The sequence below is a fragment of the Pseudopodoces humilis genome, chromosome 7 (genome assembly GCF_049639895.1).
Source record: "Pseudopodoces humilis isolate 2021_Gansu_Grassland_sample_001 chromosome 7, ASM4963989v1, whole genome shotgun sequence".
Lineage (NCBI taxonomy): Eukaryota > Metazoa > Chordata > Aves > Passeriformes > Paridae > Pseudopodoces > Pseudopodoces humilis.
The window spans coordinates 24,800,700-24,870,642 of NC_142206.1; the positions used below are offsets into that span (position 1 = coordinate 24,800,700).

At 50.5% G+C, this 69,943-nt stretch overlaps 3 protein-coding genes across 4 annotated transcripts; all 3 read right to left on the reverse strand.

The window, feature by feature from the left end:
- Nucleotides 1-267: 267 nt before the first annotated feature.
- On the reverse strand, nt 268-25,414 carry MAPK8IP1 (mitogen-activated protein kinase 8 interacting protein 1). 2 transcript variants are annotated; one of them, XM_014252180.2, is made up of 12 exons: nt 25,301-25,414; nt 18,146-18,251; nt 10,492-10,725; nt 6,651-6,732; nt 5,238-6,110; nt 4,543-4,618; nt 3,941-4,113; nt 3,544-3,653; nt 3,297-3,416; nt 2,178-2,248; nt 1,742-1,840; nt 268-1,303 (listed from the first exon to the last, which is right to left on the reverse strand). In XM_014252180.2, the coding sequence occupies exons 1-12, from the start codon at nt 25,384-25,386 to the stop codon at nt 1,231-1,233; spliced, it is 2,103 nt and encodes a 700-aa protein (XP_014107655.2). In that variant the 5' UTR covers nt 25,387-25,414; the 3' UTR covers nt 268-1,230. The 2 variants fall into 2 exon arrangements, with proteins under 2 accessions (XP_014107655.2, XP_087914357.1); XM_088058231.1 differs by lacking the exon at nt 25,301-25,414 and adding an exon at nt 20,248-20,333.
- A 3,609-nt stretch (nt 25,415-29,023) lies between these two features.
- Nucleotides 29,024-52,082, reverse strand: CRY2 (cryptochrome circadian regulator 2). The gene is made up of 12 exons (XM_005522470.3): nt 51,892-52,082; nt 48,972-49,080; nt 45,349-45,491; nt 38,006-38,190; nt 36,606-36,694; nt 35,405-35,545; nt 34,589-34,900; nt 33,362-33,513; nt 33,039-33,241; nt 32,476-32,565; nt 31,835-31,976; nt 29,024-31,308 (listed from the first exon to the last, which is right to left on the reverse strand). Exons 1-11 carry the CDS (start codon nt 52,080-52,082, stop codon nt 31,837-31,839), a joined length of 1,755 nt encoding a protein of 584 aa, XP_005522527.2. The 3' UTR covers nt 29,024-31,308; nt 31,835-31,836.
- A 535-nt stretch (nt 52,083-52,617) lies between these two features.
- On the reverse strand, nt 52,618-57,109 carry SLC35C1 (solute carrier family 35 member C1). Its single transcript, XM_005522471.3, has 2 exons — nt 56,566-57,109; nt 52,618-54,427 (listed from the first exon to the last, which is right to left on the reverse strand). Exons 1-2 carry the CDS (start codon nt 57,107-57,109, stop codon nt 53,868-53,870), a joined length of 1,104 nt encoding a protein of 367 aa, XP_005522528.2. The 3' UTR covers nt 52,618-53,867.
- Nucleotides 57,110-69,943: the final 12,834 nt, after the last annotated feature.

Consider the following 69,943-nt stretch of genomic DNA (forward strand, 5'->3'; position numbering starts at 1 on the left):
CGCGATGGGCTGGACTTGCTGGAGTACTACGAGGATGGGCGCCTGTGAGGCAGCGTGCCCCTGTGCCTGCCACAGCCCAGCAGGTGAGGGCCGGAGCAACAGCTGCCAGAAGTCCCTTCAGATCATCATATGATCTCTGGCCTCCCAAGACCGCAGCCAGGGGCCCTTGGACCAATAGTGAGAAACTCCAGCTCCTCTTGGGGTCCCAAAGGAAAGAGAGAGCCAGGGCCCAAACCCCTTGTAGTGGGAAACAAGCAGCACAGTAGCTCTGCTCCATGAACCATCATATTTAATAGTTGTTGCCATCACAGCAGATCCAGCTGAAGCACAGAGACCACTGGCTGCAGGGACAGGGCCTGGGAGAGCTCTTCTGTCTCCCTGGTGCTTTGCACAGCTCCCTGCAGCCTTTAGCCCCTCCCTGCCCCATTTCGGGCAGATACCCAGCTTTGTGCAGGGGCTGAGCCCCACTGAGCTGGGGTGGCCCTGCCCTGCCTCTGCCACCTGCAGCTTGGGGGAGAGGGGAAAGGGGCAGAGAAAGGTATCCCTCCTGAAGGTATAGTTACTGCAGGGAGGTATGAGGGGAATTTTTCTCTCTCCCCAGGGCCTGGATACAAGATGGAAGGGGGTGGGGATGGGGACAGAGGCAGGAGAAATCTGTCTCATCTCATTCTGGCTCTGGCAGAGGAGAGACTGGGGCTTCCTCTGCCACCTCTGCCCAGCAGCAATCTCCCCAGTGCCTGGCAGGGAGGTGATCCCATCTCCCAGGCAGGAGCCAGTATGTGGGTCTTGTTTTCTGTAGCTGCTATGTCATCATACTGCAAGAGACTGACTCTGCCACCGCAATTAAAAGTCACCCCAGATGGATGTGACGGGAAGCTGTGCCATGGTCACACGGAGGAGATGCTGTCACCCCAGCCTGCAGCTGGAAAGGGCATGAGCACGCTACTGCCCTCCCAGAACTGCTCACAAGCAGGGCACCCAGCGGGTGCTTCTCCAATAGAATAAACTAAGAGTATTTTGTACAATAAACACAATTTGTCCAGCCCTCCCCCCTCCCGTCCCCCCAGCCCGAGGAAGGGGAGTCACGAAAAGAGGCAGCACTCCGTGCCCCGGGGAGCCCTGCCCCGGGCCCACTCCTCCTCCAGGCTCAAAGCAGCTCTTGTCCATGCACGACACGGGGAAGGAGCGAGACTGCAGCCCTGGCTGTGCAGGAGGTGCCTGTGCCAGCCCCTATTCCAGGTAGATGTCCTCTGTGGGGCACGTGTACTCCACATACTCCTTGTAGAATTGCTGGAAAGCCCTCCTGCAACACAGCACCAGGCAAAGCTTAGCAGCAGCCTCCCCACAAGGCCAATGTAGATCCTTGTTTCCATCCTGACCCTCACCCCCTACCCTGTGGCCTCTTTGACCCCCCAGCCCCTGACCTCTTCTGCATTAGCCCCAGAGCTGCCATCAGAGCCACAGGGTCTCCATCCTTGCTCTGATTCCCTGCACAGTGCATGACTTTCAGCCATCTGCCTGCAAAGCCTTGCACTGGGACTTGTTCCAGTACTGTCAGGAATATGGTGCCCATAGCCCTGTCAGCCCTGGCTCTCATGCCAAGCACCTCACGTAAGGAAGAGGTGCCAGCCTGGGGCCAGATCCAAGCCCCCCATGTAGGGGGAGATGGCAGGGTTCAGCCTGGCTGTCTTGTTCCTCCTGCCTTTTATGAGCCAGCCTTCCCTGCCCATCGAGGACTCACCCTACAGACTCCGCCAGTGGCTTCGTGGACTCCTCCGAGACAAAGACATGACAGGCAAATCTGTGGTCAGCAGGGTGCTTGGTGATGAACCCAAAATATCTGAGGGCAAAGAAAGTGGATGTGACTGGGCCAGCAGATCAGCAGGCGCAGGTACCCCAGCATCTCTGAGGTGTACCCACCCTAAAGCACAGGGATTTGGGACCTGAAACCCCTCTGATAAATCCTGGTGGCCACCCCAGGGTCTTGCCACAGCCCATGGCCAGAGCTGCAGCACTGGGCTCCCAGGGGAAGGGGAGCCCTCCAAGCCAGGGCTCTGGGAAACCTCCTCTTTCCTTCCTAGCCCCAGTCGTGCTACCCACAGGGAGCAGGAAGGCAGCAAAGGCTCGCTGCTGAGCTACTGGGGTCGAGAGCTGCACTACGCGTCCTTGCTACTCACTTGTTGTTCTTTGGATGGTACCCACAAAAGGAAATGTTCTTCAGCTGGAAAAAATGGCTACACTTGTTTACCTGGGGGAGAGAGAGAGAGAGAGAGGGGAGAACTGTCAGAGCTTTTCTCCCCACCCTGTGCAGTGCAGCTGGTCTCTGGCCACTGGAAATATACACTTGGAGACTCAAGACTGAAATTAATTGGAGCCTAATCCTGGACTGCTATCAGCAGCAGTTTCAGGATTGCTCCAAGCACCTGAACAAAAGGAGCTTTTCCAGGCAGCTCTGCTGGCTCTCACCCCAGCTGCCTTTACCGCCAGTAGCTCCTGCAGGATTTCCCTGGGGGCCCTGAGTCAGACTGTACTCGGGCTAGAGTCAGTGCTGCTGATCAGCAGCACACACAGACCTCCTTCACTAAAAAGGCTCTCATAAACACCAGTACATAGAAGATGAATGAAGATAATGAAAGAAGATAACTTAGAACTAAACAAGTCAATTCAAGCCTGGGTGTCAAAGGGTCCCAACCAGAAATGAAAACTTACACAAGTCTAAACAGCAACTAAGTTGATGGCATCCTCTAGATACAGGCAAGATTTGTAGAAACCTCAACCCAGCTCTGTCACAGCACTCAGAGCCATGAGCTACTCCTATCCCCCAGCTAGGGGAGGTTTCCCAACAGCTTACTGCAAAGCCCTCACTTTCCTCTCCTCAGCATCCCAATGTGCTTTACTAGGCTACTTATGTAGAATGCTAATCAGCAGCTTGCCCTTGCCAGATAAAGAGATTACAGGGCAGATCTGGAGGACACCACTCAAAATAGTAGCAGAAAGGTTTAGAAGCAGCTGACAGATTACCGGGTATGGCTCAGCTCGCAGCATCCCAGCACAGTGACATGCCTGGCAGCTGTGAGAGCATCAGCTGGCAGTACTGCCCAGAGCTGGGGCCTGCTGAGGCACAGGGGGCCTCCATGGTGGGCCTAAAACGCTGATGATGGTGTTTCTCACACCCTCAGACGTGGGTGGAGACCCTTAATTTTCATATGCAATCATGGCCTGCAGCACAGAGGGCACGAGGCAGTTCAGAGCAGCAATCAGGGAAGGGATGAGACGAGCAGGGAGCGGGGCACTACCTTGCTGTGCTCCTTGGAGTCGTCAGCTTTCACAGCAATCTTGACCCCGCGCACACTGATCTCCAGGACGCAGCTGGAGGGTGGGTTAAAGTGCACAGTGAGGCGGCGCGTGGTGGCAATCTGCAGGAGAGAGAGACAGAGCCATGGGACTCATGAGCAGTGATGATGATTCCCCACCGAGGCTCTGCCCTGCTGGCAGAAGGAGCAGGCATTCCTGCTCCCTGGGATGGAGTGGGACACTCCATACCTTCTGCATGGCCGCACAGAGCACATCATTGCCCTTGTGGTAGGGAACCTGCACAGAGCCAAGGAACTTCACCCGGAACTGGTCCACCCAGTCACTACTCTTGGCCAGAGCTGGAAGAGAGAGCACATGGCAGGGATCATCTCCAGTGACCAGGTATGTGGGCTGAGCTTCACCTTCCCTCTCTGTCTTCCAAACCCTGTGCTTTTCCCTGCCCAGGAAAAGCTTCCCTCAACACCAGGTACCAACTCCCAGCATCACAACAGAACCTGCTCATCGCTCCCTGCTGAATGCCCGGTTTGGTCCTCCCCCCAGCCCCCTGCTCAGCACCAGACTGCTCAGCAGGGAGGATGTGGTACAAGGTGGGGACATCAGCAGGCTGCACACAGAGGCTTGGTACCTGTTACATGGTCTGAGTCCTTGGTGACTTCAATAGCATAGTAGGCAGGAAAGATGCCCCGATCTCCTGTGCGCATGTTGTAGGCCTCATACCAATAATCTTCTGCCTGCACCTCCACCAGCAAAGGGTCATCCACCTCCAGCTCCAGCTCATCCGCATGGCGAGGCACAAACCTGGGCAGAGAGGCACTAGCAGCTGGCTGGCTAGCAGTGCTGGTGGCCTTCTCACTGGCACACTGCTGGGGCACCCACCACCAACCCAGGCAGTGCCCTGGTAGCCCTGGGGACCTGACATGCTAAATAAAGTACTGGGGGAGGTTTGGGCTCAACAGGCAGCAGCATCCTGGCACCTAATGCAAGGGTATCTCCTATTGCACCACCCAAGCTGCTCCTCAGAGGCCCTGACTGCCCTTGGAGGTCTTGCCCATGCAGCAGCCTGGGCAAATGGTGCTCCTGGGCAGGGCAGCTACAGGCACTGGTTTGTTCACCAGGGCTTCCCACACCAGAAGCACTTGGGCTTGTGCGAGCCCCACCTTGGTGGGAGTGCAGCACCAGCTCTCCCCTGGTAGAGGCTGGGTACTCTGCCTGTGCCTGCAAGCTCACCTAAAGACAGCACGGTGAGTCTGCTCCTGCTCCTCCCCGTTGATCATGCAGGAGAACAACCCAAAGGACTCGGCACCTGGGGACGAAGGCAGAGGAGGACATGTCAGCATTGAAGGATCAGTATCACCACCAGGAGAAGGACATGGGCCAGGCCATCTGCTGAGGCTCCTGCAGGATGGCTCATCTGAGACAAAGCCGTGCGACGCCACAGGAGGGAGGGGCACGGCTGAAGCTGCTGCGATGGTGCCCATCAGCCCCCACTGGGAACAAGACCTCCCCACACAGACCACCCCAAACAGCTGTGACACCTGCATGGGACCAGCCACACCGTGGGAAACCCTGCCTGCTGGAACATTCCACCAGTGCTCTTCTGTGCTTGGAGAGGAGTGTGGCATGCCAGGAATACGATGGCCCACTGTGAGTTTGCTTAGCCTCCCCCTCAGCATGGCTATACCTTGGGCAAGCCTCAGTGCAGCCTCAAACACCTACTGCCACACCCACTTGACACTCACAAAGTTCTTCCAAGCCCCACCATGCCTCCTGGACCACCAAGGACAAAGCCACAGGCTGCAGCAAGCAGAACTGGGGCTGATGTCTTCTGGTGGCTTCCCATCTCCTGAGCATGTACCAGAGACAGGCAGGGCTGCCCAGGTAGGCAGCCACCAGCCCACCTCCCTGCAGTGCCCAGCACTCACTGGAGGAGCGTGCCCGACCACTCATGAAGACATTGAGGAACTTCTTGGAGAAGTGGATGTCTGCCTCAGGGGTGGAGTCCTCGGAGAGGCAGACTGAGTCACGCTTCAGCGCATCCTCCTCGTACTCCTCGCCAATGGCCGACTCATAGGGTGAAGAGATGCAATTGTCGTAGACTGTGGCCGAGTCGCTCTCATCACTGTAGCCCGAGTAGCACTGCTTGAGGCTGACCAGCTCCAGCTGCACGTTCTCATCCACCACCAGCGTGTATTTGACAGAGTCATAGGAGAGGGCACTGGTGTCTGAACTCACGGAGGCTCTCTGAAGGTTGTGCCCTGGCCGGGAGCCACCATTCCCACCACCACAGGAGGCCCTGGGCAGGTTCGTCTTGTCGGGGGAGGACATGTAGTCCAGCACCTCGTCCTCCTCGCTGATGGAGGGGTTGGTTTTCCCTGCCAGGGCTGAATAGCCGGAGGTGTCAATGTCAGAGCTGATGGACATGCGGTTCTCACTGGACTGAGACAGGAACGGCTTGTCAGTCTCCAGGGGGTCCGAGTTCTTCTGCACGGGCGTCAGGTAGATCTCCTCTGTGGCCTCCAGCCTCACATCCGTCTGGTAGCGGATGCGGTCTCGGTGGGCCTCGGGGCCCCTCGTTACCACCACAACGCTGGCACCATGTGGTGGGGCCCGGCTGGTGGCCTGGTGCTTCTCGGGCGGCCGGGACGAGGCAACGCAGGCTGGGGCCATCTGTGTGGCTGCTGTGCGCCGGCATGGGCTCTCCGTGGATGTGCCCCGGTCTTTGGTGGAGGTTGTGCTGTTTTGGTGATTGACCTCATCACTCAGGCAAACGTGGTCATGGGGAGGGGTCTGCTCACCTGTAGGGAGAGGAGAGCAGCGTAGACAGTCACACAGAGGGGGATGCTGCCTGACAGGGCAGGTGTCCAGGGATGCCACCCAGACTCACAGAATCATTTAAGTCGGAAGAGACCTCTAAGTTTCTCAAGTCCCACCACTAATACTGTCAAGTCTACCACTAAACCATGTCTCTAAGCACCACATCTATACAATTTTGGATTTGAACACCTCCAGGGATGGTGATTCCAGCACTTCCCTGCTCCAATGCTTGATCAACCTTTCAATGAAGAAATGCTTTCTAATATCCAATCTAGACTTTCCCTGGTGCAACTTAAGGCTATTTCCTCTCATCCTACTGCTTGCTCCTTGGGAGAAGAGAGCAACTCCCAGCTCACTAACAATCTCCTTTCTGGTAATTGTAGAGAGCAAGATGGACATGCACCCTGCATCCACATGGTATGTCTTCCCCAACCTCCTGCTCCAGCACCACCTGCCTCAGGCTCCTGAGCACCTTGAAAGGGTGCGAGGAGCTGACCCTGGCCAAAAGCCTGAGAACTCACCCGTTTTCAGAGGGGACGACGACCGGGACACCCGCTCCTGCCAACTGTGCTTTTTCCCCAGAGAGTTGTTATTCAGAGTGTCCTGAGGAGAAGAACAAAGCCGCCTTATAGCCCGATCAGTAAACAGCATGTGGCACAGCAGCACCCATTCCTCCCTGACCCCGCTCAGCTGGGCATGCTGGGGGCACATGATGCTCGGGGAGACCCCCCACCAGCCCCACATTTCATCTTGCTGCCGCTGCTGCAAGGGCTGGCAAGATGGCTGAAGCAGGGTGTGCAAGCAGCCAGCTGGGCTGCATTCACTCACCAGGGGAAACTTGGCTGCAGAAGCGCATAGCTGGACAGTCCTAAGACAAAAAGCTCAAGACCTGAGCCTGCCTGCATGCTTTGCTCCCATCCTGCCAGCCCTGTCTACCTTCAAACCACTCAGCTTAATGAAGTGGGGGAAATCCCAAAGACCAGGTGCTGTGGTGCTGCTCAGCTGGAAGCCAGCTACTGGACAGACTGATGTCTGTCCCTGGAGAGATCCTTATTGGGTGCTCACAGGGGCATACACAGATAGTGTGTCTGTAATCAAACCTGTACATGCACACACACACACACACACACACACACACACATACAGTTCACCAGCAGATTTCAATCCTCAGTAGCTGGAGAGGAGAGGCAGGATCAGGCCATCCATGCTCCCCATGTTTGGGCAAGTTTCTGTGGGTGCTGTGCCCTGCTTGCCCAGCCCTGGGGGGCTGGCCATGCATGTGCACAAGGAAACACATGCTTGGCCTTACTGCAAGAGCCAGGGGGACCAAAGTGCACCGAGTCCCCTCTAATGAGGGCCCCCCTGCAGATGGGGGACAAGTCCTCCCTGCCCACCTCCTCAGGGTGTGACATCCTGCCTGGTGCAGGGCCAGCCCTCATCCACTCCTCCATCCCCAAGTTCTTCCTGTCTGCACTCCCCCAGCCCCTCCTATGGGGCACTGAGTGTTTCTGCCCCAGCTGCAGCAGTGGCATTTTCCACTGCTAGTTTTTGCTTAAGTACCAAAGCCCCACTGGGACTCCCTGGATTTTCTCACGGTCTTATCACCAACCCACAGCTGTTCCCAGCAGCACAGGAGCTGCCCTGTCCTTACTTTGCTTCCCCACCGACGTGAAGGAAGCCTTTGCCCCAAAATTCCGTCATGTCACACACCGCTGAACCATGCCTGCTAGATCCCTGCCTCCATGTGGGGAGGGAGAGACCCCCTTCACAGAGCTTTGCCAGCCTCCCACCATGGTCTCCATGAGTCCCTCCTGTGCCAAGGCAAATAACAGCACGTCCCTGCTAGTCTTTCCCAGGGACACGATGGGCCGGGATGTGGGCCAGGCAAGCTGTCACAGCGACGGCCTCTGCGTGCAGAGTGCCACGGGGCCAGCACACACAACCCAGCCTGGCTGACTGCACTGGGACAGGAGGCAGCAGTGCGGCAGGCACAGCCCGCTGAGCCCACCCATCCCCACAGGGACAGGGCACTCAGCGGTCTGTAATGCCCCACCAGGGTGGAGAGGCATTCACAAAGTCTTAGATGATGAACCTAGCCAGTCACAACAGCTGCTTCTTGCCCTCTGGGAAGCTGGGGATGTTCCTCTCACCGTTTCCAGGCTATATTCCTGGGATAATGATCATAGAGTGCCCAGAACCAACTGAGAAACCACCAGGCTGGATCCTGGCCTCACAAGAGCAGAGGCTGGGATGATGCCTTGCTTTGTGAATACCCTGTCTGGCAGAGTGCCTGGTGCCCCAGCTGGGCATTCAAGAGAGGATGTATGGCCACGGTCCCTCTTCTGACTGCTTATAGGAGAAGGGAGCTGGGCAGGTCAAGGGGATGCAGTGTCGCACACAAGTGGAGACAGATTTCAGGCTGGTCCCCAAGGGATGCCCTGTGCCCTGTCCTCTCCTCAGGGCACCACATGTAGACAGGGAGAAGGTGCCTCTGGCTAGGGGTAGGCATCCAGAACAGGAACTCCAAGCACTTTACAGACAGCTTCTCACTAGATCTTACCAACAGCACTATCCTACCTGGCCAGCCATGCTGCACTCCTGTGCCACCATCCCCGCTGGCTCCAGGCTCCCATTTCCAGCTGCAGCAAAGCCCCTTCTCCCATTCCCCATGTCCTCAGCTCAGCTGTGCCCACACCTCCCAGTGAGCTCCACAGCCTCCACCATCTCCTTGGCAAGGGGACCATCAGCTTCTCCAGCTTACCATTTCTGCAACTCCTCCCACCCCCATTCCTCTCCAGACGCTTGCTCCCACCCCCGGACACTGGCTGGGACTGAGTGCCTGGGAGAGGGCCCTGCTGTTCCCCACCTCCCCCAGCTGGATGTGGCTGCCACATAATACCACTTGCTCCTTGGGGTCCCTGCACAGGGTGGGACAAGGCTGCTGCTGTCCCCTTGTCCATTATGCTCAGTGGAGCTCCCCCCGCCTCCCCAGCCCTGCTGCCTTTGTCCCTGGTGCCAGCTGCCTGCGGGCGCCTATCCTTGGCTCTGTGCCTTCCTCCTCCTCCTCCCACCCGTGGCCTCAGGCAGAGAGCTGGCATCAGCTGCCGGTGCTGGGCTGGTGACACCCAGCTCTGACTACTCCCCATCTGTCACCCACGGGGACACCTGCCTCACTTCATGCTCCCCGGCTGAACGTCACCGCCACGAAAATCCTCCTACTTGGCAGAAGGCAGAGCTGAATGGAGGAGGGTAGCAAAAATAACCCTGCTCGTCGTGCACTTTGCATGGGTGTGTGAAGTTTGCAGAAGCGACAGAGCAAAGGGACTCCAGCCGCTGCCTGGGGGGTCAGCATGCAGGGCACCAAAACATCATCCACCCCAGAGTAACACCATGGCTGTGTGGGGCAGGCAGTCTTTGCTAAAGCCATCCAAAATTTTTACAAAATCTGAGTGAGCATGACAACAGCACCCCCTTGTCCTCCTGGCCACCATTTTGGGCGTTGCTTTTCCATCTCTCAGATTTTGTACATTAATTCTGACATTAATGCTTCTCTTGCCAGGCACCACCACTCAGGAGCTGAGGCCACCAGGTTCCCTCTGCCAGGCATGGGGCACCTGGTGTCACCAACGTGCCCTAGAGCTGCTGCTGCCCCAACCAGGGGCTGCTGGAGCCCAGCCAGCTGCTTGGTGCCGGCCCTGGGCTCGCCAGCCCGTGGCGTGGTGCCCCGTCCGACGATGGCTCATTCACGCGTTCCGTGGCCATGCCTCGTTTGCTCCCCATCCCAGGGGAGCCCTTCGCAGCTCCCACCCTGTCCCTGGGGCACGGCTCTGTGCCAGGCCACCCGGACCCTGCTGGGGCACATCTCCGTCCCGACACCATTCCTGGCGCGCTCCCTCTGCACAGACGAAAGAACGACCCACCCGGCGCCTGAGCCCCCTCAAAGAACCCCCGAGCGCAGTGCTGGGATGCTCGGGGCAGGGCGTGCTCAGCTCCCCGGCACCCGGGGAGCTCCGGGCCCGCAGATCGCTCCCTCCGGCTCGGCCTGCGCCGCGCCCGGCCCGGGGACGCGAGCGGCGGCGAGAAGGGACCTCGGGATGGCGGGGGCGGCTGCCCTGCCGAGCATCGCGGGCAGCGGAGCCGAACCCCACCATCCCCTCCAGCCGAACCCCACCATCCCCTCCAGCCGAACCCCACCATCCCCTCCAGCCGAGCCCCACCATCCCCTCCAGCCGAGCCCCACCGTCCCCTCCTATTCCCTCCCCCTCCCTCCATCGGCTCGAGACAAAAGCCGCCGGCGGACGGCGGGAGCATCCTTCCTCCTCCGCACCACCCGATCGCCCCGAGCCCCCCATCCCGCCTCACCTGGCTGCGAGGCACCTGCGGGAAGAGGTTGAGGGTTGTGGGTCGCTTCGGCCTGTAGACTTCGGTGGTCCCGGCCGGGGGGTCTTTCTGCAGCGGCTCGGGCGCCGTCTGCTCCTCGGCCGGCGTGTCCCCCGCCGCATCGATGAGGTCGAGCTGGAGCATCTCGGCCTGCAGCCGGCTGGCCTCCCCGCCGCCCGCCGCCCGGGCCGCGCCGCCCGCCCGGCTCACATGGCCCTGCCGGGATTAGCGCCCGCGATCAGGCCACCGGGCGGGCGGGACGGGCCTCCCGCCGGGGCCGGGCAGGGGGCCGGGGCCGCCGCATCGGCACCCGCGGCCGCTGCCTTTTAAAGGGGCAGCGATGTTATTCCCGCAGCCGGGGAGCCCCGCGCCCCCTCCCCGCCTCCCCAGGCAGGTGTGGGCAGCATCCTTCCTCCCTTAGTGATGGGGCTTCCCCGGCAGGTGTCTGTCTGTAGGTACGTGCAGCCGTCACATTCGCTACGAAGCACACAAACGTGCACACCCAGGTTTCATCTCGACATAACAAGGACATTTTTTACAGTGAGAACAACCATTCCGCACAACCTCCCCAGGGAAATGGTACAGCCCTCATCGCTGGAGATTTTCAAGACGCCACTAGAGAGTGTGCCAGATCGTGTCACCCAGACTCCCTTTCCCCACACAAGGTTTGGCCAGGTGATCCTTTGCTGCTCTATGATTCTTCCTTCCAAGGCAGACTGTGCCCTTTCTTGGTTCCTGTCCTGGCAGCTGGGACTCATACAAGCATGTCATCAGTTTGATCAGACTTGTTCCACGCCCTGCCTGGAGCAGGTCTCTTGGGGTCTTGTCCCTCACACCTGAACACCCCCACAGGTGGAGAACCCACCACCACGCTGGGTAGTGGCACCACGTACTGCACTACTACTACTACTACTACTACTTTTTCTCTCTATTTTCAGTGCACACCTCTGAAAGGAGTCAGGCTCCTCCTTCCCTGTAATGCCCACTTGGACCAGCAGCTCTTTCCCCCTTGTTTTACTCATCTAGGAGAAGCCTTCTCTGCCCACTCCGTGCACTTGCATAAGCCAAGGCCGTACAGGAGGTTTGCCCTGCACTGGCTCTCCAGTCACCTGCTGATGGTGGCTGTGCTCTGGCTGGAGGCAGCCCCACTCTTTTCCCTGTACCCTTTTGGAACAGGGTGGCCGCTGTGGCCTGTGGGGGCTGTGAGGAGCAGGTGTCCCATCCCACCACCCTGGCTGGGCCCAAGTGCTGAGGCACCATACCCCTTGTGGCTGTGTTGCTGGGCAAAGAGGCACCAGTGTCCCCACTGTGTGTGTTGAAAGGTCAGTGGTTTCCTTCCCAAGGCCCCCTCCTTGCACTAACTGCAGCTTGCACATGCACAAGCTGCTGTAGCCAGCAATAAAGGCAGCAACTTGACATCATGGAGTTGAATTCCCTGTGTTATCAGCTGTTTGTGGTGACTGCAAGCTCGTTAGCAGGCAGAGGTGGGGAAGGTCAGGTTTTTGCAGCTGAATACTAGCCATGTCTCCAGCTGCATGGAGGATGCCCCTTGAGTCACGAGAGAAGAAACAGCCCCAGCAGCTCTGGCAGCCAGTCCAAGAGCTCTTGTTGCTACCAGCTCCTGAACTGTCAGACAAAAGCCAGCACAGACAGGGCTCTGTCTACTGCAGGCACAGTACAAACCCTCTCACGGGAGTCATTTCCCCCTGGTGTCCCTGCTGAAGTCCTGCAGTGGGTGAGCAACTGGAGAAGCTCTGCCACCAATACTTGTCCTCTTGAGGCTTTTAACATTTAAATCCCTTGTTTTGAGCATTAGCCTTCATGCCACAAGTTCTGTTTTTCTCTCTGTGACAAATCACATGGATTTTAACAAGGAAACCGAGGCACGGGAAAAGAACTGGAGGGAAATGCCAAGAATAGATTATACCTAGCCAAGGTGGGTGTATTGGAGTCAGCTGGTGACATTCAACCTAGGCTGCTGCTGATGCTGCTTCCATAATCCTGTAGCTGTAGCAGCGGAAAACCCGCAGAGGGAAAAGTCCCGGAAGGATGCAGAAAAGCAAATCAGTGTCATTCTGAAGAAAAGGGCACCCTAGCAGGGGTGCAGCATTCCAGGTTCAAAAGCTAGGAGGAAACTACAGCCACTGCAGGTATTACTTATGGCCTGCAGCTCAACAAAGTGATTTCGAAACCACACAGAAATCAATCACCTTGCCAAGTGAGTGAAACCTACAGTGATCCGCAAAGCAAGGGCAGGGACTAGACATCAGGAAGCCTTTCTAACTGCAAGGACACTGCTCTACCAGAAGAGGCTGCCTTGGGAGCCCTCTAGGAACAAGCTAATGTCACCTAAGGCCAGCTTGGGCATGCTTATGTGTCAGCACAGATGCAATGGTGAGGTGACTTCCCAAAGTCCCTTCACCCTGTGGAAGAGATTAGGGTGTGTGAGAGAGCAGCTCCCAGGTCCTGTGGCAGGATGAACACAAGACGCACACCTCATCCCCAGTGCAGTCACGGGGACACTCATGCTCCCTTACAGACCTGCTCCTGGGACAGATGTGATGCTGGTGTGCTCCTGCTGATCCTACCTCCCACCTGCACACTGCCATCCCAATGGCAAAAAATCCCAGTGTCCCAGTCTGACAGTCCCAATGTTGTGATCCAAGGTGCCAGGGGGCTGGAGCAGAATGATCCCTGCTGCAATTCAGAGGTACCGGGATTACCCCTGGAGCACTGGTCTAAGCTGGGGAATCCTCTGTGTGGGGGCTGCTGCCCACCTGAGGAAGCTGCTTGCTTCCCTAGGAGTGAAAGGCTCTTGCAAGAGGAGTGGAGTGATATGCAAGATGTTGCTTGAGTAATCAAAGTCTCTTCCCTGCTCCCCCACTCTTGCAGCCTTCAGTGTCAGAGGAGGAGTGGCAAAACCTTCAGCTGGGAAAAGCATTATGTGAGCACAGGGAAGCAAGGGGCACTTGCTGAGCAGAAGGCACAACTGTGCCCCCTCTCCCTGCCACCAGCTGGCTTCAAAGCACCAGGAGAAGCCTCTCTGCCCCTGGCCTGGCACAGCCACAGCTGGCCATGGATCACAGATGCAGCATCATGGGACAGCCTGTCAAAAGCTGCATGGAGAGCTGCAAGGAGCAGCCACCTTGCTGCCCTATCCTTTGCTCCCAGCCCACACATCCAGTTCCCCACCAGTCTCTGGATCACAGGCTGATGGCAGCTGCTTCCCTTTTGCAGTGGGTTCTGCTGGCCTTCTGGGAGCAGCTGCCAGCAGCAGCACACTTGGATCAGTGGCACTGAACATCAAGAGAAAGCCCCTGGCATTTCCAGCAGTATTATTACGTTGAAAAAACCTGTTTTTTTCCCTCCACATATCTGTATCTTCATGGCTGTTTCAGACCTTTTCATGCAGAATCATAAAGCACAGCCCTGCATTGGTAATTTTTCCCTTTGGGTGCTTGCTCTCATGCTCTTAGGTATTTCCAAGAGAGGTATTTATTTTTTTAATTTTTTTTTTTTTTCATTTCTGCATTAACCGTTTTCCACAGTTCCTGGAAAATAAATGAGGCACTAAACTTGTATTAATATCTGCCTGGCTGTTTGCTTGGATCCATCTTGCTGAAACCAGAGTTTGCCACCCTGGATTTTCAAGCCACTAAAACAAGGCCAAACCCCAAGTCTGGTACTTTTGTTGCAACCATCCCTCCCAACACACCTGACTGCTGCCATCGGCGAGGTGGAGGTTGTGTCCCTTGCCCTGGTGGCTCCTGCTTCTTCCCAGCTGGCCTCCTGCCCAAAGACACCTCTGCTCCTCCTCTGAGCCCTCTCCTCAGCCTATCTCACTTCTCTTTTCATCCACTGGGGACTTCTTGTTGAAATTAAGGTTCTTTTCAGCCTTACATGGTATTATTCCTTATTCTTGATACATGGTCTCCTATCCACGAGGTGTGGTCCTTGTCAGTGGATGGTTCCCTCTTGCAAACATCAGTCTACACCTCCTTGCAGTTTCTGTCTGTCTGAGCCACTATTTCTGAAGAGCTGCTAAAATAGCCCATAATGAGATCATCTTTGGTTTTTTGGGACCAAAAACATCCCCAAAACCCATCTCTGTTTGGGTGTTGACCCCTGTACCAGCTGCCTGTTCCTGACACAGGATTTGGTCATCAACCAGCTCTGCCCAGACCCCCCCATCTCATCAAGGTCACTGATTGTCCCTGTCCAGCAGTCACCTTCGCAGCCCTTAGGCAGGGCTTGTCCTCTTGTTCCTTGTCAGCACTTTGCTGCTTGCTGTCAGGTTACTGTGCCTGCCCACCTCTCCAGAGACTCACTGCTGGGCAGCTGGATGACTCCAGCCCCTGCTCCCCAGATCCTGTTTCCCCCTCTCCCATCACTCTCGGCTCTGCTGTGATCCAGTGAGCAGCAGCTTGCTTTCACCTCACATTGCTCCACTGCCAGGCATTCCCCAGCTGCCTGGCCCTGCAGGGGTGACCAGGGCCAGCCCTTCAGCCTACGAACCGCAGCTGCTCTGTGGCACCGGCCCTGGGCAGCAGCACGGCCCACTCGTGCCTGTCCCAGCGTCCCTGACTCGCCACCCCCAGCCAGCCCCACAGGATGCAATTAGCTGATGCTGACTGCTGGTCATTACTGATTTGCTGCTCCCCATGCCGCACACAGACCCGGCCACGCTGCTCCCTCTGGGCCTGACCGCTTCCATCAGGCACATCCTGCAACCTTGTCACCCCGAGCTCGCTCTGGATGGCAATCAGCTTGGAAAGCTCCCTGGCCCTCGCCTTCAACATCTGGGATTGAAAAGCCCCTCTCACAGCCATTGTTGTCACCACTTTCGGTTCTGCTCCTCGGGCAATCCTCCGTGTCCCATATAAACCATTTGGACATATTTTTAGTAGGCTTTTTTTCTGAGCATGATAAGCTTCCTCCTTTGCTGTGTTTATGAATAACTCATTGCTTCCCCTACGGCAGCCTCCCATTCCCCTCCCACTCCAGCAGACTTTCAGTGCACCCAGACATTTGTGTAAAGCAGCTCTGAGCTGTCCCCAGGGAAGGCATAGGGCTGACTCCCGGAGCCTGAGCAAACCCTTACTGAGGGTCAAGTCTCAGTATTGCAGCACAGGGATGCAGAAACCCCTGAGTAAACTGTTTCAAAGGGGTAAAAGAGACTGTTTTTCCTCCCCCTCAAGGAAGGGCTGCAGCACTTGAGCTGCAAGTCCCTCCTGCCCCTTCCCCTCCCTGCCAAACTTCAGCCAAGGGCTGTCAATCTGCAAAGGAAAATATAAAAATAAAAATCCTGCTCTGAGCCCGATGGTGCTGTCAGCTGTGGAGAACTGGGATGGGTAAAGGGTAGAACCCAGCAACACACCCACAGTCTCTGTCTGCCTCACCTATTGCAGGCAGGAGGATCTTCCCGATTCCGGGCCCTCGCTATGGCTGTGCCTGCATGGATGCTCAGTGCTGGGTTTGCCCTTGGTTTTCCCTGCAGCATTATCCCTCCTCCCTTCAGCATTCACAGCCCATGAGCCCCGATTGTCCCAGGGAAGTCTGGTCATAACATCCTGGAGCAGGAGGAGGCTGCAGTTGGAGCAGAGATATCGAGCAGCAGCCCCATACCTGGGAACAGACAACTTTTTGCTGGGAAGGTCACGAATTAGACCAAGGAGCACAGCAAGACACCTTCACCTCCCAAGGATGAGGTCTGCCTGTACTGTCCTGCCTGCAGTGAGGAATTCCAAACGACACAAATTCACTTTCTAATTTTAAACCTGCGACAAATTCTTGTGCCTTTCCTGTCCTCGCTGGGTCTTTATCTGTTTTGCAGAGGAAGTATTTCCTCTGAGGGACAGAATGATTCTTAAACCACTTGGCTGCTCCTCCAGCATTTGCATGCTTTAGAATGAAACACAAATGCAGAAACACTCTGTTGAGAGGTATTAGTTCTTAGCTTAACTAATTAAGTTTTAAGTAGAATTGAGTTAGAATGGGTTCACAGAGTTACAATACTGTGTGATTTAGTATGTTTGCCCAGCTTTACTACATCAGTAGTTGGATCTGCTGAAGCCTTGGGCCACAAGCTGTGAGTTTACACCTAGAGATGTTTTTGGCTGGAATTGACTTAATTCTCCTAGTAATTTTCCTAGTAGCTGGTGCAGCACTGTGTTTTGTCTTTCTTATAAGAGGAGCATTGACAACACACTGATGCTGCTGTGGTTGTTGCTGAATAGTGTTTATCCCAAGCCTAGGGCTTTTTTATTTCCCCATGCTCTGCCAGTGAGCAGGTGCACCAGAAGTACAAACCAGAAGACAAGGAGACTCCAGCTGTCAGCAGAAGCTGTAACTCCACAAGATAAGAACAGTGTATGGCCTGCCTGCACAGACACAGAGAAAGAACCCAGTAAGATGTTAGAAGACCCCAGATCAAAAATCACCACTGGACCAAGAGGTGCAAGGAGAGTGTCTGAGGGGTGGGTACATGAGTTGTATGGGTATGATTTCCCCAGGGGTTTCTTTGTTCAGGGTCCCTCCCTACAGACACCCAGCTTGAGCTGACCTGGTGCTGTACCACTAAACTATTTATTTTTATAAAATCTAAGCCTGGGGCTTTGCTACAGAAAACCTAGGGTAGAGTCTGAAGGAGGAGGAGTCAGCCTTAGAGTGAGCATGTGTTTGTTTGAGTGAGGGGTCGAAAAGGGCACCTGTCAGCTTACTGGAGCTGCCCACTACAAAGAGACTCTGCTCCTAGCAGTTGAAAGTCTCAGGTGGTGTGTGTGTGATTCCTTGAGTGATGTGAGAATGCTCAGGCCGTGGCTTTTCCTTTAACACCCTTCATATTTCCAAATCCGATGTAATTATCAATTTATCTCCACATTTCTGCCCCCATGGCCTTCTAGGGAAGTTCAAACAGTGGTGTGAACCCCATCAGGTTCTTGACAGCATGCTCCAAGATGGATGGGGGACCCAGTTGCAGCACTTGCACAGGCTTCCCAGCTCCCATCTTTATTCCACCTGCTGCCTGCTGGCATCAGAGCTACTTCCTTCATCCCTGTTTCAGGAGCCTCCAGGTTTCCAGACCTCCTAAAGAACAGCTCTAGCTAAAGCTAGCTAGCAAGCCAGAGAGAACACCTTGGGTGAGCAGAGGACAGCTCTCACCATGCCAGCCCAGCTGCATTCCCTGGTCCAGGGATGCGTGTAGGGACAAGAGGCACAGCCCAGGTGGGACCTTTAGTGCCACCTTGCAAATGTCCTTGATTCCCGGGAATGCCTGTCAGGTGCCAGATGCTTGCTGGTCCTGCTCAAATGGGGCCATGTTCCCATTTGCACCCAAATCCTTGGGCTCATCCCCTGAGGAACAAACTCCAACCCCTACAGCACAGCGGGATCCAAAATGCATGCTTTGAGATGCTTTTTTTGTCCCTCGAGTTTGGGTGGTTCAGAAAGGACCTGCACTGTGCTGGAAGAAAGGTCACTGCCAAGCAGAGGGGACTGGGGCCATGGCAGTAGGTTCCTTGAGAAAGCATCACTCATCTGGGTATCTGGTGGTCCTGCATGTGGGCTGATGGTCCTGCCAGCCCCACTGGCACACTCTGCCCATCCCTTTCCCTCTCCCCATCCCCATCACACTTACCCGGGTGGCCAGGCTCTCCTTGCAGTGCAGGCTGATTCCACACTCATCAGTGATCTCAGAGAGGTCTTCATCCTCAAATTCCTCAAGGCTGATGTCATGGGTGAGCCTGGAGGGAGTGCAGATGTCCTGGTCACCCACTGCCCCAGTGGTGGACAGGAGGGTGAGGGTGCCGTGGTGCCTGTGGGCTGGGAGCAGAACTGACACCCTGGGAGAGGCTCTCCCAGTCTCTGCTAGGAAGAAAGACTGGAAAGGCAGCTCCTTCCCAGAGGGGATAGGTCTGTCTACTTTGAATGGCTGGGCTTGGCATGGTCCATGGCTGTTGGGAGGCAGGAGGAGTGTGTCCCAAAGCAGTCCCTGCCTAACCAAAGACAGCAGGGATATGCAGGTTGAGAGAACATGGAATAGACAGTACAGCCAGCCCTATTACAGGAGGTTTGTGCTACTCTCACCATCCCAGGGAGCCTCTGCAAGTGTTCCAGCTAGGCACAGATACCCAACAGGGTTACAGGAAGTGGAAAGGCTGGGGGTCCTGACAGGGCACAGCTGGAGGATGGACCTGCTGGGACAGGTGACCACATCGAGACCCACAGAACTTAAAAGCACAGCAAACCCCTAGGGCAGCCATGGTACAATCAGTCCCTGAGCTGCAGCTGGGAGGGGTGTCCCAGCCCAGCTGCCTGCAGTAAGAGGGGGAAGTGATTTCCCTCTGCACCAAAATCCCTCCCTAGGGTGACTGTGGGCATCCCACAGTGAACACTGATGCTACTGAGTTGGTCTGCAAGGCCTCAGGGGTCCCTTAGGGCTGTCAGCCACACAGACTCATTACACCCCTTCAAAACAAGAGAGATCCTTTTAGCAGCTGAAAATATACTGATGAGCCCCAGGGGAGTGGTGAGGTGCTCCTGGCTTCTGAGCATTAAAACGTTTCAACATGGTGGTACCTCAATGCTCTTCTCACTTATTCTGTTACCACGGGGGTAAATAAAAGAAACCAACTCAAAAGTCCTTGGCCAACCTACTCAGGCCCCTGAGTTTTGTCTGGAGTGGCCACAGACACTGCTTTGCTTGCCACCATTTCCCTTTGCTCCCAGCTCGTCCAGCTGGGAGACACTTGGGTGAAAGGGCTATGCCAAGCCCATCACCCCTCTCTGGCTTGGCCCCCAGCAGTGCAGTGAGAAAGGAACGACAGTGGTGTTCTGTGACCTGCAGAGCTCCCACTCTCACTTTAAACATTGCTTGCACATCCTGGGGCTCCCCCCTGCAGTGGCACCAACCTAGTGCCGTGAAGGGGTAACATCTCCCCTGTCCCAGCTCCTGGAGAGGGAAAAGAGCAGGAGAAGCCCATGGGGGAAGCAGCACTTTCTTTCTGTGTTTCTGAGGACCCCACCAGTAGTGGTCTCTTGGGGTGAAGACAACTGGGACCAACCATACCCCTGGAGGCGGCCCCTGCAAGACACAGCAGCACTGCAAGGACACAGCCCTCAGCACAGGATGGGATGACTGGACCCCCCTTTGCCCACCTCCTCCTCCTGCTGCCCATGGGAGGGAGGCAAAGCGGAGCAGGAGGCTCATGATGAGCCTTCAAAGCACAAATTGATTTCTTCTCCGGTTACACGGTCGACAGGGTGGGACATTATCCACTGCTAATGCTCGGGGCCTCCACCCGCCCTGCTGTGGGAGCGCAGTGAGCACTGCGGGGTCCCGGTGAAAGGCACAGCATTGCCGAGGGGCTGCCAGGGGCTCCCTGGCTCTGCAGGAGCAGCCTGACAGGGTGGCAGTGCCCCTCGCTCCAGGATGGGGACAGGCAGCCCTGTCCATGCTCTCGGGGATGGGGGGATGCTGAGCGGGATCCCGGCCCCGGCGCTGCCAGGGGCGCAGCAGGAGGTGTCCAGACATCTTCTGCCACTCCGGTGCCCGGCTGGCACACAGCTCCCCGCGCAGCCGGGAAAACTTCGGGCTCAACTGCGTGCCAAGTTTGCTCCTGTCCTGTGGCCATCACTCACAGAGAAGGGTGATGTGCCCAGGAGCAAGGGGCTGCCCCTCACTCCCCTGCATGCCCGCGGGACAGTCCCCCCCTCCCCTAGGCCCAGCCGGTCCCCTACCATTTCTCCCACTGATCTTCCAGCCAGCTCTCCTCCTCGGTGCTCGACTCCATTTTCAAGGGCAGCTGCATTGAGGAGGATCCCCCCCTTCACTGGGAGACGCACTCCCACACCAAAAAAAAAATCCCAGACCTACTGCAGGGAGTAGTGAGGGAGATGACAGCCAACCCTGGGTGCCCACTGCCTCTCCGCCTGCCCCGTCGCAGTCTGTGGCTGCCGGTGCTGCTCTGTATCCTCACTGCGCAACCTGGGGAAGCTCATTAAAAATAGATGGAATCAGCTGTCCTGGAGGGGAGAAAAAAATAAAACGAAAATAACCTCCCCAACTGAGCCAGCGCCAAGTCCCTGCACTCTGCTGGGGATGCTGACTGCCTCTGCCTGCCAGCCAGCCAGCCTGGCTCCTGGTCTTGCTCCAGCACTCGGCTCCTCAGCACCCACAGTGGGCACAGGGGATCTGCTAACCCCATCGTGGAAACCCGCAGCACCTGGCTTCCTCCTGCCCTTGCAGCAGCGGTGCTGTCCCCACAGCAGGGGGACACAGACAGGAGCATCTGTCTGGCTCCTCAGCGGGTGGAGCGAGGCCGCTCACTGACGCAAAGGCCAGAGTTTCCAGCCCGGCGTCATGGCCAGCTGCACTACTGAGCAGCACTGTCCCTTCCCTGTCTGCCCCCACCTAAACCCCAGACCCACTCCTGCCTCAGGCAGGATTATCCCTGGGCTTCCCCAACCTCTAACCCATGCTGAGGACCAGAGAAATACCTGGTGAGCTGCTCCCACCCCTCTTCTGTTGCTGAAGGAAATGGGGGTCTTTCCCAGGAGGGGCTATCAGGTGTTGCTGACAAACTGTGGCCTCAGATAATCCTCCACCACCCCCACGCCTCTCAGACCCACTCACTCCTTGCCCCATCAAGATGAAGCCAAAGTAGGTCTAGAAGAGGCACCCACCATGACTCTGAGATGGGGACAGGGCATCCCCCTCCCCATGAGCTGCACCCACTCTGATACACGGTGGGATGGCATCCTCACTGCCACCCATCACAGCACTGCTCTCCTGCCCCTCACTGACACCCACTCCAGGAGCTTCAAGTAATGGGTGCATCTCCCACCACCTGCCTGGGACCCAGCTTTCTCCTGGACACATTAAAGTGGGTGATGTCCACAGGAGCCCAGCTCAGGGCCTGGACTGCCCTGCTGAGCTGACCTGCTATAAGCTCTCTCCCTACCAGTGCCACACCGCTGGTGAATGTCACTCGTGATACTGTGGCCATTGTCACTCAGCCCCACAAGAACAGCATCCAGGACTCCATTTTCCCTACCAGCTCTGCCTGGAGGCACCTCATCTGCTTGAAACCTCAATTGATGCAACGAATAAAGAAATCTCTATCTCCGTATTACTCGCGCCCTTTGCTCCTTTCACATGGATGCTCCAGAACTTCCTAGGAAATACAAGGAAGGCTCTCCATTACCTTCCTCTGCTCCCTGTGCTGGAAACACCCCTTCCTTCCTCTCTTGCTTCTCAAAGAGGCTAAAAATACCAGCAAAATGAAAGAGCTCTGACTCCTCTCAGCTACATTGTTGGCAGTAAAAGTCTGAGCAGGACCTACATGTGTATTTTGGCCAACTTCCCTTGCCAGTGGCCATGGCATTACAGGTATGTGGGAGTGTCTCCATCGGTGAGACAGGAGAGGCAGGAGAACCCTGTCCTTGCAGGTTATGAGTGCCTTCCTGAAGGGTGTGCTGAGAGGCACATGAAGGTGGGCAGCCCTGCTGTGTGCATGAGAACTGATAAACTTGGGATTCTCAGGAACTGTGAGCAACAGTACACGCACATGGGTGCATGAACAGAGACAGATGTTACCTGCTCATGGCAGGAGCAGCTTGATCACAGTCTTAAGAGCAGCCTTATAATCAGTCCTGGCTACTGTGCCTGTCTTGACCCCATCCCCTGTCAGCCCACTGCCACTGCAGAGGATTTTCCATGCAGGGGTTTGGCCAGGGCAACACGGTGCGATGAAGCTGGGCGCTCCAACAAGCCCAGCTGCCCGAGCCATACTCTCCTGTTAGGTGATGTGTGCAAGTCCTTTAACCAGCACTGGTGGAAAAAATAATACTAACCTATATTTGGCTGGCCCCTGTCTTTTTCTTCCATCTCAATGGCCACAGAGGCTGCTTTATTTGAACCGATGAGAAGGCGCCTCTCTATGTCTCCATCAGAGGAAGACAACCCTTTCGTCTCCCCTCTCAAGAAGACAGGTAGCCCCATTCCAATGCCCAGCTCATTCACTGCCTCCAAACAGGCTCTGCTGACAGCTCCAGATGAGCACGACAGACACATAAAACAAACCACAGTGCTGGAACTGATTTTTGCCCCAGCCTGAAGGTGCATCTTTGAACTTCCCGACAAGACAGAGAGAACTTCTTTCCCCAGAGACCCCCTCTCTTCCCAAAGGGCTGTGATTTCTGACAGGGCTCCCTGAGTAGTGGAGTAGTTTCCCCTCTCTCTTGACCTATGGAAATAACTCCCTAAGGATTCCTTCCCCTAGGTGCCTTCCTGCCCAGCAGCTAGGTGGATGCCCTTTGCTTTTATCCGGGAAAGCTGAAGGAGGTAGAGGGGATCAGTCGGTGACCCCCCCCTGGGTTCCAGTTACATTAGAGCCACAACCCTGGGGACAGTGGGGCAGGCAACATTGTGAGCTCTGCAGGGCTCTGCAACAAGCTGCACCCCAGTTGTGCCAGTCCTCCCTGCCCCTCTAATGCTGGGGAGAGGAACCCCTATCCTAGAGAGGCCCCAGAGAGCCCCTCACAGGGGAGCCTGCCACACACCACTGGCAAAGCTTCTTGGCAGGGCAAGGAGCTGCAACAGTGTCTCAGAGAAAGATGCTAAAGAGCTCCACTGAACTCAGACCGCACTGCAAGGCTTTGGGAAGCTTAAGGACAACAGGGAGGCTGGATGAAAATGACTTTTTTACTGCTGTCTCCTAAAATGTTGTTATTCTTGTCATGATGAACAGACACCTCTGGATGACCCCCTGGCTAAAGGAGGGATCACCTCACCATCCTTTTCCTCCCACTTCTTCTCAGACAACACCAAGCCATCACTGCCAGGCCACTATGCCAGTCTCTCCAGAGCTTCAGTCTGCTTGCTGGCCAGGACCAAGCCCCCTCTCAATTCAAGCCAACCGATCACCTAATGCTTGGGCTGGCATGTCACCACTTGGAGCTGGGAGTGCAGCTGCATGTACCAAAGGGCAGAAATCTGAAACACCTCATCCTGCAGGCAGCAAGCAGGGTCAGAGGGCAGGGCTCATCTCACTGCCTGCCATGGTCTGAGCATTCACCCTGAACTGCACTCATTGCTGCTGGGTCCAGCTCCTCTGCGGGGAACAGCCCCTTGCTGAGCCCTGCAGCAGGGATGCAGGACCTGGGACGTGCACAAACCAAGCTGTGACACGTAACCCAGCACGATATTCCACGCCACAACATCGCCTCTGATCTGCCAGACCCTGCCCCAGGCTCAGACACATCACTCCATTTTCTTCCACTTACATTCTGAGCTTGGTGCCTGGGGAAGATTTTGCACTCCTGCCTTGATTCCCCACTTTTCCACCCAGCTGCACAGCCTCCTTCACGAGGTCAGTTCTTCCCTGGAGCAGGCTGGCAGCACACGGGGCTCCTTTTCCAAAGGTCTGAGGCACAGCAAGAAGCAGCAGCTCATTCCCCCTCCCAGGGCATGGCTGTTTGCTGGGGAGCAGGAGGGTGCCCAGGGCAGCCCCTACATCCAGGACAGCACCAGCTGGTAGGCCCAGGGCTGCTCGGCAGCTCAGCCTCTGGCCCCCGGCTCGGTGGCCAAGCCCCTTCTCCACAGTGGATGATTCCAGAGGCAGCGTTTAATCGCTCGCTTTGCAGGGTACACCAGCCATGTTGCAACAGCTCCCAGCAGCTCTGGCAGGCAGCGCTGCAATAGCAGGCAGCTGCCAAAGACCCGGAGCCACCCGCAAAGGGGGTCCAGAAGCAGAGCCCTTCCAATATTAATTGCCTGGATGCCACCTTTGCTTGACTGCACCCATCTGTTTCCTCACAGGGAGCCACGGGTTCCCCAGCCCCAGAGGCTGGGCCTGACAGAGGAGGGCATGATCTTAGCTGTGGTCCCAAGTGGGGACCATTCCCTCCTTTCCGCCCAAAATCTCAGCATGCAAAGCAGCTGGGGCTATTCCCCCTTGTCAGGCAGCTGCCCCCCAGCACCCCTGGTGGCAGAGGCAAGCAGAGAGCAATGCCTGACGAGGGCACGGCTGCCAGGAGCAGCGAGCCTCCCCTGATGGCAAGTGAGCACCGCACCTGCAGGCAGGGGTAGGGCTCCTCCCTTACCCACCCAGCACATCCCTGTCCCAGAGCTACCCTCAGCAGGCACCAGAGGCTCCATCCCTGGCCTGGCCCAAGCCATCGGAAAGTCCCTGGCACAAGCCTCATTGGGTCTCAGAGAAGACACAGCCCCCTGCATCCCAAATCGATGGGAGCACTTGGTATTGCTTAGAGGATCAATTCTGGCACTCTCCCACCGTCTCACTTGGGGTTCCTGTTTCACAGGGGCAGGAAGGAAGCAGAAGCACCTGGGATTTCTAGGAAAGGGCTAGAAAAAGGCTTTCCTCGGGGAGGGGAGAGAGATTGAGCTTTTTTCTTCCATGAGGAAGAGGTGTTGGAAGAGGAGATAAGAGAGGGAAGGGGGCGGCAGTGGGGGCCAAGCAGGGGGCTGGGAAGCTGCAGTGGTGTATCTGTGGGGTGAGGGCCAACACGGCTTGGGTGGGCGGGCTGAGCAGCCATGGGGGGCTGGAGCCATGTCCGCGGTGGGGCCTCGGCGGTGGCTGGGGCGGGGGGCTGAAGGGATGGCTGGGGCGGGGGGGCCGAGGGGATGGGGGGGGAGGGGGCAGAAGCGCGGGAGGAGGCGGAGGACCGGCGCAGCGATGCGGGCGGGGGCTGCAGCAGATGGGGAGCGCTGCCCCGGGCAGGGGGCAGGGGCAGCCCCGAGAGGGTTCCGCGGGGGGACGGCGGCCGGTACCTGAAATTGGGGGGCGAGGCGAGGTGCAGCCCCAGGAAGGGTGAGGAGGCGGGCGGGGATGCAGCTCCTTTCTCTCGCTCCGCCATTCTGTGGCTCTCTCCATGCAGGCGGAGGGCGGGCGGGAGGGAGGGAGGCAGGGAAGGAGGGATGAAGGGAGGGGGATGCTGGCGGTGCCGGCGGGGAGGGACATACCTGCCGCCGGGGTGGGGGGAGCGGGGGCGCGGCCCGGAGGCTCCATCCCGCGGCTCCCGGCGGCAGCAGCAGGACAGGCACGGCACAGATGGAAGCGGCACCTCGCATCCCGGCCCCACCCGCTCCGCCCGAGGCTCGGGGAAGGCCGGCCCCGGCGGGGCAGATGTGCCCGCATCTGGACCGGCCCCCAGCTGTGCCCGCAGCTGGAGGCTGCACCCTCAAGGGCAGCTGCGGGGGACGGCCGAGGTCTCCCGAGGCCGGGAGGAGCAAGCCCAGGAGAGGGGCCGGCTGGGCGAGCGGGCAGGCAGCAGCCCAGGGCGAGGGGCTGGACACAGAGGGCCACTTGCGGGGGTCTCCTCGGCAGCGGGGAGGAGCCTGCAGGCAGCAGGAGCAGCGGCAATAACCACGCTGCGCTTTGGCACCCACGGCCCGTTTGCCGCAACAGGTCTGGCAGCCCCAGTACAAACCCCGTCCCTGTCGAAGCTTACCAGGGCTGCAAGCACTGCAACGGGAATTTAAAAAGCAGCGTACACACACCTTCCATAGACACAAAGGAGGGGAAAAAAATGCATCTCAAAGTTTCAGACCTCTCCCCAGAAAGGTCAGACCCACTTTTGCATCCAGATATATCCCAAGAAGCATTTTATCTTGGGTGGGTACTCATTGCTGCTGCTCTTCCTTACTGGTCTGAGCAGGTTTCTCTTCCCTGCCTCTCCTCCCCACGCTTTGCAGGCTGTCTCAGAAAACTGTGCAGGTTGTGCTATGCACAGAAATGCACAGCATCAGTATTTTTAGATCCCAAGGCTACTTCTGTACCTGAAGAGAACTTTCCCTATTCCCTGCATGCCCACTGTGCTCCCAGTCCCTGTCTGTGGCAGTCCTGGATGGCATGAGTGGCACTTCTTTAGCAGTTCAAACATTAAAGACACATCCATTCCCATCAGTGTTTCTCACACCGCAGAGCTGACTGCCATTGAGGTGATGGTATTAGTTTTTGGCCAAGACCCAGGACGTCAGCTGCTCCTCCAGAGACGAGCAAGCTGAGCCCTCCAAGGCATACAGTCCTCTCTCTCAGGAGTCTCAGTCACCAGCCAGACAAACTGGAAAGAGATGTTACTCTCAGACTAGTGTGGAGACAAGCACACGGCCCTGGGAGCACCATGTGCAGGTAACCCTGGGGCAGGCTCCTGATGGTGATCTAAGTGTCCCCTGTGCTGTTGGGATGCACTGACTGAACTGTATTACATGCAGAACCCAAGAGCCTCACCAGCATTCATGCAGGGAGCTTTGGGGGACCATTGATGTAGCTCTATCTCAAAGCACAAACCTCACCTACCAAAGTGTGATTTCTCTGCAGCATGGCTGTCATTTGGCCTCTGACCTGGGGCAAAAGGTAAGGATGCTGCCTTGTCCCACAGCAAGATCACCACCACTCACCTTCTGCTTGGATGCCAAGCACCAAAAGCTCACCCCCTAGTGAGCTGACCTTTAGTCAGGTCACCAGCCCTTCTGGCCTGGCAGGAGACCCAATTTGACCTTTCTAGCTGCACTACTGTCAGTCAGGTGTATTCCTTAGAAGCACAGTAGAGCACAGGGCCCCTGGGAGAGTGCACACACATCTGCTGCAAATTAGGACTGCACTTCCATCCTAGCCAGCATCTCTGCTCACAAGGCATCTGCTGATTTTTCTCTTTCAAATTGTCCAACTGACCATCACTTCAGACCAACTGTTCTCAGCCTTAAAGGAAACCTGAGGAGAGGTTATGTGCTGAGAGAAGTTTTCCTGCTCCTCTCCCCCAGCTGAACCACCTGATCTCCACCAAGATGCAACTGTGATACCAGACCAACACTCTGCTCTCTTTCCATCAGCCATCCTTTTCACTGCTCTTTCATCCTCTGCCTCAAATGGCCACATTTCCAGCTCCATCTCTTCATATCCAGGTATATTTTCTGTTTTCAGACCTTTCAGCCAGCCCCTCCAGCTCCTTCCTTGTGCAGACAGAGACATGGAGGAAGGGAATTTTCTCAAACATCAGCACATGGAGCAGGCAGTTGAGTCTCTGCTAGAAATCCCAGGTTAGCCATTTCCAGTCCTGAGCCACATCATCATCATTCCTTTGACAGGTAAAACAGATATCCTGGCCAGTACAGAGGAGGAGGCTCAAACCAAATCTCTCCAGCTTTAATTTACCTTATTACACTCTGGCTAGAAAAAGTTGCTGTGTTTACTGTCATTCTGGCTCATCATCTTCTAAGGCGCAGGCTGCTGTTTTCAAAAGGTTTTTGCCACATGTGAGTCACCTCAAGCACTGAAGTTTTACTTTTTCAAGGCCAGAAGGTCCTTGCCAGAAACAAGAGAACAATTCAGCAATACCATGAGCTGGGGCACTTCTGTCCCAAATCAGCCCCACTGCTGAACCATGACAAGGAACTGCATGGCTACATGCCCTTCCTAAGTCTTGCTAGTTAGTAGGAAAAGTAATGTGCCTCATGTAATTCTGCTTTGAGGTTCCAGCAAGTAGGTCTACACAGGAGCACCAAGGAGGATTCCAGAATGCACAAGAACCTGACTCTGTGTCTTGCTAGTCAATGCATTGCTTAGTGTATTTAATACCAGTTCATGACTTAGCTTTAAAGTCATTAGCCAAGGCTCAATCACTGACAAGAGATCCAAGCTGAGCAATCGTTCACAGCTCTGTAGGATTCCTCTGCCACAGTATTCACCCTCAGTTGAAAGGAGCCTTCACACTACCCTGGTGAACATCTCAAAGCCACTGCTCTGAGAGCATAAAATGCTCCTTCTGCCCGAGCAAAGAGCTCACATCATGCCCATCTTGGGGGTGCCTACATCAGGTCAGGTATTGCCAGCTTGACCCGACACAGGAAATAGAAATCCCTGAACTGGCATCCATTTCATGCCACCTTCTTTACAACAGCCTCCAGCACACCTCTGCTGCTTCTGAAACAACAATGGTATCTTTACTAATGGTTACTCACGGCTTTTTCTTTCCCCATGAACCGGCCAAGTCTTTTTGAACTCAAACTGTTAGCACCCACAACTGAGGAAGAACTTGTCACAAAGCTAAGCAAGGTGTAGACTAGTTCAATCTGCCATCTTGTACTTTAACTGAACACGCCCAATTCTAAATTTTAACGAAAACAATGAACAGTCATTCCCTACTTGTCACAGTTTTACCCACCTTTATCTTTTCAGTTGGGAAAAGATGCCAGAGTGGATGAATCCCAGCCTACTTAAAAGGTTTCTTGAGGGTAGCTTTTCCCTTATCTTTCTTTGGCTGGCTTGATGTGTCTGTGTCATTCCCAGTGCTACTATCTTAGAGGCAGCTCTTCCAAATACCACCACTCATATCCCAGGTACTGACAGAAACCTTGCAAATTTGATCTCCCCTGTCTCCACAAAGCCTTCTAGATTGCTTAGATGTAGCCTCCCCTCCCTTTGACTCTTTACCCCCACATATCCAGCCCCAAAAAGTCCATTTACCAAGTGAAATAATTCGGATGACAGCAAAATGAGGGTTAAAGACATTTATAAAAAGTTGTATTTACAGACAATTGCCTAAACATGAAACTCTCCAAATGACAGAAGTCACAATTTTTGTAACCTATGTGTACAAAGTGCATGTTTTCCCCCCTTTCTTCTCTCTGCAGCAGAAGACAGGGGTATGGGAGTATCTCTTTTTCTTTCTACCCCCAAGACAATGGGAGTAACAGCTGGGTCAGACTGAAGGGGACAAGACTTGTTGATGACTGGGTTATCCACCAGCCAGACTATGAATAGTGTCGCTTAGAATAAAGTAAGGTTAGGAAAAGTGATTCTGTTTACTTGTTCAGTCTGCCCAGTGGATTCTCTGCAGAAAAAGAACGTAAGATCAATACCCCAGGGAATGGGAATGAAAGGTTCTTCAGCTATTCATTAAATTTATTCACAGACTCAATTCAACCACTTCAGGTTTCTCAGGTACATTTGACTCAGTTTCTATTTGCAGCCCTGTTACTCTGGGTTCAAACACAGGCTCCAAAACTGAATCTGATTATCCCAGTGGGAGACAACTGTCCTGTACTCCCCAAGAAGTTAGTTGCATAAGCTCACATATAGCCCCACACTATCTGTGTCAGGCAGGGATGAAAGGTTTTGGACAGCAAATGAAAACAGTGCCAACAGCAGCCCATTGCACAGGACAAGCTACTCAATCTAATTTCTCTTGGAAACAGCCATGAGAGAGAATCTTCTGCAGTACTACCCTCCCTTGTACTCTTTGGTGGCATGCAGAGGAGCTCTGTCAGCTCTGTGCTGACCTGACAAGTAACAGGACCCGGCAAGGAGTGCACGGTTAAGAGCCAGGAAAGCTACACAATCACCTTGCTAGGCTACAAAGCACCAGTGTGAATGCAAGTGGCAAGGAGGAGCAGCAGGTACAGGAGTTTACGGTATGGAAATTCAAAACACAAATGCCAATACAGAAAAGAGTGAACAGAATGGTCGCTGGACTCTGAGCTCGAGGAAGACTCACTTCAAGGAGCTGATGTGTAATACATCCTCTATCAGTATGAGGCACTGCACAGGCTACACACCAGGCACAGGCTTCATTTGAGAGCTCTCATTCAGGGAAGGAAATACTGTAGAACGCTGGGCCCAGGTGTAGCTTCCTTATTACTTGGATCAGATCTATTCTGAGATACTGCTTTGCTCATATCAATGCATGATCTTATTCTCTGAAGAGTTCCTCTTTCTCAGAGTCACAGAATCAGCTAGGTTGGAAAAGACAATTGATATTATTGAGTCCAACCTATCACCTAACATCAGTATGTGAACTAGACCATAGTAACATCAAATCTTTTCTTAAGCACCCCTGGGACGGTGACTACACCACCTCCCTGGGCAGCCCATTCCAATGCCCAACCATTCTTTCTGTGAAGAACTTTTTCTTTATGTCCAGCCTTAACTTCTCCCAGTGCAGCTTAAACTGTGTCTTCTTGTCCTTCCACTGGTTGCCTGTGAGAAGGGCAATCCCCACCTGGCTACAGCCTCCTTTCAGGGAGCTGTAGAGAGTTCCTCCTCCCCAGATGTCAAAGAGCTCTGAAACCGCCCATTCCAGGCAAAAGCACTTGGGCTCACCCCTCAGTGGCAAGGTTCTTCAGCAGGGAAAGTTTTAAGTGCCTTTCAAGTGTATCTGTTCTTGTGCCACAGCTGACCTTCATTTTCTTCCATCCCACATAAGCATTACCTTGATTTACTCAGAAAACATTTCCTTCCTTGTCACCCTAGCCTAACGAAAGAAATACCAAGTTTTCCCTGTTCTCTCATAGGACGGTTACTCTATTTTTGACATTATAGCAGCTTCCTTCGTAACTTCTGCTATAAATTGAATTCATCAGCATACATCATCACCAAGTACTATTGGTGAGAAAGGATGTTCACTATTTCTGAGATGAGCAGATGCTGATTCCTACATCAATGCATCAAGTCATGTGCACTGAGCCATTGTCAGAAAAGAAAGATACACCTGGGAGTGAGCAAGTTGACAGAATGTTCTTGCCCTCTTTACTGTGGGTAGATTTTGGGCATGGCTGAGAAGAGATGTATTTGGTTCTCTGGAGACCAGAGAGCCAAATATTCCCAAGCACAAGTAATGCAGTGCCCTTCTGTGGCAACTATTGGAATTACACAGTTTAAATGAGACCCTGGATTTTCTGTTGCAGATCTCAAGTTCCAGTCCCTCTGTGACAGCAGTTCCTACTCTTCTGGTCACCTCTTCAGCACTCTCCCTCTTCACTTGCAAGGCGCTTGTCGCTGGCTGTAGGAGAAAGTAAAAGAGAGAATTTGCCTTGACCTTCCCTGTCATACTGAAAAGCTGGCAGAACATGTGACCAGCTCCTTCCCTCCTGGGATCAGAGCATTGCAGGCAGACGACTGGACCTGCTTGCTCTCCTGCTCTAGCCCATACTCTCACCAGACGGGAAAGCTTGGCTGTGAGCCCACTCTGTGGAAGGAGAAGCAGCCTCACAAGAGCAAACACACCAACAACTGTGCTCTGTGATGGCTCCAGCAGCAGGGCACCGCTATCCACCAGACAATGGAGTAACAGCGAGTTACAAAAACCCAAACAACTGGCGGGGCAGACCACTGCCTTACTTCTGGGCTGTGGAATTACACTTAGGAGCCTTACACGTGCCTCCACAAGGAAGTCCATTTTGTTCATTAAAATGGTGGGAGTAAAGACTGAGCCTTGTTAGCTTCCAGAACCATGAAGTTCTGGTTCTTCCAGAACCAGGAAGTTCTCAAACTGTAGTTTAAGCCAGATCACGCTAAGAAGTACTCACAATCACAAACTCTTTCCAGGGATCTCTGACGCAGGGAGACCTGTCACTTTGGCTCGTTTGTACAGTTCTTCAGGGCATGGCTCTTCTGCTCCTTCATGTTTGCGTTTTGGAGAAGCCTGGTCTGCTTGAGACAGCCTCACTGCTGTAGAAGGAAGAAGAATTACTGCAATGGTTTCCCTGTGTTTAGATGGCCTTGCAACTACACCCTGGCCAAATCTGTCACAGAGCTGGGAGAAAGAAGACTGCACAAGCACAGAGACATTTGGTCACAGCCTCCCTGAAAACTTTTACCAAAAAATCTTTGTTAAAAGCAGAATTAAGTCACCTAGAAAAAACCACAAAAGTATCCTCCTTTGACACAGGACAGCTTAATCATACCTGATTAACCCTACAGTGATCTGCACTTCTCCCTCAAATGGCTGCATATGATCCCATACAGGCAATAAAAGATTAACAAACTCTTATTCTTTAGCCCTTTTAGAAATTAAGGTTCATGGGGACTTCTAAAGAAAGTGTAAAGGAATGTGAATGTAACCTATGTTTTCCTAGCTACACACCCTCTTATTAGAAAAGGATCCTCTCTTGCCTATAGCCTTTAAGGTGACAGGAAAACCAAAAGCACACAAATAGCTCCAACTCACCTGTACTAGTGCTGCAGCCCTGCCCTGAAGCTGAGTCTGTGACTGGGCCACTGAGATCTTCCACACATGAAGGGACAGATGCCAGTAAACCTAGAGAATGGCAAGAGGATCTTAGTTAAGAAACAAAACACACCTGGGCTGGGAGAAGCTTTTCACAGAAATACCTTAGTGACCGCCAATCAGCACATCCACATCCCAAAGCAGGAGGAGTTCAGAGCTACACTGACCCAGTGCTGACTACAGACACACACCATGATCCAGCAGTGAATTTATTTAGAATACACTGCTTAGGTTTTCTAACAAAGTGAAGAATGGACAATTGGTGGTATGTGGATGGTGCCATGCTATCAGCAGCTCTCTGGTCTTAACAAACTCCACTCTTAGCTGTCTGAGAACATAATGGAGCTCTCCCTGGAAACCAGTTGAACAGGTTTGGCAGGCACTGCTTCCTCTTGCAAGGACAGGCCACAGAGAAAAGTAATACCCATTTTAAATCATGACCTCTCCTTCCAGCATTTTATCTCCTATTAAAGACACAAACTTTTGCAATTGCTGGTACTTACAGAGGCCCCTATAGCGTGACAGCTGCTGGTAGATCTGCTTCATGCGCTCGATGTTCAGTCGGCTGGTCTCTGCATGGTTCACCATGGGTTTGGGGTAGTCCACCCCAATGATGCACTTGGCTGCCTTCTGCACAGACTCTGGGGCATTCCACGGTTCATAGATATATCGTGAGGGGAAACCCTTTAGCTTGGGCAGATACCTCCTGCAAACACATGTAAAAAGCAGTGTAGCACACACAGAAAGTGCCCTGCACCTGTGAACCACTGATTGACTTTGGCTAACAGATCCAGAAACAAAGATCAGCTCCAGTAACATCACTTACTTTACATAGTCACCACTGGGGTCTGTGCGACGTCCGAAGCCCACAGGACAGTAACAGTGGAAGAACTGTTGGAAGAACGCGCTGCACGAGAGCCACATCCAGCTGCCTGCATTCACACTGAAATCTGCATCCAGCAACAGTTCGTCAAACACCTGCAGCAATTGGAGAAAAAGGCACTGAGACCTTCCCTGGGCAGGACCTTGTGGCAGTAGAACCCAAGATGCTCTTTCAGATGGCAGGCACTGAGCTATGAGAACAGAGCAGCAGCACAGAGGTGATCTGCTGGCTGAAGTCAGTGAGCTGGTCAATGTATCTCACTTCCTGTACCTCACTTTCACTTAGGGAGGCATGGTCTGCTCACACTGATAAAGTGCTGGCTTATCTCATGCAGCTACAGACTAAAACACTACCTAGTGTTGCAGCAAGCTTTGGGTATTGATCCTAGCCTGGCAGGCGTAACAAGTGTAAAGCACCAACCTTGGGAAGGAGAGGATGCTACACAGAAGAATGTGCACCAAAGCAAGAAGAACCCCTCTGAAGGTCCCAGAGCACACTACCACCGAGAGGCAGAAAGGTTTCAGCAGAAACTCACTCACATCCATGCACAGATGCTGCATTTTAGGCAGCACTTTCAATTATGTTCTTTGTCAGCTTTGTGACTAGATGCCCTGCCTCCACTTTTTGCATAGGGCAGTATGTACACTGGGTAGGTTCAAGCTGTCTGTACCTTCGGATGGCCCAAGAGGAGGGTCTTTTACCTCTTTCCTTGAGAGACTCTAGACTCAGATTTCACAATCATGGAGTGCTCCCTGACCGGCACGGTGATAGATTTTATAATGAGGAAAAATATCCTGTTAAGAAGTGACATTAAACTTGCAAAGAAAACAGAGGGACTGAGAAAATTTTTACAAAAAACCAAACAAACAAATAAAAAAAACAAACCCAAAATGAAAAGGCCCCCAAAACCCTAGTCTGTATTTACCAGTGGGTCCCAAACACATTTAGTTATGGTTACTTGAGGCTTGTGATACAGTCAGAGCCTTGCAGCGAAGGCAGAAAGAAGTCAGGCTGTTAGCTGGCCAAGAGCCTTCTAGCAAATCCGCTCTTCCATGCACCTTTACACATGAAGCAAGAGCCATACCTGTGTGTCCATCCTCACAGCAAATGCCAGGGAGACTTTGTTTTCCTTATGGCCTCCTGCAAATATCTAAAAATGCCAGGACTCACCCTGACTCCTGACTCCCAGCTGATCCAGAGGTCACCCCTGGTCAGGAAGCAGGCCACCGCATGCCTGGCCAGATGGTGGATCCACCCTTCTTGTCTCAGTTGGGTCATGATTGCATCAATCCAAGGGAAGCCTGTCTTTCCCTCTGCCCACTTCGCCAAGGCTTCAGGGTTCCTGTCCCAGGGGATTTGTATGCAGATGGGATTCCCCTCCATGCGATCAAACTTTGGGTTGTTGGTGGCTGCTGTGTAGAAGAACTCCCGCCACAGAAGCTGTCCGTACAGAGAGAGGGGGGGTGTGCTGTTCCGCTTCACCTGTGGAGAGGGAACACAGGTGTCTACAAGCATAGAAGGACTGGCTTCATGAAGCTGAGCTGTGAGGCACCCATGCATTTACACACACTTCCCAAGTCAACTACTGACCACTGCCACAAAGGAGCTCAATGCCAGATCACGCCTTATCAGAAAGCCCAGATGGTGAAGTCAGAGCACTGACACAGGTTCATTCAGTACTATGACAAATGGCTGGAATGATGTAAAACTAACAGTAAAAGGCTCTCCATGGCTCATAACACAGAAGTCCAGACTGAAGAACAAGGTACCACCAGATTTAAAGCCTTTCAGCGAGTACATACAGGAGAATTACTTTCTTACCCAAAAGCCTCCTCTTGTAACAGCAACAAGCTCAGCCCAACAATCAAACACTAGGGAGGCAACTGTATCTTTTGCACCAATTCTGACACACTGTCTGGCAACCAGCATGATGCTCATGATATGCTCAACCCCCACCTTGCCCTCCAGGTGAACCTTTTGTCTTACCTTCTTATACAGCTCCCAAAGACGATAGTAAAACAAGCGGCAGGACAAGCAGCCAAAACGCAGGTAGGGACTGAGTCCTGTAGGGCTGGCCAGCAATGAATTGGCATTCATCCTTGGTCTTTCATAATTTGCAACCCATGCCTAGACAGATTCAGGAGAAATGAAGCAAAAGCCCCTTATATTTGTGGGACACTGCTAAAGGCAAGTCTCTGTGCAGGTGGTGAGGCAATTTACATCTGACAGCACAGTCTCTTCTATTTACTTCCAAGCACTGCTGGGAGAGATCTCCAGCAGGCAATCTCACCCCCCAGGCCCCATTCAAGAAAAGCAAAACCTTTGCTCCAGGATTTAAACCAGTCATTTATTTTGCCCAAGAGGATTAATTTGCTTTGCATACAGGAGCTAACAGCCCTGAGAGTTCCTAGGGATAGAAGCTAACACAACTGTTTATGTCCAGGTATGTCTATCTCATTTCACACACTGAACAAGGAAACTGGGGAAATTCAGACCCTTATATGGAGCATTATGTTGATAATTTATTCCCTCTTCAGCACAATTATTTATGCTTTGATTTCCACAAATGACATCAAGTCACCAGCATTAAAGAAGTACAAAATAGTTAAAAGTGAGTCATGCTTTGGCAGCTGGGTCACCTTTCATTACTTTGAAACTGTTTGCCTTGTGTATAATCAAGAACACCAGCCCCATTGAAAAAAAATCTGATCATTTCAGCAAGGGCCTCAAGGAATGCCAGACATGAGACAACCTATTTTAAGAAGCTAATCTTCCCTATAGGGGAAGGCATTCCTTTATAAGCATGTACTCGCACTAATGCCTCAGGTAAAGAAAAAAAGAGATGGTGTGCAGTGTGCAGGGACTATACAACTTAACAGGAGAATTTCCAGGTGTGCACTCCTCTAAAGAAAACTGAGAAGTAGAAACAAGGAAAAGAGTCCAATATGCTTCAAATAGCAGCACAAATAATATACTAAACATTTTTGGACCTGAGGAAGTCCATGAGCTCCCTGCTCCACACAAAACTTAGGATCACAGGAATACTCCAAAACCAGCATACACTCCTTTCCAGAGGTGAATGCTATGACCACCACTAAGAAGAGCAGGGAATGGGGTAATGGGCAACACTACATTTTTTATTTGGAGACACAGTCTGCAGGAATTGCTACTTAAAATAACAGGTTACCTTTCTTTCCAAGTGTTTATCCAGCCGTGCCAGAGCTTCTGTCTCCCCTCCTTGCCAAACTGCAGGGGCAAGACCATCTGTAGGAAAGCCTGAGAGAAAGAACTTTGTAAAACTTGAAGCCATGCCTAAACAAAAGGCACATATATGGGATTATGCATTAACAACAGAGAGACAGTACATACTACTGTTGCCTAATGTGCCTTACTTGCTGCTCTAATCCTTGTACAGCAGGGAAATAATGTAGGATATGGGGAGAGCCTGCTCATGACACTGCATTTCAAAGGCCTCTCCCTTCAATGCTTCAGGCAGCCTTATGGTGACTTTCCCCATTGCTCACAGCCAGCACTCTCTCTGGTGTGTCAGCACTACCCACAGGGCTCTGCTCCAAAGGCCAGAGCAGCTGGCAATGAAACATCTGCTCCACAGCTCTGCCTTACAAAACACCTTGCCATCAACAGCTCACTAGATAGCCCAGCTGCTCCTGTTGAGGTTCCTATTCTGCTGAGGCTGGTGCTGGGGAAGGCACAGGATTAATGCAAAAGAACCACTGCTAAGGGGGAAGCAATGATACAGTCTGCCTGTACTGCTCTGGGCAGATAGAGGAGCCTTCCCTGGCAGCAAGCAGAGCAGTGTAAGGTTACAGGAAGTCTCACATTTGGCCAGACAATAAAGAAAGTAGATCCATGCAGGACTGCAGCCCTTAGGATACTCCTGTTGTGAAGCCCTGTGCTTTTACACAGCTGTTGAAAATGTGCCTTAAGGTACCAGGAGATACTTCCTATAAAGATGGTATGGAGCCTCCTGTCACAGACACACAGACAGTATTCTGCATTAGTCCTTTCTTCCCTTTCATTTAAATTCACTTCTCTGATCTAAATCTTGCATTCCTCATGCCTCAGCTATTAATTTTCCTTCTTCAAGTCTTACAGGACTGCAAGGCTCAGCAGGATGAGTGAAAGAAATTTTTGTAATATCTTTGTCTTGCTAAGTTCCCAAATTGGTGCCGCTTGGCAATAACAGAATGAAATTATCTAAACCTGGTACACAGTTAGCTTACCTCTTCAGGTCTGTTACACAATGTGCCTGAGACTACAGTAGGAGGAAAGCAGTTGGTGAGGACATGAGACCCTAGTACAGTGGTTACATTCTCAGTACAACAGAGAACACAAGGACAGATGCAGAGCACTTCAGAGCAATGCTAAAGGGGATGCTGGGCATTAACAACAGTGCAAGGGATGCCAGTGTGTTATCACAAGGTCTGGCACTTACTGAAAAAATTAGGCCATTCTATGGCTAGAGGCAGCCCATGTCAGGTGAGAACATGTGCCACCCACTGGACACAGTTCCACTAGATCCTGTTTCAGCTGGCAGTAGTCCTTGCCTTCACTCTTGACACATACCTAGCTCTTCCAGGGATGGGACCCCATAGACATCGTCATGGTTTTCCTGGATGTCCACTTTACATGTTTCCATCTGCTGACTTATTACAGTGCTCACTGGCTTCTTTGGGAGCTCCATACGGCTAATGATGGCCTGGAAGCGCTTGTAGGTGAGGGGTGGCTTGTGGCCATTCAGCTCAATTATTCTGCAGGTAAAATAAAAAAGGTGAAACAACACAGCCTCACTACCACAGAAGACACAAGGAAATGACATCCAAACTGGACCCTGCTATCTCTGCTCAGGATAGCCTTTCACTCTGGATACAGAAATCCTTATAGACATGTATTTCACTTGATGCATCCCTCAAAGGGATAGTAAAACCAACCAAACAAAACCCTAAAATACATCAGAGGACAAAATATCGCATACTTTCTCATCTCCATAGGAAAAAAACAAAACCCAAAGCAGCTCTGGCCGAATCAAGCTGAGCATCAGACCTCTCTCCTGGAGCTCCTCATCAGACCCCTGTATGAAATCTCTGATTACTGCCTTTCTGTCTCCCCAAGGTGGCAAATCTTAGACCTGCATCTGTTCTCCTGACACCTCGTGATATCCTAATCTGATTCTGACCTTACTTCCTTCTTGTCTGACACAGAAGACGGCCTGTTAGGGATGCCTCCTCCACCTATCTTGGATGAGACAAATCCGAGTTTGCATCACTCCTCTCCCCGTGACTAGACAGATCACTATCCTCCTCCATGCCATAAGGTCACATGCAGCCCTGTCTTATGGTATTAACCTGTGTCAGATCACACTATGGAAAAACAGTCAAGGTTACACATCCCTCTTTTTCACCAAACATCCACAGCCTGCTGGGGCCATGCAGTCTTATTTCTTCCTGGGACAGAGAGCTCTGAGGAGCCCCCTGGGCAAGGCAAACTTCCCCGGGCTAAAAGATTCCATTTTTAACCCCCCTCCTGGGCAGGAGTGGAAGGAGTTAACAGCAAAGCCGATAGCACAGGGATCGCCAGCATTACATAAAGCGGAGGCAGGCAACCCCACAGCTCACACAGGAGCTGCAGCACAGCAGCCTTCCCCACCCATTACAATCAACAGCTTATGCAAGGGGCCGGGCTTAAAGCCGAGTGTTCGGGCGGGCGCCATGTGCCGCCCCTTCCCCCGGGGCCGCACGTGTGGCGGGGAGGAGCGACACGCCGGGCGCTCCCGCACGTGTGCTCCGCGGTGACCCGGCTTCCCCGCCGCCCCGGGAGCGGCCCCGGCCGGCAGCCAGCCCTCCCACACGCCCGGCCGAGGGAAGCGGAGCCTCCCCCACGGGCAGCACGGCTGAAGAGATTAAAAATGAAGCCTCCTGCAGTTTCCTCCCGGTTTTCTGCTTTTAAATTGTAAACGCTTGGAGATAAAGACATTAACGAACAGGGCAGAGAGAGAGGGAGAGAGAGAGGGGGAGAGAGAGGGGGAGAGAGAGGGGGAGAGAGAGGGGGAGAGAGAGGGGGAGAGAGAGGGGGAGAGAGAGGGGGAGAGAGAGAGGGGGAGAGAGAGGGGGAGAGAGAGGGGGAGAGAGAGGGGGAGAGAGAGGGGGAGAGAGAGGGGGAGAGAGAGGGGGAGAGAGAGGGGGAGAGAGAGGGAGGGAGGGACATCAGGATGTGCACAGAGTGCAAAGTACTGTACGTTTTTAGTGCCAGGCTATAAACATGGCCACGGTGTGGGCACAGCCCTCTGACACAGGCATACACAGAGACAGATGTACTTGCATTTGCCTTACAGCCAACACGTTCTGTCCTGCATCACCACACCAGAGCGCATCTCTGCTTTCTTACATACACTTTTTTGCTGTCTCCATGTTCCACCCCAGTGATGGCAAGAAATGACAGAACTCACAAATTCTACCCACCACACCCTTCTCTGTGGCTGCTTAGTGAGTACCCAAACATGACCAGCCAAAGATCCCCCAAAAATCAGTGTTTCCACTGGATAAGAAGTGAGGCATTTCCAGTTACAGCATTCTAGAGAGGCTCGCTTATTTCCATAGGAATTCAGAGCTTAGAAGAGAAAACAGAAGCAAAACAAAAAAGCTGACAAAGCTGCATCCTGTTTGTCCTGAGCAAATGGGCATGGGATGGGATCAGGGAAGCTACTTCTTCCATACTACCTCTTTTTTCATTCCTGCTAAAGCTGCCGTTCAGTCTGAGATCCACAGCTAAAACTTCTGTGGACAGACAGCTACTGTGACTAGCAGATGGATGCTAGTGTCTGGACTTGAAATCCTCAAGGATGTGAGTATGAGTGAAATTACCTAGCACAGCTCCTGAATTCCTAAAGAGTTATTGGATCTGGAACACAAATATTTTAAGATAGGACTAGGACAAGCTGCACATTTCGCAGCAGCTGACACTGGCGTGATGCACTAAATCTGGACCATTCATAATACTGCCAGGAAAAGAACTATTGAATATTAGGTATTGCACAATATGGGATATTATACTACACTTACTGGGTACTGTAGTACTGTTCAGCCTTCTGTACAAAGAATTGTACAGGAAGCTCCCCAAGCAGGAGTCCTTTCCTTCCTCTCATTGACCTTCTAATCCAGGCCACACTTTCACAGGACTTTTAATGACAAAAAAAAAGGGAGGCCCCTCTTCAGGATTTAATACCCCCACTTCATTCATCTCCCCCAGCCCAATTTGTCACATGTGGCAGTTGTTCTAGTTTTCTTGAAGTGGAACAGATAATCACTGTATTCATCACACAGAACCTAACCTTAAGTTAGTGAGCACACCCAAAACTGGCTGTGCTACCAAACTAGAAATATGCTGCCCAGCACTATCTGACAGTAGTACCTTGGTGCCAGAAGTTATGAAGGTCTGTTTTACCATCAGTCACAGAGTCACACTTCACCTCAGGAAAGCAGGCAACCCAAACCTGCCCAAACAATTCCAGCACTGTTATGATTAAAAGGTATCCTACAATCAGTCACCTGTGACAGCAGAGTGTCTGCAGACTCGAATGCACGCCCTCACAGGTATCATCTTCTGAATTATCTCCACAGCAGTGCCCCTGCAGGATGGCTAATGGGCTTAGGAAAGCTGCTGGCCTCAAACACCTGACACCTCAGCTCGCTTACAAACGACGAGGCTGGGTTCTGGCAAGGGATTGAATGTGCTCCCCCGCTTCCTTGCAGGAGGAAGAGCTGGCTGCCAGCACTCGGCACACAGGCTGCCCAACGCACCCCAGTACGGATTCACGGGGACTGTTTCGTTAGCCTCGCCAGCTTATGCAATTGCTCTGATCCAAATCCCCGCTCCAGAGAGCTCATGGAGGGCTCTGTGTACATAGAACAAAGGGTATTTCTACAGATTCAGAGAGGAGATGGAGCGATAACCAACTGATCTGTCCATCCAACAGATGCTGAACAAAGAACAAACTTCTGCAGAAACACATACTGAGAAGATGAGAGATGAAGAAGTGACTTGATGAAGGCTGAGTATAGGCAGTGGGGGAAAGCACCTGACACCAGAGCACCACACAGGACGAGATAGAATAACGAGATGTGGCAGGCAGAAGTTTGAGTAAATCTTCTTAGAAATAACACATCTTTTTGGCATAGTGTACAGAACTGCAGAAGCACCAAGGCATGCACGCTTCCCCATGCTTGGTTCCTTCAAATTAGTACGTGCTCCTATGAGAACACATTCTACTGTCATTTCAGCCTTAGGCTAGGGTATGTGAGGAAAAGCTGATCCTGATGCATGCTACAAACACACAAGATCACAGTGTTCTTTTCTGACCTAAACCACTCCCGCTGAACAACCCAGCCTGCCTGGGATTGCAGAAACCACAGTGCTGACCATCAGTAAACACACTACAAAGAATTTTGATCCTAAGGAGGAGAAAACAGGCAGATCTAGGCAAGAGACAAAACAACCTGTCACCTGGAAGTTGTCAGACAGAATAATTGTCAACTAAAGGCTTATGAGCAGGCTAAAATGATACCCAAGAGATTTTCTTTTCTGTCTGACTTCTACAATCTGAACATGGCTAATCTTGACTGGGAATTCCCAGATTTTCTTAGGAGTATTTTTCAGCACTGATGTTCATTTTCTATACACCTCTTCTTGTTTTGGGGAAGAAGATGTGAAAGATGCTCTGAATAATCACACAACTATGCTGGCAGTGCCAACAAGGGGCACATTGTAATCTTCCTACTGTGTAAAACTGGTCTAATTCACAAGTTAACTGAGCAGGCTCTTGGCAAAAGTTTAAAAGGAACTGGTGGGGGTGGTACCAGGAATACACTGCAGGGCACAAGAGAAGTGCTGGATCCATTTATGTAGGAGTGAAAGATGAGTCTAAATTGTTTAAAACTGGGCTGACAATCTTGTCAGGAACCTGATTAAAGAAAGATGAGAAGTAGGATGCCACCACCAGGTATTATTACCACCTGCTGATTATGTAGGAAAAACATTAGGGTGAGCAGAGGAAAAGGCATACCCTGAGTTAGATGTCTGGATAACACAGCTAGAGGGAGAGATACTCTGGGATTTCCAGGAGAAATACAGTATTAAAACTATATTACCATCTGCTGAGAAATCTCAGAGATGCCAAGAACCAAGAAATGTCAAAGTAATTGGAGACTTCAAGTGCATCCACACAGACTGGGTATCTATCGCGCACCATCACCGGACAAAACCCAGTTTTCTAGTTGCCATAAATGACTGCTCCATGGAACAAGAAATCAGGAACCCACAAGGAGTGTCAATTCATGATTTAGTCTTAGTGCTAAGGTGTAGCTGAAAATGTTAGTTATCACTTGCCTGCTCTGTGACTTTAGCATGCATCAATTTAACACCCTTCCAGGAGCAACAATACCATACAGATGTGAAAAAGTATTCCAGAAAGATCACAAGAGTCAGAACAATTAAAGAATAGCATCAACTAAGACAACAGAGGCAGAATCTTCTGGAAAAATTAAGACAATGATAGAAACCTACCAAACTTTGGTAGGTTAAATAAAAAACCACAGCCTTCTTGCACCTCCTAATCTAAATGAAAGCTTGAGAAACCTTTTAAAAAAAGTGTAAGTAGTAAAAAAAAAACCCAACCAAAAACATTCCCTTTACAGACACTCCAGAATATTTATAGGACAAAGAGGTGATCAGCTTATTAAAGAAAGGAGAGACTGTAACAGCACAAGGAAACCCCTGCATATATTTTTGCAGGTGTATTCACTATGGAGGTATCTAGGGAGGTTATGACTCTTGGGTTTTGTTTTTTTTCAAAAAATGTATCAGATGAAGTGACATATTGGGAGACCAGGAAAAAGTGCCATAAAACAATGCTACGCTTGAAAATCTTGCCAGGGTCACCAAATATTCACCCAGAAATTGTAAAGGATGTCATGAAATATACAAACTAATAGCTGCTGCATGAAATATAAAACTGTCAAAATACTATGAGGGAAAAAATAAAGTAAATACAACTCCAGATTGTAAAAGCATTTCAGGGGCATCAGAGGGACAAATGAATGTAGTGATATGAGCATTAAGCAGATGGGTAGAAAATACTAATGGAAACAGTGAATGCATGGATATATGCAATATGCTGGAGGGTTAATTTGGCCTTGATAAAAGGGAAGATGTGCCTGAAAATCTATTAGAAACATTTGAGCCTGGGGCAAGGGAGATTTACTTGATATATACTACGTGCATTTTGAGATGCCATCTGACTAGATCCCTCACTGAAAAAAACTAAAGAAACCACAATAATTTGCTATAAAGAAAAAGGTCCACGCAGACAGAAAATTCTTTGATATACAGAATTAGAGAAGGAATCTATTTTTCCAACAGGAAGAAAAATCCTAGACAGAGCTGACCTAGGGCTTGTGCTGCTTAATATTTTTTACAAAGTATTGGGAAGGGACAAAAAAGAGCATGATGATTAAGTTTACTGACGCAATAAGCTATCTGGGATAGCCAAAGATAAAAGGAAACTTAAAAATTTCCCTGTATGCCACATAACCAGCTGCCAAAAATATCAGATGAAATTGCAGTGTTGGTCATGTTGTTTCTCCATATACATAGCTATGCAATCCTAAACTTATTTATACAGTAGCATAAATAGCTGTCTCAAATAGCTGTGACCATTCTGGAAGGAAGCCCTGAGACATCAGTTTAATGTTAGCAGCACACAGGAAAAAGCAGAAATAATGCTACTGACTGTTAGGAAAAGACAAGACACATTATAGCACTCTAAAAATCCATGTTGCTTCTGCATTTTGCACACTAGTCGCCATTTTCACCACTGCTCTCCGTCTCCAGAAATACCCAGAAGTATAAAGAAAGGTGATAAAACTTACAAGAGATTTAGAACAGATTCCACCTGAAACTCTCCACTTTGGAAAAGACATAGGTGACATGAAGAAGAATGTGATGGCTGTTGACATTGGAGAGGTGAGGATGTAATAAACATTGGTAATAAACATAGTCACCTAATGCAGAATTAGAAAGCAGCACCCGCTCACGAGACAGGTGCAAGAATCCTTCTCACTCCAGAGACAAACATTTCCACACAGTATTTGCTAATTGCAAAGCTTCTTCACATAAGAAATTATGGATGTTAAAGATTTACAGGAGGAAAATCTACAATCAGCATTACTGGTACTAGTCACACAGAAAGAAAAGGGGAAAAAAAGGTGGGGGGAAGAAAAAAAGAAAGCTACCTGTAAGAATAGTAGTGAAACACTGTACTGACTTTGAAGTCAAGTATACCTTAGAATCTTAGCTGAAAGACTGTCACCACCGTTTAAAATCACATAGATATAGAGAGATTATACATGTAAGTAAATATATAAAATTCAACATCAAAACAACAAACACAGCAACACACAACAAAGACAAAGCATTCAGGTTTTAGAAAAAGGAAAGTTTGTCCCAATCTACCTTGTTTTATTTCTTCCAGCTGTCCTGACACATCCATCGGTTAAAAGCCCTGCTTTCATAACCTGTTTGAGACAACAGCTCAACTACCTTTATTCCAATGAAGCAGAAAAAAAGCAGTCCATACACTGAGGACATGCTCAAGGAGAGCAATCAATAGGACACAGCTGAGCAAATTAAATTAAACTCAAGTACAGAGTTTTAATAAGCTTGAGGCAACACCTTTCTGTACATTCACGTCACTGTCAGCACTTTGACGTGTTCTAATCAAAAGTGGAGTGTGCAGAGTAATCCTTATAGGCTCACTCAGGATGACAGTGATCAGTGTAATGGAAGACTGAAGTCTTTGCAGACAAGACAATCCCAGCTCAGCCCAGTCAGCATGTCTGCCCTTCCTCTCCCCGTACCTGTCCAGGTCATAGAGGGTGTGGGAGTTCTCTATCACCACCTCCACACCAGCCTCCTTGGCCAGTTTGACGATGGCTGCATCCCTCTCCTTTCCAAACGGCTCCGAGTCATATTCAAAGGTGAGACGAGTGACTCCCCATTCCTGCAAGAAAAACAATACACTCAGCTGTTAAACAGAAGACTGTTTCTAACCAGCACAATTACAAATGAAGATTTTAGAATTCCTGAGCAGTTTAAAGTTCTGGAAGCTTTGAGAGTGTTGCTGTGAGGAACAGCAATCTGGATTTGAGATAACCAAAGAAGCAACAATTTTATCAGCTCTAGCAAACATCACATCTGCTATGCAAATTTGTAGATGTCAGGTTTAAAACACATCAGAGTAGGTTCAGTTCTTGTCTATTACTGTTCATATGTTTCAGCTCAGCCCCTGAGCCTACCAATACCACGTTTTGCTGCACATGCTGTCCTGAAGTAACCTTACCATCCTCTTCCAGCATTTGCAGAAAAAGCATTTCAGAAAACTCCCTCAACAGAAGTTCTGCTCAACCCCCTGTGCTTTTATGTGGAGATATTAAGTAAAACCAATACATTTTAAATTTTTCCTGATGTCTCTTTAAAGATATCACACAATAGGAAACCAATGTCCAACCCAAACAGAAAGAAACAGGAAATTGCAGGACATAGGACAGTAACTGAGTGAACCTTTCTGGTGTGCACAGTAGAGTGTGATACTGCAATTCAGATTTAAAGTCCTGCCTTTTTAAAGTTATTTTAGAACTGTAGAATTAAACAATGGCTGGAGCTGGAAGGAACCTTAAAGATCACCTAGTTCTAACCCTCATAGTCAAGCCATGTACTTATTCTGATCTTCATACCTTTAATAGATCCCTCACAAATTACATCGCATAGGCCTTATGAAAGAGTACTCAGCCTCTTCCAGGCTTTTCTAGACCACGGATTGTTCTCAAAGTCTATGGCCTAGTTTCCCTCAGAAAATGAATCCTATGAGAAGAGGTTTAATGGTTTCCACAGCGACCCTCCCAAGACACACATCAAGCAGAGCGGCAGCTCACAGATTTGTTTAGCAAACACAACCAGAAATCTACAGACATTTAAAAAAAACCCTCACACAACTAGGAATCACATTTTCCAAGTGAGACAGTCTAAATCACCCCTGTATACACAAGAGGCTTTTCTACCTGTGAAACAGATGCAAAGCACAAAGAACAAATGTGGTTAGTTCCCTGAAGACCATTAAAATAATGCCAAAGATGGGGAAGGGGATTTAGAAGTAGAAAACAACTGTAAAAGCCACCTACATTTTTAAACTTGCATTCAGCCCTGAAATTAATTTTAGGAAGGACAGAGAAATTAACCAGTTATGTACCAATGAATGTAGATCTTAAAGAGATTCTCCATCCATTTTTCAAAGTAAGAACATGACAACATCCACAACTGAGAGCAGGAGTCAGACAGACACATTCCAGGCCCTCCCCTGCTCCTACATGATTTAATATCTTAAACTTTTCTTTCTTCTATAAGAGAGCCAGTATCAACTGGAAGGCTTGGAAAAGATGGATTTGGTCTCAAAGGAACACACATTACTTTCTTGAAAGAATGGAATAAAAAAACATTAAGGCTTAGAAGGATTTTAGCATTCAACATTTTAAATTAATGTATTTCCTAGAGTTTTGAGAAGGCCACTGCTCTATGTGATGCAGTAGTACACAGGAAGCAGAGCACAACCAAAGAGAAAACCCATATGACAGTAAATTGCTGCAGATATACAAAAGAAAAGTCATGACTGACAACTTGCCTCTTAGTATATAACCTAGAGCAAAGAGAAACTGTAGGGGGCAAAAAACCCCAAAGCGATTATGAAAACATTTGAGCGAACAAACAGTGCACTTTTTTAGAAATGGTAAAACTACAGACATTTATTCAGAAGTCAGACAAAAAACTTCTGCAAAGGTTAACACATTACCAACAAGTACACTTGTCATGGTATCCATGCACAGTAGTGCCTTTGCAGTGACTGTTAGTGACAACATAGCTCAGCTACTGGCAGAGAGAACAGAAATTACATTAGGTCTAAGTATTGCAGTAGCAAATGTGACATAACCCTCCTCTCCACAAAAGCTGACAGCAAGGCACGAGCTGTTGCTAATTCAGAGTTCAGTGCAGCAGCTCTGGAGAGGCCTCCAATCCCTACCAAAGCCATACATTTACCATGTAATAGCATAAACTTCCCTCTACTTTTTTCAGCTCTGTTACAGCATGTCTGAGATATCCATCAACTCACCTGCCCAGACAAAACAGACTGCAGCAAGAAGCAGTTCTGGCCAATTACACAATCAATCTCTCCAAACTTCAGACTCTGCCAACTAGTTTTTGTTCTTTAACCAAAGTGAGCATTTTTCTCCAATAAAGTTTGAATTATCCTGTGAATACCCTGAACTAAAGAGGGCATGAACTACTATTAGCCGGAACTTATTTGCAGATCAAAAGATAAAAATAATCCAGACTCTGAAAAGGCTAAAAGCAGCACATAATTTGTGTCATGTGTTAAGATGCAGAAGCCAAAATAAGTGTCAGTGCCCCTTCTAATCTGCACAGTCCAGTTCCTCTCCCCAGTACTAACTGCCTTCCTCCAGAAGATACTCATAAGAACCATTTACAGAAGGAGGGTACCGACTCAAGGCTACCTCTCCTCCTAGGCAGCTGGTCTATAGTAAGATTTGGGGGACACCAGTTCTGTCAGCCATATGTAAGGCACAGCCCACATGACACCCCCAACTCAGACTACTGGGAGCCATGTTTTATTTAATTTAGTTTTGTAACGCTATCAAAGACATTGCCAAAAAGCTTCAAAGACATTGGGAAATACAATCTTAGAGCAGGATGGAGAAGAATGATACTGTATGAGAAACCCTGATACTCAAGGAGACACTTTTGTTATCCCTGGCATCTGCAGCACTGACATATCACTTTAGAAATGTACCCCACTAATCTGTTATTGATCAACTGCATATTCCACATCCTAAACAGTGCATCAGCAGGAAGCTTGGACCCCAGCTATATCCATCCTACTGCTGAGATGACTAAACAGCAGTTTTGAACAGAAAAAGAAAAGTCAGCTAACATAAAACTCCATAAATTTGAAATATTAACACAAAATCCTATTTGCAATTCATATACAGATCAGTGTACTTTTTTTCTGTTGTCTCTAAAGGTCTATGGACACAGAAGTTTTCCTAGGTAAAAAGTGCAGTAAGCAAATAACCACCAAGGAAGAAGTTGTCAACAAAGAAGGCTCTGTGTGTCACAGAGCAGCCCAGTGAGAGGTGACTTAGTGAAACAAAGTTCAAGACCACCATCCAAAAAGAGAAGCTTGAGCACCCTGATACTAGGTTATACCCTACAACTGAATTTCTTTTCAAGTCTGAGTTCAGGTGCGGATCTGGCTCCCAAGCTGGCCCTTATAGATAGTTGTAGCTAAAGAAGAAACTTAGTTATAGTTAAAGAGATGCTGAGGGAATCACCAGTCATTACAGAGTGAAAGCAAGTTTAGCACCAAGTCGTCAATTTTTCTTCATTATGCTCCAAGAAGCTACTCTCTTACTTTAAAGAGTCTTGGGAAGACATCTGTTGGCTGCCCTCGCACGACAAACAAACGAGAGTTCAGTTTTCTTAAACTGTTGTCCAGATCTTCCAGGGACTGGAGAAGAAATCTGCAGAGAAGAAACAACAGCAGTTAGTGTCAGTCAGATGGGTTACAGCTAAAAGGCAAATCAGAATTTGCATGGAACTCCAGCAAATTTGCATCACCAAATCAAACTGGAAGTTTGGATAAGAACCAAAAAACAAGAATTCATATTTATCTCTGGTTTGTCTGAAAGCTTCTGTAAGATTGCAGTACCAGCCACCTTTCATTCACTCATATGCAATTTGTGCTTGTCCAGATCCAAGAGATTTCCAGGATTTTCTTCTTACTGCAACCCACTTCCCATGTTCTCCCTCAGAGGTGGGAAAACACACTTGTCAGCTTTTCTCTCCACATTACATGGAGAAAAACATAAACCATGTAATTCCCTACTGTACATTTTTTTACAGGTTTTGGGGCAAAAAGGAATTTTGCACATGAAGCAGAAAAATTTTGATGCATTACTCCAAGTAATGAAATGTTGCAAGAACTGTGCCAGTTTCACAGTTCTAGCTACAAATACACCACGTCACAGAAAAGAAATGTACTCTCCTAGCTCATCAGCAGCACAAGACTGAGCTCCAAGATCTCCTGAGGCAAGAATCATCTGTACTTTGAATAACTGCAAAGAGAACTGCAATTCAGCTTGCACCATGAAGGCACAGAGATGAGAGCATACCAAGACATCAATTTATTCCCTCTCACCCCAAAACTCTAAAAAGCCATGTAAGTGCTTTCTGCATTTAATGGTACGTCTTACTAATGCCCCACTAAGCTATAAAATACCAAATGTATAGTATTTCCTTTCCCAGACACATATCATCCCATCTGCATAGTAAAGTCACTTCGTTTTGTCTAATTCTGCAAAAGACACCAGCTTTAAAGCTTTAGTGTCTCCTCAGCACCTGGCACTGCTGGCAAATACACAATCCTCTGTTAAGTGAGCCTGCCAACCCTTACCTTTCCCTCCATCCTCTATGCCCACTCTGCAGTGTGATCTGCCAGAAGTGAGTATCTGCCTCAGCTCCCTAAAGACCACCCACAGGTAAGGAAAGCCAAGCTGCAACTGCACTGCAAAGTGGCAACTTCTCTCTCCTCAACTGCACCACCCATAATGTGAACTGTGAGCTTCCAGACAGAACAAGTTTGCTCTGTGCTCCTGGAGGGAGAAAAGTGTGCAGGGCTCACAGAAAGAAGGGCACTCTTTCACAAAGGAGGACACCCAGAAACAGGTCCAGGTAACCTAAACAAATCACCCCCTGAGCCCCAGCCCACTTTTCATTTATTAAGTACAAGCACAGTTGTCCCAGGTGTTGTAAAAATTTTAACAAGCATTAGTCCTATATGGCTCACACATACTGTACAGTTAAATAACATAGGATTTTCAACATGATAAATTTGTGAGAACTAGGTAAAACATAAGCATTTGCCTTAGAAGAACAGAACTCTGAATATGAATATTTGGATTAAAAATTAGCAAAACAAAGCCAAGGCTTACAATAGGAATGAATGAAACTTTGGCCAACATAAGTAACTTGCTAATATGTTTATTGCCTAACAGCCAGTAGTGCTGATTTCTGACATCTGCAGTAGTTCCACACTTCCAAGAAAACATTATTTTAAAAAACTTTTCTTGCTCATATATTCCATGATTACAACATAATGAAGACTCCTAACCGTTTCCCTCCCTTCACAATGTTGGTGGAAACAAACAAGGATTAAACAGATCAGGAATTAATCTGTTGTGGCACCACTTTGGTTCTTCCAAATGAGGACAGTCAGCAACAACAGCAGCACGTGAAAGGCATTTCTGTCTGCTGCTGCCTGTCTGGTCTATGGAAAGATCAATTCAGACTCCTATAACAGAATTCACAATTTTCTGTACTTTAAATGATTACACTGAGGGAACTTTCTGCACATTTACAATTTTTAAGCCATCCTCTGCTGTGGGATTCTAGAAAGACACAGATATGACCCATACAATCCCATTCCTTGAAACAAAGCTAAAGTGCACAGCAGAGGCAATCAATTACAAATATAGTTTCCCTAGTGCACAGCCACGTGACATTGCCAAGAGCTCTCAAAGCGTTTTAGCCAGGTGGTTTTCTGTCGGCTCCCTCCAAGGGGGTAGTGGGAGATCTGCTTCACTTGTATATCGGGGAGTCTTGCTCAGGAGAATCCCTGTCTGAACTGCAGTTCCAAATGTTCAGGCTGCTGAGACCTGACACAACAGCATTATGTAATGTTACTGGCTATAGGTACATCAGGTCTTGATCTTTGCACAGATATGACCCATGCTATACATTTTGCCATTTGCAGAGATGAGGGAAAACCCATAGAGCTTCATTTCTAGTTTCTTAGCAGCAGCCGATGTGTATTTCCCTAAAAAAGTCTGATGGGAGGAACGGAGCTGCGTGCGCACATGCCTACGCGCGCCCGGCAGCCCAAGGGCAGAGGGGAGGCGTGGTGCAGCCACGAAGCTGCGGATTCTTTGCCCTCGTCTCTAAATTCAGGGAAAAGAAAGCTAAATGTCCATCGGTTGCTGCTCTCACACACTCGCCCCACTGATAAAGTCTAATGCCGTTACATAAAGTTGAAGGCATCCTCCCACACAGCGAGGCAGCATCGCTGACAAAACCGCGGCGAGGCCAAGTGCACAAGGCACAGCCGCTCTCCTGCAGGAGGGCCGGGGGGTGCAGTAAGTGGGCCCGACACAGAAGCGCGTGCTGCTGCGGCCTGACCGACACGGCCCACACCGCCACAAGAGCGCTCCGGTGCCGCGGGAGCCTCCTCGTCCCGCACGGTCCCACGCGCGGCCCACAGGCCCGGTGCCACTCACCGCCAGCGGTTGATGCCCACGGCGGAGGAGGCTGCGAACCACGGGTCCAGGATATAGATGCAGCGGAGGGACGTGGCGTCCCGCAGCGCTTCCTGCAGCGCCGGGTTGTCGTGGAGCCGCAGCCCGCGGCGGGACCAGTGCAGGGGGCGGCACAAGGCCGGCGCCGGGCCCAGCGCGGCCGCCGCCGCCATCGCCGCCGCCCGAGCCACGGCCCCCGCCCCACGCCCGCCCCGTGACTGGCGCGCGCTGCGGCAGCCAATCAGCGCGGCGGGGCGGGGCGGAGGGCGCGGAGCGCCGGGAGCGTTGTGCTCCCCCCCGGCGGCGGAGGCCGCAGCTGTCGCCGGCGGGGCGGCGTGGCCTGGAACCGCCCCGGAAATGTCGCTGTCACCCCCTGAGAGCGACCCCCGAGATTAGTCAGCAGGGGTGGCTGTTACAGGCCAGTGTTAAAAATCTCCTTTTCCATTACAAAAAGGAAAAAACAACAAAAAGCAATGTTCAAGGACCACAAATGGCTGCCTGCATCGAAAAGGTACCTGTGGCCATGAAACCTGGAGCAGGAGCTCCTTCCACCCCCCCCCCCCTCCCCCCCCAAATTCAACAGGAACATATTCTGGGCAGAAATTGAGTGTTCTTCGGTAGGTGTGGCCAGACATCACTCACGGGGCACGGCACATCATGTAGGATCCACGGAGCAGGGTATGAAGCAATGGCACGGACTGCCCAGGATCGCTATCAAAGTAACTTTATGTTTACAAGGGCCAGGGATTTAGAAAGCTGGTGCAATCACAGTTCACCACAGGATGTTGCTGCTGACCCCCAGGAATCAGAAATAGCAGCACAGACATACTCTACTGCAGAGAACCAGATGGAGGGGTGGGATGGTTCGGCAGAGATTTCTGCAAATCTGTTCAGCAGCAAGTTCCAAGCAAAGGGATTGATGCAGTTGAGCAGAACTCATTACATTGAAGGATTCACTGAGCCGGCCATGGAGGTATTTAAAAGGAACAACTCAAAATGCAAAGACTAGAGAAGCTACAAAGTAAACATGGAGCAAGTCCCCTGAAATAAGGGAATGGGTAACAACCCCATATTCAATACAAACCTACCCCCTACGAAGAGGTTAAAGAAGTGTTGCAAACCCTCAGTGAACTGGGATCCCCACCCTACAGCAGCAACTGTTTCAGAGTAACTTTTCTGCTCCTGCCTGTCACCAAGGGGCCAAGCTCACTCCTCCACGAGAAAGGCCACTGGAGTGAGCGTGTTCTCCCTCACTGGACACAATGCAGAGAGAATGAGAAGTTTAATTCCCGAGTCTTAGCATGCTTCCTCAAACTGAGAAACCAGGTGTAAAAGCAACACAGGAAAAAACCTCATTAGGATGTCATACCGACTCATTGGAAAGGTGTTTTGGAGGCACTGCTGCTGCTTAGACTTGTACATAGCCAGAAGGGAGAGAATTTTCATCCTCTGCACTGAATGGGGCAACAGGAAGAACGCCTGTTGCAAAAACCTTATACAGCAGAACAGTTTACTGAAGTCTAACCCAAATAGTCTGGCTACTTGCCTCTTCCTTACCTGCAGGTTCAGGATTTTATAACTTCAGATTGCATTCATTCAGTTAATTCTAGATCCCTACCTACACAAAGCTCCCTTCCAGTCTTTGTCTGATATAAGCCCACCCCCTCCACCCCACTGTGATGCAAATTTCCCAGATTTGGTAAATAACAACATCCATTTTAAAAAACAATCACAAAAAAAGTACCCCAGTCGATCTCTACAACACATGCTCTCCCCAACTCTGACACGGGGTGAGATAAAACATGATCCAGTCAGGTCTTTGGCTCTGGTTCCTGACACAGCTCCCCATACACTTTGCAGGTGCATTTTTTCCTGCTCCTTCCTCTTCTTCTCCCCAGGAGGAAAGGAGCACCAAAGCTTATCCCCCCCAGGCTCAAAAACAGGGGTGCAGGAGCTGCCTACACACCAGTCTCATTTCTTTCGCCGCTTTTGACATTAGGATCCTCTTGCACCTTCCTCATCTCCAGTCCTTTCACCCATGTGTAGGCGAAGGAGCCCCCCAGAACCATCAAGTTACTCGTCCACCACAAGAAGCTCTTTGTCTCCTCAAAGTAGATAACAGCCAGCACTGTTTGAGCACAGGCCTTGGCTGTCCCAGACACGTTGTGGGTGAGTGGACTAGTGAACTTAATCTGAAGTCCAGTCACGTACCCAATGGCAAAGCCAAACACTCCCCCCAGGGTCATCATGCCCCAAAAACTGGGGCTCCCCAGCTTGTCAAAGTGGTAGAGGGTGTGGAACTCGCCCAGCAGCACCATGAGGGGGAAGAACAGGACACAAGCGTTGACGTTGTTGTAGAAGGTCAGGCGCCAGATGCTACCATCCACCACAGGCAGCACCTTCTTGGTGTAGATAGCATTGAGAGAGACACAAAGGCTTGCTAAGATCCCAAAGAATATACCCGTCCATGACAGAGTGCCCTCTGCTCCTTCCTGGTCAACACCCAGCCAGAAGCCACCTGCAACCAAACAAATCAGGCATCATCTGAACAACTGCTGAAAGGCTCAAAACGTACAAAAATTCATCACTTACTTTGTAGTGGAAACACCACAAGAGACAGGCTTAAGGGCTTCCCCCTTCTATTAAATGAACCCACAAAATGTCATGACTAGTATCCTGGGAAGACTTATTTTGGGAGTGCGTGAAATTTATTGTGTGGGTAATTCAACTTCAGAGGACTAATTCCCACACTGAGCAGGCAGCACTAGTTCAGAAACTACTACTCCAGTTTGTCTTTGCATATAGGTATTTTTTATAGTTTTTTTTTTATTATTATTAATTGAAAAGGCTGAAAACTTATGGATGCTAACTATGATGCAGGGAGCACAGCGCTTGTGGAAAAGCAGGCTGCATAACTTTCTCAGTCTCGCCTGAGAAAGTGGCCTGGGAAACCATAAGGAGGAATTAAAACAATCCTCAGAGACAGAAAACAGCCTTGCAGGTGCTGTTTGTCAGTTTCTTGTTTTCTTGCAAGAGAAGGTTGAGGGGTGGTGAACCCCACTGACCAATGATGGTGATGTGTTAGTTTACTAACCAATAAGAGTTTTACTTTTCTGTACTTTCACATATCAGTCTATAAAAAGGATCGGAGGTAATAAACTGGAGAGAAATTCTCCTGTTTGACTCCCAAGAGAGTCTGTGTCGTTCTTCTTGCTGTTCCCAATAGAGTGACAAAAACTGACACACAGGTAGAAAAAATATTCTTCAGAGTTTAAAAAAAACTCAACTTCATAGACTTTACTGTTAACAGGAAGGAAAAGGTCAGAGAAGAAGATGGAAAGATAGTAAAAACATGGATAGAAGATTAAGCATGATCAAAAAAAAAAAAAAATAAATCAAAAGGCAGAAACTGTGTGCAGTATCTCCATGTTAAACTTTGATGGGCAAAGCACTGTCTAACCCCCTCCAAAACAGGAATTACAGGCTTTGCATCTCCAGGGCAGAGAGGGAGACCTCTTCCCATCCAGCTCATAAGCAAAATGTAAAAGGGAGATGAGCTACTGAAGGAGCACAGCACATTTTCATTAGCTGCTTCTTGTTGGAGGTTGTCTGGGAAGTTGCATGGAAAGCATCTAACATGCTTCAAACTAAGCCCAGATACAAATGGGTTTGATGCACAGACAGGAGGGGCTTTGTGTCAGGCCACAGGGGATACTCAGCTGTGCTGCTATAGCCACGCAGGCAATACTCTCATGGCAAAAGGAGATGGACCCAGGAGGACAGAGCCTTCATCTTAGATAAAGCCTGTCAGGCTGCCAGGCACCACACTCCTGGGCAATGCCTGAACAAAAGAGTAGCTGAAGGCAATTGCTTGCATCACTTGTAGAAAATACAGTAGCTCTGGTCCTGTTCACCTCTTCCAGGGAGATGAGATTCTCTTATTTTTATCTGATTACATTCAGTTCTCTAACACTAAGTGTATACATGCACACCTGGAACCAGACTGAAAGCAAAAGTTCACCATTCTTGGCATCCAAATGGTCCTTCAGCAGAAGGGAGCTTTCGGGGTTACTTTGCCTTTGGAATGGAGAACTTACAAGCATTGCTGTTAAGCCACTCAATGCCTTGCCCTATATCCTAACCACATAACCAGATCTTCTGGTGGTGTTTTATGCTTGGCTTCATCAGCTAACCCTTTATTACATGTGTTCAGCCTACTGTAAAAAACAATTGGCTGGCTCTAATGTATGGTCCCAGTGATGCTGACATAAATGCTATTGTTACCAAAGTTAATAATCAACAAGGACTTGGGAACAGCGAGAAAGCCACCTGCTATTTTATGTCCTGTACAGGGGGAAGAAACAAAAAGGTAAGGCAAATTAAACTTCATCAGAGAGTAGACAGGCTTTAGGGCTCAAAGGAAAAAGGGAGCTATGTCAAATGAGAGCAATTTCTTCTCTTAACGAGTTAACCTACATCCCCCAGACACACAAATTCGGTTGCCAGAGATAGAGCAAGGCACGAGCCCTAAGCTACCCCACCTCACCAGGGAGCTGCCATGCAGGTGAGGATGACTTCCCAAGGCAAGGACACCCCACCACCGTCTCTCCGGGGCTGGCTGTCAGATGGGTGGCAGCCCTTCCTGCTCCCCCTCACCTATGATGACTCCGCAGGCCAGAAGGGCATAGAGGGAGGTGGTCTGCTTGAGGAGGAGGTAGGAGAGCAGCACGTTGAATACGGTGGTGAGGGAGCGCCCCACGTTGTAGAAGGCCACGCCGACATGCTTGAGGCAGAGGTTGTTGGAGGTGACCATGCCGATGAAGACGGCGGAGAGGGGCAGGACGCTGCGGGACACCTTGGGGTCGAGGCGGAGGGCGGGCAGGCCGGCGCAGGGGGGCCCGCAGGCCGCCCCCAGGCTGAGGCCCAGGCAGAGGGCGGCCGTCAGGGCGCACTGGAAGAAGGTGACGAAGAGAGGGGCGTCGAGGCGCAGCGAGGGACTGTCCAGCAGGTACTTGTTGAGGAAGACCATGGCGATGGAGGTGAACCAGTAGAGGCAGACCACCACGGCGATGCGCGGCGCCCGCAGCAGGAAGGGCGCCCGCCGGCCCCCGCCGCCCCCCGCCGGCAGCAGCGGGTCGGCGCCGCCGCCGCCCAGCGCCATCCGCAGGATCCCCGTCCGCGTCAGCTGCGCTCTGCTCATGGCGGGCCGGGCCGCCAGCCACGGCCGCCGGCCCCGCTCAGCCGGCTGCGCCGCCCGCCCCGCGCGTCCCGGAGCGCCGCGGCCCCGCCCGCCGCCTTTATTCACGCCCCGCGGGCCCCGCTCGGCACCGCCCCGGCCGCGGCGCCATGTCGGGGGAAGGCCCGGCCCGGCCCCCGCCGCCCGCTCCGCCCCGGGGCAGCGCCGCTGGTGCGAAATGAGAAATTTATAAAAAAAAATTCTTAAGAAGGGATGCTCTTTGATATTTGAACTTTGTATACTTTCAGGCCGGATCAACAAGAAAGGAGAACAGAGAGCAGCGAGCAAGCAAGCAAGCTCTAAGTGATGCCCGGGTGTCAAAAATAAATTACTTGTTGGCAGAATAGCCTTGTTAAGGTTGAGGTCTCGATGGGTTCCAACGACCTCAGACCCAGGTGGAGGTTAGCAAAGCTTGGAGGGCAAGCTGACAGGGCACACAAAGAATGTAGAAGTTAAAGGCCCTTAGGATATTTTGGCAGGACCCCTAAGAAAAGGAAGAAACTAATGAAGACAGCTCAGCAACTGTACTGAGATCAGCTCCAATTGGGTAAAAGGTAATTCCAATGCGGGATTATAACCACCAGCTTGCTGACCACCGACTCAGGAAACCCACTTACCCAAAAGAAGAGAAAGACTGAGCATGGGGACTAATAACCACGAGAAGTGAGAAAATCATCCGTCGACAGAAGATAGAATATTAATCAACAAAAAATCTAGCTAACTTGTAGCCAATGAATTAACTTTGTTCTATAGCAAATAATGCCTTTGTTTGCAAAAATGTGTCAATAGTGAAAAGTTTTGGTAGCTGTCATACTGGCCTTGTGGATTTCCCACCCATCAACCCTTTCCATGTAGAACTGTAAATGAATCCAATACCTCAACTCTGTGCGTGGATTGGCGTCTTGCATACCAGGTGAAAGAACCTATTTTGGGACAACAGGGGCAGACAGCAACTGGGGCAGTTTAATGGGGAAGAGTAACTGGAGAACAGTCCTCCACAGCCAGGAGGAAGGGTCTTGCTGTGGAACTGCTGGGGAGGGGCTGCCACGCTCATGGATATTAATGGTGACCAGCACTGTATCCACCTGGCATCGCCGGGCGGTGGGTGGCAGGAGGGGACTGGTAGCAGTCTTTGTGTCAGGAACAACACTGCTCTGCTGGCTCGTGTCAGCATCCTTCATGTGCTGGTTGGAGCAAGCGGGATCTGGGTGTTGGATGTGCAGTGGTTTGCTAGCATGGATTTTGCCCACATCCCATCAGAAGCACAGTGCGTTTTGCTGGCTAAGCCTTCTGTACAGAAAACAGGTTTGCATTTTTGTGGAGGTAAAGAAAAGCTTCCCAATATGACCTAAATGAAGTAGGCGTGGTGGCGTGCGAGCAAGGACAGCACAGGCAAGAGTCGGCTGCCTGGTTCCCATTCCTGCATCAATAATTTTGATATCTAACCAGGAGAACGTCTCTGCCGAGGCCATTTTCCTCTCCAATACTGAGCTACAGCCTGTGCTGGCTTGTGCACTACCCCACTACATTGCAAGCAATACAGGAGCTAACAGCTTTCAATGTAGCCTGGGTGTTGGGATAGGCTGCACACATTCTCATGCTAATGCAATTACCCCACAGTCCCACATCATCATTCCAGGTATAAAACACCCATTTGCCTATAATCACATGACAAAACATCCCATGTTCTCTTAATGGTGCTTTATGACAAAGAAGCCTTCCAATAACAAACTCTAGCATGTTGAGAATTCAAGCTGCTGGACAGGATGAAATAAATTAAAATCAATGCCAGATTCCATGTGGTGGAGGAGGCAGCAGTGAGATCTGTCAAACATTGGTCATTATGACCCTCGCTGATTTCAGCTGAGGCTGCTGCAAAGTGTCTGGTTTGCGGTGTCCTGGGGCCCAGCAATTTGCACAGGGCATAATTAAGAGGATTTTGGAAGCAAAGCCAGCAGCGTTAATTGGCCCTCATAGCAATCTTTGCTGCTCTTACAGTTGGGAAGGACAGAAGCATAGTAGGGCTTGTGGGGAGAAAAGTGATGTACTTAATTAGGCCAATTGGTGCTGCTGGAAAATGTTTCAGGCATAACGTGCTTTTCTCAAATCTCTGAAGTCACACTTGATGGTTTTTTTTTTTCCCAGGTGCATTAGTTGGTTTAGTAAATGATGCTGCCCCTCCTCACAACCCTTGCCTTCTAAGCAGCATCTGGGCTCTGATGGGAATCACGTTCCCTCTGGACAAAGAAAGCTGGTGCTGGTGTGCTTGCTTTGGACTACCCAAGGGCCCTGCAGGGTGAGGGGTTGTATTCTGAGCAGCATCTCTCAGCACTGCACCTTGTGATAGGTGCCTGGTAGAGCCCTTGCAACCCCAAGTGAGTTTTGCTTGCTCACCTCACCCACCTCCTCTCTCTGCCTGCACAGCCGGGAGAGCCACCCCATGCATGGTGCTTGTCCGAGCTCACATGGGGTGTGGCATCCCGTGGATGCAGGCCTGCAGCTCCTGCCATGGAAACAGCAGATTGTGACTCTGCAGAGGAGCTGGCATTAAGACAGGGAAAGCTGTTATCGAAATGACCAGCAGGTGCTCCCTGTAGCTCAGCCACGCTTTGATCTTGCTGCTAGAAGTCAGCTAGCACTTACTCATTTCTTCATATCCTGTGTTCCTTCCCATCCACCTTCTTCCAGTGCCTGGCCCAGCACTCCTCTCATAAGTGGTGTCAGTCAGGAAAAAAAAGTAAGCAAACAGTCTGTGTTTGCGGCACTCAGTTGGTTCCATAAGTCCTTGTGGCCTGTTATACATACCTGTGGCTTCAGCATCACATAATTTGGCTTGAATTTCAAGGAATTTGACCTCTCTGACCACTAATGTTGCAAGGATGACAGTGCCTCTGGCAGAATCGATCAGATGTACATTTTTTTATTCTCTCTGCCGCTTGCTGGTGCTGTTCAGAGTGCCTTCTCTAAACTAAACATGGGAGTTGGAGAAGGCAAAAAACTCCCTCCTATTCAATCTTGTCCACTCATTCAGTGCACAGAAGATTGCTTTGGCCTGCAGAAGTTCGAAATATCCCAATCAATAAAATCCTCATTGCTTCTCCTGGGGGATTATCCTACAGCCCTATCACACATGTATGGCACGTCTGCATGGGAAAGTCAACCAGAATAACTCTCTCACCTCTGCCAATATAACTCCCTGGTGCTGACAGTGTATTCCAAAATAAAAGTGATTTGTTCTCTAATAATGAGGTAGTTCTGTGATAGTTGTGCTGGTCAGTCTCCCTAGGCAGAGTTTGTCTACAGCATGGCAATGGTTTTGACAAGTGCTTTGAATAAAGGCTTTCCTAGGTGAAAAAACTGACCAGAAGAATTACTTTGCCCTAGCCCTGCCTGCCTACCTGCCTCACGAGGGTGCTTTGCTTTGGGGGGAAGATGTTTCAAAATTGTAGGTTTAGAAATTCTAGAGTAAAGATAGGAATAAGTAGGTTATAATGCTAATATAAGCTGTTTAGACAATGTCTGGCCTTCTGCACAATGTTGGTCTTAGGCTTCTCTGAATAAAATCTTAGTTGAATTAAACCTGATCTTCTATGAGAAAAAAAAAAATTTTGATTAAAAATACTTCCAGAGACTGAATTCAATAGGACACTAGCAGTGTTATTCTGATATCTGGTTCTTTTCCACTAAATAATGAACACTCCTTTTCATGCTTGGCATTGCCTGGTTCAAGTTTTCAGGCTTCTGGATCTTGTTACAGCTTTGCTGATTCTTTTACAAGCAAGCAATTAGAGGCAGCTGAAGTTACCTTTTTTTGGAAAAGATAAATAATTTTAACTTCATTGCAGAACATGTTTATTATGCTACAACAGAAAAGATTCACTCCTTTATGCAGATGAGACCTCAATATTTTCCTGCCCTGCTGCCTGGTTGTGTATTAACATGGTAGCACATACTGTGAGGAGCCAGCACAGGATTATTCCTGGCTTAGGAGTGTGCTGCTTCATGTTGCCTGAGTGCTTAAAGAATAAACAATTATCACTAATGGAGGTCTGAGGCTGGGAAAAAAGCAGCTTTGACAGGTTCTTTATGTAGAGAAATCTGGCTGGTAGTGTCCCTGCTCCCATATTTTGTGAGGTGCCTGCACTGCTGCTGGTGTGTGGCACGCCTGATGCCCTGCCTGCTGCTGGTGTGCACACACATACACATACACTCCTGCATCTTACTTACTTCCCTATGTGATTAGAAAACCTTTTTAACTATGAGAGGTGCTGCTCCTCCGACAAGAGAGCTCTCCCCTTCCCACTAAAATTAGGTGACCTACTTGAAAGCATGCAAATCAGCTGATAGCCAGCAGCCTGGCTGATAAAACAGCAATGGGCTTTGGGGTGTACATCAAACCTGGTAGTGAGACAGCACAGATTGCATTTCCTGGCCACACAAGAGACCTGGACATATTGACTGTTGTGTTATCTTAGGCCCTCCATAAGTCATGTAGAAAAGCAAACAAAGCAGCAGAAAACACTGCCAGTTTTGTTTCTGGGTTTGGGGTTAGAAATAGGACTCATTCCACTACCTAGAACGGGACATGGGAAAAAATCCACTCAGCAGTGAGGTCATTCCAGTATATTTAATAATTTATTGTTCTTTACAAGCATAGGTATCTGATTTCCAGTTAATACGAATATCCTTAATGCTGACATTTATGGACATTTAAGTATGGAGCTTACAAGTTACCAATTTAGATTCATACATGTATCAACACACAAACATATAAGTATATAGATAATCTGTACATACACATATGTGTGTGGGTATGCTCAGACTATGTACAGGTGGTCTGGTGCCACAATGGTGTCCAAGCAGGGACCAACAACCCAGGAGGGTTCATCTGTGACAGAAGCATCACTTTATTGTGACAGGGGTATTACTTTACTGGACCTACTGGTGATTCCTCTGGTTTGCTGGGTATGTCATCAAAATTAACTTCAGCTTTTGAGGTTTCAAGTTTGAACTGCAGATATTTTCTGGTAACAGCAGGTCTCAGCTGTCAGACCATTACTTAGTCTTTGCTGATAATCAATACAGGAGAAGAAGGCCAATGCAAAATCTAAGATTGAATTAATCAGATCAGATTAGCTGAATCAGGTCTCTCTCTGCTAGAGCAGTAAACATGAATCAGAGGAGATAATTGAGTTATCTCTTACTATTGTCCTTAAACAACACCTGTTTCTAGCACCAGTGTTTCCCATTACAAAACAGCTTCTTTCCAGACTCCCCCAGTCCATAGGAGAAATGGCCTTGGCAGAGTTTTACTGCTGTAGCAGAATAATAGATGTTGCTGCAGTTTCATTGTGGAAAAAAATGGAACTCCAGGGGAGTCCAGTGCAGAGGAGGCCTCGTGTCACTGCGGAATTGGAACAGTTTTGGTCTAGGTGAATTTTTTAGCTGTGGTTCTGTGCCAGCTTTGTTGGCCCAGACAGCTGCTGCAAAGATGCTTTGGTGCCTCCCCCACATGCTGTCCCTCCAGCAGCCTGGTGACACTAGCTGGAAAGTGCTTGGATCCAGCTGCACCCAGCTCAGACACCTTCCTGGACCCAAGAACATGGGCACTCACACAGAATCTGCTGGAGCTCAGCCCAGAAGGGGCTAACTCCCAGCTGGATCCAAACCAGCTTTAAAGCTGGATCAAAACCAGCACTGCCTGGGCTCTTCATCTCTGGACGTCTGGTGCCAGGTCCCTGGAGCAGTCATGCTGACTCAGCTCTGTAGAGAGGCAACAGGACCTCTACAAGGGCTCTACCACATCAAAGCAGCCCTGAGCTTTGCAAATCTGAGCTATTTCTGGAAGCAGTGCAGGTGTCCCATCAGCTAATAAAATTGGCCACATCTCAGACTCTCTCTGCATCTGGGGCATGCTGTAACCCCACCTAGGACAGTCTCACCGTGCATAAGAGGAAGTGCATAAGAAAGACTTAATGAAGTTTTCTCCTGGTTTTCTTGTGCCCTCCTGGCATCCTCAGAATTTTGCCTGGACTGTGGAAATGGTGGGTACCTGTTTTGACCATGGGCAGAGACTGAAGGCAAAGGTAGTAGCAAGTTCCTTCCACCCGAATTACACCACCATCATCTGGCAAATACCTGAGCCTGGATCCTTCCCCTTTCCTGTTCCCCTGGCGTGAAAGCCAAGCTCTGTTTGGAACAGTGACACCGAAGTCCCGACTGCACATCGGTGCCGGAGGAACGATCTGGATTACAAGGAGCGGCTGTGGCAGAAGTGACGCTAGAGGGCAGGGCTGGCACACGGTTGGAGCCTTCCCGGGGGGGTGGGAGCAGCCTGGGGCTGGACTGGGGCGCAGGTGGGCAGGAGGCTGGGGCAGCGCTGGGGCTGGGCTGCAGGGGGACCCTGGTCTTGCTGTCCTGCTCTGCCGCCCGCTTGCAGCCGTGGGAGGCAGGGGAGGTGCGCACAATGCAGCAAGGGCTGGGAGCTCTGCGACTGCTTTCTGGGGTGCATGGGGATGGTAAGGCACGGGGCACATCTCCAGCTGCCCACGCTAGCCTCTGTCACCACCCAAGAACGGTATGGAATCAAGACTTAAAGGCCCAGGTGACAAATCAGAAATCACAGCATGACACAAAACACGGATTAAATGCATTGCCCAGTTCCTGAATGTTTCCCGGGCACCCCCCACTATCCACCTCATCCCGTGGGCTGCAGCAGCCTCTGCTTTCCACTCATGCCAGGTAGGAGCTGGCTGAGACCCGACTGCCTGAGCAGCAAAAATGACTCGACAGGGCAGGGTGAAAACTGGCAGCCCACAGCAAAAAAAGCCTGAAGAAGATACTCCTTTGTCTTTCTGTCTCTGAAGAAGAGTGGATAACCTTGAGAGAAGGTGGATAGCATCCCAGGGTGATCCCTGGTTCAAAAGGATGGCTGGGGATGGCTCTGCTTGCCATTGCCGGGGAACAGCCTGGCTGCAGCGATGCTGAGCTCTCTGCCTGGAGCTGGAAATGCCCCTGCTGCCAAGGCCAGGTCAGGGGAGAGAGCACTAGCCCAGCCCCTTAGGATCAGGGCAGGCAGGTAGTGGGCTGTGATTTATGAGGCAAGCCCTTGGAAACTCTCCAAACCCAGTGCTTAAGTGCTTCTGAATGGCAGCATTAATTACTATTAAAAACATACATTTATATCTCTCTCACCTGCTTTAAATCCTGTGAAATTAGATTTCCTACCCAACCCTTCCAGCCTTCTTGGCAGCTCAGGGTGTTTTATAGGTCTATAAAGCCCCACAGTACCTGCTGTCTACATGGGCTCTTATTTACGAGGCCTTTAACAGTCTTCCTGGCTGCACCACCTGAGCCCCCTAATCATTTAGTTTCCATGTGTCTTGGACGGTGTGGTCCCTTCAGCCACCCCAACAGCCATTCCTCCCCATGAGGACTGGCTGATTCAGAGACCCAGGTACCTGGGGTGGGATTTAGGCTGTGCTGGGGCATCCTGTTGAACCCATTTCCAGCATGTGGGCCAGCTTCCCTGGTTTTGCATAGAAAAGGGATTCAGTGAGACAAGTGCCTCATGACAATGTTGTGTCCTTGTTTGTGTGTCTTTTACAGCAAAGTCATACAAGGCATCACCAAAAGCACCCAGAACCTCCCAGGTCTGGGCTAAACCCCCAGATTTACTGAGCACAGAAACAGTAGTTTATATACACTGTCTGTGCAGTGTACAGATTTTGCAGAAAAGCAAATATCATTCCCATAGATTATCCTTTCTTTTGGATGCAAACTATGTAGAAGTATCTTAAAATAGCCAACTTTTCCCTAATGGACTGCAGCCATTTTGCAACTCATCCTTTTTTGGATGCCTTGACAGACAGTGTGTTTAAAAACGTAGCATGCCTTTGGACTGAGACATGAACCCCGTATTGCTGGGGGCCCTCTTGTCCCCGTGTCACAGAGGACAGGGTGGGGTGGAGTCAGGAGCTCCATTCTTCTCCAGGTCTCTCCTATATCATATCCCCACATGCCTCCCCAGCACTTCAGGGTTGTCAGATCTGCTAGAGATTGGATGATGCTCTGGGGAACTGGCCAAATTTGTGTGCCTGTATCAGCCTGCCGGGGAGGAAGTGATAGATATCTCTGCCTCCTGACTCCCAGGCTGGGCATGCTAATTTATAGATTGTATCTGTCACTCCTGATAAATGATGTCTTACTTCCCTATGCCACCTTCAAATTGAGTTTTTAAGGCTAGGTCAGGTGAAGAAACCAAAGGGTGACTCTGCTTTTGCTTTGCTCTGACTTTGTTCTCTGCAGTTGGGCTGAAGTTGGCTTTTCAGGTAAGATGTGGATCTGTTATGGATCTGCTCTGCTGGCCGGTTGGGCAGAGTGCCTGCCCCTAATGGGGCTCTCTGTTGCTCTCTCTGCCTGGCTCTCTCAGGTGCTTGGTTTGTTCTGCTGTGTCTTTGGGGAGGTCCAGGAGAGGCATCTCCCTCCTCATCCTGCTCCATCCAGCTCTGTTCCCAGTCTGCTGAGCTGGCTGGGAAGGTGGAGTGGACCCAAGGCCTTGCTAAAGAGGGTGCCAGAGCCTGAGGTTCTTCAGGAGCACAAGGCATTAACAGAAAGCTCCCAGCACTGGCTCCTGTCCACACTTGAAGCCAATAGTGTGCCCGTGCCACTCTTCAGGGTAAAGTGGCATTTTCCTTTCTCTGCACATTTCAGGTGTGATCTGTGGAGCGTTAATTTCTTCAGGGGTTCTGTTTGAATGAGCACAAGCAAAGTTTTGGTGAGCATCCTTCTCCAGCAGAGAGGACCGTTTTCTGGAGCACAGCCAATAGCTTAGAGCTGTACATACGTGGGCAGCTTTGTTCCTCCTCCAGGGAGCTGACTAACAAAGTTAAGAGCTGGCCAAGCAGGCCAGGATTAAGCATATCATTGCTCTAACCCTCCTGGGGTTACAGTGGTTAAAATGTGAGTAAGACCTGTTTATCTTGTCATTATTAGGACCTGAATATTTTCTTTTTCCCCAAGAACAGTCTGGTGAAGCTACCTCTTTATGCCTTTTATGCCTGAATGTCACAGCAGTAACACAAAATAAACCAGCCCAGTGAATACCTTCCACAGCTGATGAAAGAATGAACCAGTAATGCCTCACAGAGGCAGTAACCTTCTGCCCAGGGCTAACTCTGAAACCTGGTAAACCATCATCTAAACTACACCACAGCCCTCGCTTAATTTCTAGCAGCCACAGCAGTTAAAATTTCCCTGCATAACAATTACAGCCATTTGAGATAGCAATCTTGCAGCACATTGGAAACTAAAAATGATGGAGCTGGGAACAGTAAATGGAATTTGAACTTCCAGTTAAAGAAATACAGAGGAGACGGCTGTGATTTGATTCAGATTTAATTCAATCCAAGTTTCTCCCTTTCAAGGTTTGTTTTTTTCCTCCAGCTGCTGCAGACTCTTCCCACCCGCTGCAATTCAAGCTGCAGAATAAACCTTGCTGTTGAATTTAGGTCAAGCTTGGCTGGGAATATACTGGGCCTTGGCCATTATTAAATTAATATGTATAGCATGAAGACCACGCTGCAAATGCAGGAGTGGATGCTTTAAAGCCAGCACCCAGTTCTGTTGCACCTGAAGGACCTGTGGGCAATTGATGGTAAAGAAAGGGCAATGGGGCTGGCATGGGGCACGGGGGATCAAATTGGAACTGTATCTTCCAAAACTAGTAAGTTGAAATCCTCAACCTGGCTGTAGCTTGGGATTTTGATACTGAGGAGGCATTACCTTAAGTCAAGAAAAATTCCTGGTCAAAGGAACCCAGGGCAGAGTGGAGGCTGACAGCAAAGTTTTCTCCAGCTGCCTCCACCCCTGCCACTCCAGTTGGCTGCACAGGAGAATTTTCATGGTATTATATTTGTGCTTTTTAACCTCTGGCTCCTGTTGACATGATGTGAACCTTCTCACATCCAGAATATCAATAAGAAGATTGAAGGGCCCACATGAGTCCAGCACTCATGTATGAATGGGAGGAAATGGGGCAGGGAATCCTGCCTCCCAGACTTCTTGGAGCACCAGGAAAGCAAGTGAGGGCTGCCCACTGGCATGCTTCTGGACATCCAGCTATGTTTAATGCATCCTTTGTCTCCATCTTCAACACAGATGAGGGTCGAAGGGGGTCTCAGACCCCTGAACTGGAGGACCATGACTGTGAGAGTGATCACCTTCCAGTTGATCCTGAAACTGTGCAGGATCTGCTGCTCCAGCTGGATCCCTACAGATTTATGGGGCCTGATGGGATTCATCCAAGAAGCCCCGGTGAGCTGCTGATGCCATCACAAAACCTCTCTCAATGTTTTTTGAGTATTCTTGGGAATCCAGAGAGGTCTGAGCTGACTGGTAGCTGGCAAATGTTATCCTGATTTTCATGAAGGGCAAGAAGAAGAACTCCAGAAACTACAGGCCTGTCAAGCTTATATCAGGGCCCAGTAAAGTTATGGAGAAGATTATTCTGGGAGGTATTGAAAGACAACTGAAAGACAATGCAGCCAATGGCCACAGCCAGAGAGCTTCATGAGAGGAAAGTCCTGCTTATCAAACCTTATTTCCTTTTGTGACAACATAACCCACTTGGTTGATCAAGGGAAGCCAGTTGATGTAATCTTTCTGGATTTCAGTAAAGCTGAGCCCTGTGTGCAGTTTCAGGTACCACAATATAAGAAAGACATTAAGCTATTAGAGAGTGTCAGAAGGAGGGTCACGAGGATGAAGGGCCTTGAGGGGAAGCTGTATGAGCAGCAGCTGAGGTCACTTGGTCTGTTCAGCCTGGAGAAGAGGAAACTGAGGGGAGACCTCATTGCAGTCTCCAACTTCCTTGTGAGGTGAAGAGGAGGGGCAGACACTGGTCTCTGCTCTGTGATGACCAATGACAAGACCCAAGGGAATGGCCTGAAGTTGTGTCAGGGGGGGTTTAGATTGGATATTAGGAAAATGTTTTTCACCCAGAGGTGGCTGGGCACTGGAACAGGCTCCCCAGGGAAGTGGTCCCAGCACCAGCCTGACAGAATTCAAGAGGTTTGGACAATACACTTGGGCATATGGTGCGACTCTAGGGGATGATCCTGTGCAGGGCCAGAGGTAGGACTCAATGATCCTTGTGGGTCCCTTCCAACGCAGCATCTTCTGTGATTCTGTGTAAATAGAAAGGTAAATGTAATTGAGGAGGAGAAGCCTGTGTGAGGCTGAGAAGCAGGCTCAGGCTGGGCATGGGGCCAGGAAGGTGGCTCAGTGCTCCTGCTGCAGTGAAACTCAAACAATCCCTTTTATCTTTCTGTGTGTATCAAGAACGCAGGATATGAGCAGCAAGAGGGCTGCTGACAGTGCTCCAATGCACAGCAAGTTGCAGCCTGAAAATTATTCCATGGATTAAAGCATAGAAGCACCAGTTTATGCCTCACAGAGGAGCTGTTGGCTACTGTAACATAACCCAGGAGCTGCAGGGCTCCTTGCAGCAGCTTGTGTTCTGATGATAGGAGCGCATCTTGTGGCATTGCCTCCCTGCTGCCCCGTTCTGTGTGGGTCCATATAGTAAGAACCAAAAGGCAGGCACCCCTTCCTTGCTTCCACTTATTCATCAAAGCATATAAAAAGGGTATAAAGATAATTCCCAAGAGCTCACTGAACAGAAGCACTCACATAACTTCTGCCCCACTCCAGCTCTGTCTGATCTCCATGATCCCCTGCTAGACAGGCAGACAGGCTAGAGAAAAACAAGTACCAAAGGCTGGAGGGGAATCATCTCATGGGCACAGCCCATGTCCCACAGTCCCACAACTTGTTCCACATTAACTGGTCCTGATGCAGGTGCCTGGGGGTTGACAGGGAGAGGAGTGAGGTCTGTTGGTGTCATCTTGTCCCCAGCTCATCCCTTGCTCATACTTCCCAGCACACTTGCAATGGCATCACCCAGATTCCCCCAGGATCACTAACCATGCTCTTGGTTGCACATCCTGTGCTGAACTCCACATTCCCCAGCACGTGGGTGCTCATATCTCATTTTGTGCTAGTGGGGCTGCTGATGTGACTCTGATTGCCTGATAAATGTAACTGAAGTGAGTGGTTTCCCCTGGTGTTATTACCTGGAGCTGCTGGTGGGAGTTAACAGTAGCTGGAGTGCAGCTGTGGGGCCTTCTGCGTCTGCAGCAGCACAGAGGACTCCTGGGCAGTCAGTGCCGTGCTCTGGATCACTCCCCTCCTGCCTCCTCCAAGCTAGGAAAATGCTCTGCCATGCAGCCCTGCTGTATCCACCTAGCTCAGACAGTCCTTTAAGCTGTGCTTTTTTGGTTTTGTAGAATCACCCTCACTTACACACTTGAAGGAATCCCTTTAATGCACTCCTGGTTTATTACTTGTCATTTTCAATATACCTCTAGCCTGTTACACTGTCTGAGGCCAAACTCTCCTGCACCACTTGCTAACAGTATTGTGCTGTGGCAGACAATTAAACAAAAAAGCCTCTCAAAGAACTCTTCAGGTAAGGTTACATCTCAAAATCTATTGGTAAGAGTGGAGACCAGAGTACCTGCAGGATGATCAGGCATCAGGCATAAAGGAGTGGAAGTATATGATTGTAGAGCATGGATTTGGGAAAGTGCTTTCTCTCCAGCATCCCAAGGGGCTAGTGGCAGGATTAGGAGCATTATTCTGCATCAGGATCGTTTGAGTGTAGAGTTTGTTAGTTGACAACCTAAGAAGCAGTGTTAAAATAAGGCATGGAAGTCCAGATTTCTGCAGAGAAGGGGC

What these genes read in the sequence shown, in the direction of transcription:
- MAPK8IP1 (XM_014252180.2), bottom strand. Translation starts at nt 25,386, where the DNA reads ATGGCGGAGCGAGAGAAAGGAGCTGCATCCCCGCCCGCCTCCTCACCC. An exon ending in TCTGTGCGGCCATGCAGAAG is followed by an intron (nt 3,417 to 3,543) that starts GTATGGAGTGTC and finishes TCTCTCCTGCAG; the next exon opens with ATTGCCACCACGCGCCGCCT. An exon ending in CCACTGGCGGAGTCTGTAGG is followed by an intron (nt 1,304 to 1,741) that starts GTGAGTCCTCGA and finishes GCTGTGTTGCAG; the next exon opens with GAGGGCTTTCCAGCAATTCT.
- SLC35C1 (XM_005522471.3), bottom strand. Translation starts at nt 57,109, where the DNA reads ATGAGCAGAGCGCAGCTGACGCGGACGGGGATCCTGCGGATGGCGCTG. An exon ending in GGCCTGCGGAGTCATCATAG is followed by an intron (nt 54,428 to 56,565) that starts GTGAGGGGGAGC and finishes GTTTGGTTGCAG; the next exon opens with GTGGCTTCTGGCTGGGTGTT.
- CRY2 (XM_005522470.3), bottom strand. Translation starts at nt 52,082, where the DNA reads ATGGCGGCGGCGGCCGCGCTGGGCCCGGCGCCGGCCTTGTGCCGCCCC. An exon ending in TTTGGGAGCTGTATAAGAAG is followed by an intron (nt 34,901 to 35,404) that starts GTAAGACAAAAG and finishes CCCTCTCCACAG; the next exon opens with GTGAAGCGGAACAGCACACC. An exon ending in GGGCTGCAGCACTAGTACAG is followed by an intron (nt 31,977 to 32,475) that starts GTGAGTTGGAGC and finishes TTCCTTCTACAG; the next exon opens with CAGTGAGGCTGTCTCAAGCA.